This window comes from Thermobia domestica, chromosome 11 (assembly GCF_964235325.1).
Source record: "Thermobia domestica chromosome 11, izTheDome1.hap1.1, whole genome shotgun sequence".
NCBI lineage: Eukaryota > Metazoa > Arthropoda > Insecta > Zygentoma > Lepismatidae > Thermobia > Thermobia domestica.
In genome coordinates, this window is record NC_137464.1 from 198,558,063 (window position 1) to 198,630,151 (window position 72,089).

Sequence of the window (72,089 nt, forward strand, 5' to 3'; positions counted from 1 at the left end):
GACAAGCAAGATTATCTAATTTTGGAAGCAGTTTCTGAACGATTTCCTGAGGTATACCCGGTATAGTCAACGTTTGGTTTTTAAAATCAAGCATGACACGTAATTGAGATAATAAATCTAAACCCATAATTAATTTCTCGTTAAGTCCCTTTATTACCAGAATAGGGATTGATATTTCAAAATCTTGAATAGTTATTGTCACACGAGTGATTCCAGCTACTCTCTTTTTATGTTTACCGGTAAAATCAACTATAATAAGGTTCTCAGCCTTTTGTAATTTAGGATTCGAATAATTACTAGTAATTGCTTTCCACAATGAATACGATAATAATGAGGCATTTGCTCCTGTATCAAGTAAAGCTTCGGTACTTAACCCATTGACTTTAATAGGTATTTTAGCTGTACTATAAGATTTTAAAAATACAAAATTTTCTTCAATATTAAAACCATCATTGACAGTATCATCTTCGAACCAACAACGATTTACAACAGGTATAAATTGGTACTGACATCTATTAATTGCTATTTCCGAATAATTATTTACAGAGACGTCATGTGAAAGATCATTTTCATCATTAACATGAACATGTAAATTGGAAGATAAATGTTCATAAGAATTATCGCTTAAATTTTTAGATAAATGTTCAAGAGAATCTACAGCTGATATGGGTTTAACCCCTACCACATCAGCCGTAATTAGTTTAAATTCATACTGGTGTATGGTTCTAATAAAGTACATTGCACAGCACAATCATGATTATGTCCCGTATTATTGTTCTGTACAGAAATTACTTCAATACCTGGATCTTGATGCGAAGTGCCATCTCTTGTCCTCCCATTACGTCTATCCACGTAGTTCGCTGTATTCCTGGAATTTCGCCATACATTTCGTCTATTTTTAAACCTATTTTGATTATATGGTCTAACATATGGATTGCTACGATTAATTAGGTTAGGCGGATTCCCTACATAACTTAGCCTATTTTGCTCATTTTGATTGCTAGAGTATACTCGGCTTAGGTTATGTTCCGTATTATTCACATTTCGGATATTTAAATTCCGAACAGGCACCAAATGATCTGAATTATTCTTATTTTTACCCATTCCTGCTTGTTGATTCATGGCATGGTATTGAGTTTCATAGCATTGGACAAGCATTAATAAATGGTTGAAACTCATACACTGTGTGGAAAATAAGATCTGTTGTAACTTAAATGGAAGCAAATTTCGAATCGATGCTATTATTCTCGATTCCGATTGCAATGGATTAACGACCTTTAATTCGTTGTATGTATTTACAACAAACTCTACAACAGATTTATGCAATCGAGGATTGAAGTGTTGATTTCTAATGGTAGCATCTCTATTCGCAAGCAAAAAGTCATTTTCATAATTGGCGATTAGTGCCGCTTTGAATTCCTCATATGTACTGATGTGATCACGTACTGCTTTAAACCATAATGAACAAGGTGGGAGTAGTACATGAGGGATTAATTTCATATATTGTGATCTATCTATACACATAATATTGCACTCGTCCTGGAATTTCTCTAAGAAAGAAGTAGCATTCTCGTTACACTTACCACTGAATTTGCTCATAGCTCGAATTTCACTCATTTTAACACTTAATTTTACCTTCCTTTTATCATTCCGTGTACTTATTGGGTGATAGTTCCTATTCATGACGTGATGTGTCGTTACACCATCTATGTTTCGCCCATCTGTACTCTTCGGATGTATTTCTTCCAGTATAATATCTTCATCAGACACCGGCGAAGGCGAGTTCATCTCTGGTGAGTGGGGAAACTCCAAGCGATCACTACACATGTTATTACGGTATGTGTTGTCCTTAACCTGTAGCATTCTAACTTCTTCCTGTAACGTAGCTATCAATTGCGTATTGGCACGTATATTGTTAGAATTATTGATGACCTGGATCTTTTGTTGTTGAACAGAAGATTCGGTTACTTCTAAATCCTTTTTTATATCGCTGATTTCTTGGCTCAGGTGATTGTGATTAGCCTGGCATTCCTCCGATATTCCTTTTAACTTTTCCTCGAACTGCGAAGTGATATCGCTCATCGTCTGGATAATTAATCGTTTCGTTTCATCCGACTTCTGTTCCATTCGTCTGCTTAATTCCTCGTATTGCTTGTTAGATGTTTCGGAGTTCTGTTCTATCTTCTGTTCTATTTTCTGTTCTATCGTCTGCTTCAATTCTTCGTATTGCTTATTGGATTTTTCTGAGTTCTGTTCTATGGTCTGCTTTATCTCGGTAGACATCTGAATCAATTGTCGCTGTAAGGCTAACAAGATTCGATCTTCTGATGTCAATCCTGATGTTACACTAGGTTCACCATTGTCACTATTATTGGATTCCTTTTCCATTGCTTCAACGTTCATTTTTCTTCTAATTATTCTACCACTTCTTAATATTGTGAAATTTGTATTCATAAGCCGTATTACAAAAGTAAATTCACCCTTACTTTCCTTCGGGGTAAGAATTTATGAAAAGTCCCGGGTGAGGTAAACCAAAATTTTTAACTATTCCCGGTATGAAGGCACCAAAATTTTTATAACGACTCACCAAGGGTAGCCGTTAACCTGGTTCGACTAAGTAAGATATATAAATCTTAAGTGGTAGTATTTGTTTGCATGTAAAAATTATCTTTAATAATTATATACCATTATTCTCACCTTTTCTATTAGAATGATAACGTCGATGAACGTTGCTAAAATGGTTTATTAGCTGATATACTTTATAATATATTTTCCTTCAAAACTGTCAAGCACACAAACTTGCTGACGAGGTATCCATAAACATGTACATAGCAACAACTATCCCATAATAATAATTTTACATATCTTAAAAACATTCTTCTTTTGTTATTATTAAATTAACATTCTATTAAGTATAGTATACATGTATGAGCACTTTCTGCCCACGGTACAGGTAATTATTAATCTATCCAAAGTATTTTGTTATATAAAAATGTCGCCCGACAAATGGACTGAATACAAAAGTCATAAGCGAGTTTGGCTTTTATCTTCAAGAACCACTGGCCCGTTTACAATAGTGATCTTAAATTACATATGTTCTTTATATTTTGATCACACCTCGTATATATCTTCATTACATTTCATATATATATATATATAGATACATTTATAACAAATCTTTAATTTCGTTAATACTTATTTTTAACAATAAAGTTTCAACACAAATTGATATAATGAAAACAATTTTTGTGCTTAATCAATCATGAATTAAATTATAATCCTTCACGTTAATAAGAAAGAATTCAAATCATTGAAAACTTATCGTTGGTTAATGAAAATCACAGAAAATCTAATTGAACAAAAATCAAAAGTTAAACAGAACCTACGTTTGAATAACCAAAAGGAAGAAAATAAGTCTATTTTTACATAAACAGAAAACACCCTTTTGGTATTATATTTTTTTTTTCAGTATTCTTCATTCCTATTTATTTGAGCAAGAATGTCAGGCGCAACTAACTCTTTCACTAGATGCATCCATTTTTCCTTTGTATACGGAGTAGGTTTCCAAACCTTTAACTCATCTATATTACGAAGTCCAATTGACGTACCCGTTTTAGCGTTCAACAATTCGAAAACTTTAGGATTTATTTCCTTAAAACATAAATAAGGACCTGAGAAAATGTCACAAAATTTATAAATCTTCTTTAACAACATATTACTTTGTGGATGTTGTTTAACAAAAACTAAGTCATTGACCTTGATCCGATATTTTCCTTCTTGCAAAGACTCTACTTGTGTATTACGTTTCAAAAATTTGTTATGTCTTCGGATTTTTACCATATTCACTAAACTGGAAGAATCTATAATTGTCGAATCTTCTAATTTGACATCAAAATGTTGTTCCACAGGGAAAACCAAATCAGAACCATTATGCACATTAGCAGGAGACACACCTAAAGTGTCTGATATAGAATGATTCAAAAGGTACGTAATTTGGTTGATATGCTTAATCCATTCGGCATGTTTATCTTTACAAAAGTGTCGAAACAACATACCAAAATTGCGATGTACATTTTCTACCACAGAACTACTAGGATGGTACGGAGTTACAAAATGAATTTTAATGTTAGCCTTGTTCATGGCTTTGAGGAACACATCACTTTTGAATTGTGAACCGTTATCGCATAATATATGTTCGATAGGGCCACAATGTGGAATATATACATTCAGAATTTTATTTACGATAGCAGCGGAAGTTGCTCTACGCAAAGGATAGGCTACTACATATCGTGAAAAGATATCCATGGTTGTTAACAAATAAGTTTCTCCAGTAGCTGCTCTTGGTAAAGGTCCATATAAATCGATCGACAGAAATGAATGTGGTCTCTCAGGCGTTATTGAGAGCATTGGTTTTTGTATAGCTTGGTAATTATGTTTAATTCGCATGCACTCAATGCAGTCATTGATATAATTTTTAATTTGAGCTCTCATTCCCTTCCAGTAAAAGGATTTATTAACCAAGGCACATACCTTTACATACCCAAAATGTCCGAAATCGTCATAATAGGCCTTTAATATGCGTGCTGTTAACGTAGGTGGAATGCAAATTTTGTTTCTAGATTTGAATTTAAAATCTTTAATAAGTAAAATTCCATTAGATAATTTAAATCTGAGATTCCAGTGTTTGGGACAATTACATCCCTCACCGCATGAAGATAAATGTTCCATGATTTGTTTATATTCATGATACTTCATTTGATGTTCTCGTAAATCTTCTATTGAAATGGTAGCTATTTCATCCTGTAAGATCTTAAATTCGTTAATGGACAAAATATGTTGCTCTTCTCCAGGAAACAGACGTGATAAGGTATCTACGGGTCCATTATCTACCCCTTTAATGTGTTGTACTTCGAAATCATAAGCTTGAAGATCTAACGACCAGCGAAGTAATCTGTTATTATATCCCTGTACGCTGTTAAGGTATCGCAATGAATTATGGTCGGTAAGTACTATGAAATGACATCCGCTAAGATATGGAGCAAATTTTTGTATTGCAAAACGTACAGCCAAAAGTTCAATTTCTGTCGTGGTGTACCCCTTTTCAGCTTTCTTTAAAGTACGGCTAGCGCAATGAATAACAGCCGGTTCCTGAATAGTTGGGTTAGGTTGCCAGAGTACTGCAGAAATTCCAAGTTGAGAACCGTCACACTGAACATAGAAAGGAACGTCGTATCTGGGGTGGTTCAAATGGATATTTCGTTTCACGCATTCCTTCAACTTATTGAAACTGTGTTCTTGGATCGGACCCCATTGCCATGGTACTCCTTTCTTTATAATCATAAATAAAGGCTGGGCTATCTCAGCGAATCGCGGGATGGCTTTGCGAAACCAGTTGAAGAGCCCTAATATTTGTCGTGTCTGTTTCACATTTACTGGAGCAGGCAGATCTTCTATGGCTTGTACTTTAGATTGACTGAATTGTAAACCAGAGGCATCAATTTGGTACCCAAGAAATTCTATAGAATTCTGCAGAAATTTAGATTTCTGTAGATTGATAGTAAGGCCCGAACTTTCCAATCTGTCTAACACTATATCTAAGTACTTCAAGTATTCATGTGGATTTTTCCCCATGATTAAGATGTCATCAGCATAAGTTATCACGTTGCTACGTAAATCTTGACCTAGAACTTTGTTCAAGCAGGATGCTAACGCCGCACTACCATTGATAAGCCCAAAGACTACACGATTGTATTCGTATAAGTGACCTTCAAAACTAAATGCTGTGTACGGTTTCGAATCTTCATGTAATTCGACTTGATTATACGCCATCACTAGATCTAAATTTCCGAATACAGTGTTCCCTTGTAAAGAAGCTAGTATTTCTTCCACTGGAGGGTACCTCACTTGTTCCAGATCAATGTGACTATTCGTGCGTCTCAAATCTAATACCACACGTAGAGAACCATTTTTCTTTGGAACAACATGTAATGGATTAAGGTGGACGCTTCGTGAAGGCCTAATGATCCCATCTCTTAACATATCGGTAATTTGCTGACGTACATTCTCCCTGTATCTATATGGAATTATATAGGGCTTGGTTACTATGGGTTTGTCTGTTTTAACTTTAAAAGAATAAACAAAATCCTTGCAACGCCCAGGACGTTCTGAAAAGACATTTCTATGTTTATATAAGATATCCTTAAAGTTAGCTTTTACTGTATTATCAGCAAAATCAAGGCTGCTTTCGAGTGATTTAACACGCTCAGAAAACAATACATCGTCCTTTACATCCACCAAATTTTGTGTGTCTTCCATTCGTTGATCATTTAATTTACCACTTTCTGCACTAACAGAAACATTATTCATTACAGGAGAAATATCATTATATTGACAAGCAAGATTATCTAATTTTGGAAGCAGTTTCTGAACGATTTCCTGAGGTATACCCGGTATAGTCAACGTTTGGTTTTTAAAATCAAGCATGACACGTAATTGAGATAATAAATCTAAACCCATAATTAATTTCTCGTTAAGTCCCTTTATTACCAGAATAGGGATTGATATTTCAAAATCTTGAATAGTTATTGTCACACGAGTGATTCCAGCTACTCTCTTTTTATGTTTACCGGTAAAATCAACTATAATAAGGTTCTCAGCCTTTTGTAATTTAGGATTCGAATAATTACTAGTAATTGCTTTCCACAATGAATACGATAATAATGAGGCATTTGCTCCTGTATCAAGTAAAGCTTCGGTACTTAACCCATTGACTTTAATAGGTATTTTAGCTGTACTATAAGATTTTAAAAATACAAAATTTTCTTCAATATTAAAACCATCATTGACAGTATCATCTTCGAACCAACAACGATTTACAACAGGTATAAATTGGTACTGACATCTATTAATTGCTATTTCCGAATAATTATTTACAGAGACGTCATGTGAAAGATCATTTTCATCATTAACATGAACATGTAAATTGGAAGATAAATGTTCATAAGAATTATCGCTTAAATTTTTAGATAAATGTTCAAGAGAATCTACAGCTGATATGGGTTTAACCCCTACCACATCAGCCGTAATTAGTTTAAATTCATACTGGTGTATGGTTCTAATAAAGTACATTGCACAGCACAATCATGATTATGTCCCGTATTATTGTTCTGTACAGAAATTACTTCAATACCTGGATCTTGATGCGAAGTGCCATCTCTTGTCCTCCCATTACGTCTATCCACGTAGTTCGCTGTATTCCTGGAATTTCGCCATACATTTCGTCTATTTTTAAACCTATTTTGATTATATGGTCTAACATATGGATTGCTACGATTAATTAGGTTAGGCGGATTCCCTACATAACTTAGCCTATTTTGCTCATTTTGATTGCTAGAGTATACTCGGCTTAGGTTATGTTCCGTATTATTCACATTTCGGATATTTAAATTCCGAACAGGCACCAAATGATCTGAATTATTCTTATTTTTACCCATTCCTGCTTGTTGATTCATGGCATGGTATTGAGTTTCATAGCATTGGACAAGCATTAATAAATGGTTGAAACTCATACACTGTGTGGAAAATAAGATCTGTTGTAACTTAAATGGAAGCAAATTTCGAATCGATGCTATTATTCTCGATTCCGATTGCAATGGATTAACGACCTTTAATTCGTTGTATGTATTTACAACAAACTCTACAACAGATTTATGCAATCGAGGATTGAAGTGTTGATTTCTAATGGTAGCATCTCTATTCGCAAGCAAAAAGTCATTTTCATAATTGGCGATTAGTGCCGCTTTGAATTCCTCATATGTACTGATGTGATCACGTACTGCTTTAAACCATAATGAACAAGGTGGGAGTAGTACATGAGGGATTAATTTCATATATTGTGATCTATCTATACACATAATATTGCACTCGTCCTGGAATTTCTCTAAGAAAGAAGTAGCATTCTCGTTACACTTACCACTGAATTTGCTCATAGCTCGAATTTCACTCATTTTAACACTTAATTTTACCTTCCTTTTATCATTCCGTGTACTTATTGGGTGATAGTTCCTATTCATGACGTGATGTGTCGTTACACCATCTATGTTTCGCCCATCTGTACTCTTCGGATGTATTTCTTCCAGTATAATATCTTCATCAGACACTGGCGAAGGCGAGTTCATCTCTGGTGAGTGGGGAAACTCCAAGCGATCACTACACATGTTATTACGGTATGTGTTGTCCTTAACCTGTAGCATTCTAACTTCTTCCTGTAACGTAGCTATCAATTGCGTATTGGCACGTATATTGTTAGAATTATTGATGACCTGGATCTTTTGTTGTTGAACAGAAGATTCGGTTACTTCTAAATCCTTTTTTATATCGCTGATTTCTTGGCTCAGGTGATTGTGATTAGCCTGGCATTCCTCCGATATTCCTTTTAACTTTTCCTCGAACTGCGAAGTGATATCGCTCATCGTCTGGATAATTAATTGTTTCGTTTCATCCGACTTCTGTTCCATTCGTCTGCTTAATTCCTCGTATTGCTTGTTAGATGTTTCGGAGTTCTGTTCTATCTTCTGTTCTATTTTCTGTTCTATCGTCTGCTTCAATTCTTCGTATTGCTTATTGGATTTTTCTGAGTTCTGTTCTATGGTCTGCTTTATCTCGGTAGACATCTGAATCAATTGTCGCTGTAAGGCTAACAAGATTCGATCTTCTGATGTCAATCCTGATGTTACACTAGGTTCACCATTGTCACTATTATTGGATTCCTTTTCCATTGCTTCAACGTTCATTTTTCTTCTAATTATTCTACCACTTCTTAATATTGTGAAATTTGTATTCATAAGCCGTATTACAAAAGTAAATTCACCCTTACTTTGCTTCGGGGTAAGAATTTATGAAAAGTCCCGGGTGAGGTAAACCAAAATTTTTAACTATTCCCGGTATGAAGGCACCAAAATTTTTATAACGACTCACCAAGGGTAGCCGTTAACCTGGTTCGACTAAGTAAGATATATAAATCTTAAGTGGTAGTATTTGTTTGCATGTAAAAATTATCTTTAATAATTATATACCATTATTCTCACCTTTTCTATTAGAATGATAACGTCGATGAACGTTGCTAAAATGGTTTATTAGCTGATATACTTTATAATATATTTTCCTTCAAAACTGTCAAGCACACAAACTTGCTGACGAGGTATCCATAAACATGTACATAGCAACAACTATCCCATAATAATAATTTTACATATCTTAAAAACATTCTTCTTTTGTTATTATTAAATTAACATTCTATTAAGTATAGTATACATGTATGAGCACTTTCTGCCCACGGTACAGGTAATTATTAATCTATCCAAAGTATTTTGTTATACGTTCGAGGGGACCCATTTTAAGACAACATTTTCTTACTCCGTATACGATACGAACATGAAATTATAAATGAAGCATCGAATATGTCCACTATATTACATAAACAAAACTACACATAAAAGATAAATAAAACAAAAATGAGTCGTGGGCCCATTTCAATAAAAAAAAGTGTCTATTAGGGGCCCTAGAAGTAATGTTTATTCGTATGGCTTTGATATTTGTCAATTTTGTCCCCTTAATTCATTTGTCATATATGGAACGGGATCAAAGGTGTAACTAACGACCCGGGCCCATAAATAGTAAGAGAAAGATGGAAACAGGTAGTCCAAGATTAGAGAAACAACTTTTTTCTAGGAGCACCAAATACGCGTATTAATGCTTACCCCCTCCCAAGAAAACAATCTAAGTTACGGCGCTGAATAAATGGATACAGGTGTAGAATCCATAAACATAGAAACAGTAATTTATGATTAAAATAAATGACTGCGTGTGAAAGAGGACTGTACTACTAATTTTTTAAAAATTATATAACGTTTACTGTATGAAGAAACCAATGGTGGTGCTGTCCTATTTTATGAATTTGAATTTGCAAAATTTACGAAAGAAGTATGTAATATATTTCTCGGGTTCTGTAGGATTACGGGGAACCAAAACTACGTAAAAACACAATGTTTATAGGTGGAATGAGTTCATGTTGCGGAAAGATAATTGATATTGATATGTGAATAATTTGTGAACTGAGTAGACTGGAAATGCCGTGTGCTGAATGGAAAATTTTGCAATTACTATTTGCTTTTAATTAGAATGGACAAATATAACTTGCATTGCGGCGTTCTAACCCGACTTCGCTTGCTAGCGCTCGCTCATCAATATTTATTTATTTATTTATTGATACAAGTCATGGCCATTACCGGCATCTATGGCCTTAAGCACGTCAGGTTGGAGGGATGACATCCTCGGCGAGCACACAATCACGGTACGGGGGAGGGATATAAGGAACGGATAAGGAAAGAAGCAGCCTGAGGCCTGTAAATTAGATACCATCCCGGCATTTACCTGGTGTAAATGAGGAAATCCCAGGAAAAACCTCATTTAGGATAGCTAGCCTGAAAAAGCTGTTACACCTTTTCGACCGACTGACCCTGCCGGAAATCGAGCCCAGGGCCAAAGGCAAGAGCATTAGCGACTACTCATGCTCCGCAATACTGTCTGAAACTCTTTAGTTAGTGGTATGTTTGGCTTGAGGTAGATTAACCTCAAAAACATTTAAGAAAACAGCAATGATTTTCAACAAAAAATGCTTTCTCCCAGTAATCCGACATATGGCTAGTTTTCAAAGCACATACTGAGAAAAAAAAAATGTAGGTAGCGTACTCAAAACGGTAGGTTACATGCATAATTCCTGCAGTTTTTGGACTTAACGTACAGCAAACGTATAACTGAAAACGCATGTTTTATAATACTTACTTTCCGTATAAGTGTTCCATCTATACATACTTTCTGTATGAAACAATATAGGTGGTCAGGATCTCACATACAAATCGATGCAGAATGTCCATAGTAGAATAGAATATAGCTGCAGAATGTAACATAGGTGATATACGGAAAACTGTTAGATGTCAGACATCCTGCAATGGCATGATCTAACATCTAAGGGTAGTGCGTATGTAGCATATGCTCCATACTGATTTCTGTAGTAAGCAAGAGGATTATGTATATTTGTACAATATACCGCTGTTCGGAGAACGGATTTTTCTTAGTATGCAGTTCATAAGCAAGGGCGCCCATGTTGGGGTTTCCAAGGGGGGCAAGTATAAGCGACGTTTCAAATATAGTTTCAAATTTTGCTGTAAGTAATGTAAAAATTCTATTGGGTTTTTAATATTCCCAAGCACAATTTCCTATTAGGGTGCGAGCGCCCCACCTTGCCCCCCCCCCCTGTTGGGCGCCCTTGTTCATAAGTAATGCATTTATGTGAGTGCTGAACCGGTGGGTACAGTATTTCTTGATAAATCCATTAAATGTTGTGCGTGTAATCCACAACGCTCACAGATATAGGCGGGAATTCATGTCACTTAATGACCTTCCCATTTTAAGGCAGTAATAAATGCGAAAATTGTCGATATGTGATTCACCTACTTTGATTTTGCGAATAGTTTGTACTATGTGCGACTTTTGTCCATGCGGCATCTAGGGTATGATCGACGTCGATAAGCTAATAAAACGAAATACTTCAAAAGTCGAAACGGTGGGTGCGTAAACGTAAACCTCGTGTATCTTAGGTATAGGCTGCGTAATTACTTTATTACATCAGTGTTAATGTGCATCCTTAAATTGGGATAGAGCAGTTTCCGCAGTTTAGATCAATAATACGTGGACAAATTCATATTAGTTTGAAACCCACATTTCTCGATGAAAATAGCGTCATCACGCCTTCTAGACTGTACATGTGTTGGCGCATGCCAGTGATCCACCAGGAACAGGTAAAATTCAGGGGCGCTATAAGAGATAATTGTTCAAAAATGATATTTTTTTAAAAGATTTATGGTTGCACACTTAGTAGTAGTAATAGTAGTAATGATAGTATAGTAGTAGTTTAGTAGTAGCCAGGCCCGCAACCAGAGGGGAGCCAGGTCCCTCTAAACTTTTTGTGGCCCTTCCAGACTTCAATACAAAATTTTATTATTAATACAAAAAACACAATTTAGATGCTTATAAGATAATTTTAAAGACTTGGCCCCCGTAACATATTCAAGGTCCTTCCAAACCTTTGTAGCTGGTTTCGACCCTGGTAATAGCAATGATAGTATAATAATAGGCTAGTAGCAGTAGTAGTAGTAGTAGTATAGTAAGGCAGTAATGGTAGTAGTTGAGTAGTAGTAGTAATAATAGTATACTAGTAGTAGTAGAGTAGCAGTAGTTCGGGTTAGGTTAGGGTAGGTTCAGGCAGCGAAATAGTCATATTTCAAGTCCCTTGCATTAGTTTGCAGCCCTGGAATAACGCCCTTATGGAGAGTTTCATAGAATTAAAGCAACATCTTATTGCTGTATCTATGTTCACAGATGACTTACATATTCTGCGCCTTCACAAATAAATTCTCTAAACATTTGTCTTTTGTTCTGAATCAACACCTTTTACCTGTAAATTGTAATTTTAAAAATGTCCACGTATTCTTAATCCCGTTTCTGCCACTCCAAAACACTTACTAAACTTACAAGAGTTCATTTGGTGCTAAAATAAATTAATATATTATGAATGTCAGTACTCTTATAAAATAGAACATAACTGAGGAAACCTGAAATTTCAATCTTGATACACGTATCAGTGCGCAGCACGAAATGATATTTTTAAAAAAATCCCGGCGTTCTTCCCGCCTTTGATGGGACGAGCCGCAATTATTTACGCATTATTCAGTGCATTGTTTGTGTATAATCTTGTTCGTTTGTTGAATGTAAAACGCAACTCACACAACCGCTGTAACAACATAATGTGTTTTTTATTGTCCACCAGTATACGAACAAGTTTCAGGTATCTTAAATTATAATCCACCTTGGCATATTTTCTCAGCAGTAATACTGTCAACAGAGCTGCCTTGCTTATGGATACACTGTGCATTAAGTGGTCCAGGGTAGTGACGACATTAAGTGACGTCATGTCCTGTTGCTGTGGTTATGTCAACTTAAGAACTCCCTCCAAAATATGGCTGAAGTAGCATTCTTATTCGCCACTACCGATGACGTCACCTACTATTACAACAACAACTACTACTACTACTTTTGCTATGGATCCAGGGTGCGAATTACCGGGAGGGATGATGGGGTTTTTCCCCCTCAATCACATTTTGTTCCCCCCCAAAGAAGTCAGCTGAAGTATCCCCACCGGAGATGCTCGCCTTCCCCCTCAAACTATGCTTAGTATAACTCCAAATTTCACTGGTTTTTGTTATTTCTTGTAAATTTAATCTTCTAGCTGTATTTCGAAATGATCGATGTAAACTGTTCAGTTTTGGTCATTTCTACTTACCACCTAATTACCCACTATTTTCAACGTTGTTTAGTAGAACTATATTATTATGACTACGGTTGTTACTTGCAACTGTACCTTCGTATCCTTCAATTCGTCATCGTTTGTGAATTTGAATGTACTAATTGCGTATAACAAAGCCACATATAGATTTATAAATGTTCTTAGCGGTTGGCCAAGAAGAAGTAAACAAATAGCTTCTTCTACCATACTTGGCGAAGTTCGGATATCTCATATTCATCCTATCGATTATCATCTTATTTTAATTTTTGTTATAACATGTTATTTCATTTTCCAGTGTACTCTTTGTTAGCACATGGTCTTCATTCCCTAGTAGGTTGTGGGTATGTAACTCAAAAGTTGCATTTAATTTGTGATAATTAGCATAGTAATCACTGCTTTTACAATTTAAGAAAATGTACTTTTGAAACTGTACTCAAAATCTGAGATATAGGTATTCTCTCGTAAGTATATGTTAACGTACACGCTGGGGGATACGCTCCTAGTGAGCAGACATGTTAATGAAGGTGATTTTTAGGTGAATAAGCGAATAATTCAAGATTTGTTTCAGCATTTGTTAATACGACTGGTTCTCCGTGTCATTGTCCGTGTCTGTGTAAGCATTTCAACTGGAGCGGTTTTTTTTAAAGTTAACCCTTCATTTTTCCATCTTTTCGCTGTACAGTTTGCTGTCCACGCAATTAACGTTGTCTGAAAAACTGCAGTGTAATGTTTTACTTTATTTGAATAACGTAGCCCATAGTGAATCAACTCATCTTCAACCTAACAGTAAAGTAATTTTTAAGTGTTGACTTTCCGTGCCCATCACGGAATCGATATTTGGAGAAAAAAAGTCGTGATGAGCACAGCTTTAGGGGGAAGTAGAAACACAACCTCGAAATTTGAAATGAGAGATTTTAAAAAATTTGGCCTTCGATTTGACCTTGATGTGAGAAATCTGGACCAACAACAATCCATTTCTTATTTGATAGGCTAATATCTAGATTTTCTTTAAAAAAAAGTCCGGTTTAACTGATAATTTTAGTGGTTTTCACAAGACTGAAGTAGGTTTCTTTTCGCAACCTGTATGTATTAATGCAAAGTGGAAGCTTTCAATATGAGTGGAAAAATTAACATATGCTTGTGATCATGGCTATCGCTCGAGCCAAATTACTAACTAAATAAACCTTAGAGAGCTACGGGGACAAGAGTGAGTACAACATTAAAACACGTTCAGAAAGGTTTAGTGGGGTGTGTGTATGTCAGACAATATATATGTGCATAGTTATTGTCGGTAGATTTATTAAATTAATAAATCTCTTATTTATTACAGATGTCACACACACACACACACACACAAACATATATATATATATATATATATATATATATATATATATATATATATATATATATATATATATATATATATATATTATGGGGGTAAGGCATTTATTGTCTCATTTTGAAATTTGAACCTTCAGACTGTCCTTTGGCCTAATTTTATCCCCCCCAATATAGATTATCTAATTCGCACACTGTATGGATCTGTATAATAAACTTATTTTAATGAAAATTTAAAAAAAATAATCGTTAAATCACTTTCTGAAGGTTATTTTTAATATTATTTTAACAAAAGAAGTGTTATAAAAATTAAAAATAATACAAAAAAAACTTTCCTTAGGCAGGAGGCAGGGTTTGAACCCACGCCAAAACGACTTTTCTTCCTAGCATACTGCGTTAGCTCACTCGACTATGAGGGCCAAGAGCATCTGCCATTTACTTTGTGCTATATGTACGTTATGACTCGTGATGTATCTGTATCGGCCAATCAGATCAGAGGATATCTGAAGCTCTTGGGATCCGCGAAAATGCCTCCCGAGCGGGTCGTTCTTATGTTGCTTACGGTTCCAACGTTTTGTTAGTCTGGCAATACTGTGTTGAGAAGAAGACGAAGATAGCGTTTCCAAGTCAAATGTGTAAATAATGTTGGGGATGGACAGTAGGACTAACTCAGGAGAGTAAGGCCAGTTTTAGACGAAAGCATTTATCGTAGCATTTCTCGTAGCAGATGTGCTGCCAAAAATCTCGTATAATATTGTATGGCATGAAAAGTATATTGTGCTTTTACATGGTAGCATTTTGATAAGCATTTTGTCGTGACGTAGCAAACAAATCACTGGAGAAGAGCGCAATTATGGCTCCAAAACTAAAAACAGATATTTCAGTCACTATTTCTTCTAAAGCCCGTTTTCGCATATGGTTATTATGATTCAAAGGACTTTTAACGGTGCAGTTATACTATACAGATCCATAGATTTTAAAATTTACAGAAGAAATTTCTAATGTTTTAATAGAGTAGTGTATAAGTAATGAAAATATGGTGTGCACTTACATCTGAGATGCGTATTTATGTGGAAATATAGAAATTAAAGTCGAACCTGAAATGCACATAATTTTCAATAAGCTGCCATAAAATTTTGGCAGGTCTGTAACTTCCCCATTTTGTATCGAAAACAGAACCCAACCATCCCCATCGGGGCTTCTAACCCATTCCCACTACTTACTTCTACTACTACTAGTACTACTACTACTATTATTCTTACTACTACTACTACTACTACTACTACTGCTGCTGCTTACTACTACTACTTACTCCTCCTCCTACTCCTCTTACTACTACTACTACTACTTATACTATGGATCCGTATAGTAAAAATACATGTTACCACCTGTTAAAGTGAACCTGCACCGGAAAATGCAAGAGCACACCAATAAATGAAACGAGAAAGTTTTTTTTTTTTTTAAATGAATTTCTGTATATATCCGTATAGTGAAACTGCACGCTTTAACTTTGTACTAACAAGGATGTTCCTTATACTTTTTTAATCAACATAATAATAGTATCCCTACTCTAACTTTTTTCTTTACTACAATTCAATTTCCCACACATCGCTTCCTTTTAACACACCACGGCGCTGCAATCGGAGCAGAAATGCTGGGAAAAATGCTACGAAATAGAGCAGGTTCTATCGACAAGAAATGCCATAGGATATGCCATGGCATGGGAAATGCTATAGCATTTGCCACTTTACACGGTAGGATATCGATGATACGATTTTTGCTACGAGAAATGCTACGATAAATGCTTCCGTCTAAAACTAACCTAATTCTCCCGGAAGTAGGAACGGAAAACATAGTTCTGATTGGTTGGCGTTATCTATGTCTTGCCACGTTGCATTCAAATAGCAGAATTCAGACGATTGTTGTTGTCGGTCTTCGTGGCCGAGTGGGCTAGCGCTATATGCTAGTAACGAAATATCTTTTGGCGCGAGTTCAAACCCGAACCGAGGAAAGTTTCTTAAACACTTTTTTACATTTTTATAACACTTTTTAAATTAAAATAATACGAAAATAATACTCGAAAATGTGATTTACTTACTTTTTGCAGATAAGTAGTAGTAGTAGTAATAGGAACGGGTTAGAAGCTCCGCAGGGCTCGTTTTGTTGCCCTTGTACTCCATGATATAAGGCTCGTTTTGTTCCCCTTGTACTAAATGATATAGATTTTGTGACCAACTTAAAACAACTGACTAGGATAGCGCGCAAAAAAGATGGCTAGAGTAGCGCGCGAAAAAACGTACTTCCGGGAGTATTACTCTCCCGAGTGGGTCGTTGGACAGTGGCCGTTACGGCGAGTGCCTCGTGTGTTCTCGTTCCATGAGAAAGAGAGTTGAGTGGGATTTCCTATTCACCTACACTACACTTACATTTTCTTTTACATTTACACGTACATACATCCCCTTCTTTTTTACAGGCTTTCTTCATTTTACACTTCCCACTTCTAACTTTTTTGCCCTGTTCAACTTGGCTTTCAGCCCTCTTTTACTGTTTGAACTTATTTCCCGATCTTGACCTTATCCTAACTTTGACCTTTTTTCCGATTGTGTCCTTTCTTCCCAATTGTGTCCTGTATTTTATTGAATTTTGTTCCTGAATCACAAATCCTCCGTGTGAGATATACATAAGATAATTTTGCATTTGTAGCACGTATTACTTTGATGCTGATGCACCTACTTCTTTGACCGATAATGGTTTCCAGACAAGACAAGATAAACAATGTTGACGGTATCACAAATCGGAGTTGTAAAACTCGTTCGCCCTTTTACTAATAAAATTCCTCTCAAACAGAAAACAAGTATGCTGCCAGTAGAGGATGAGTTATTTGTTTGTGAGTATCTGATTACATTTCTCTGACAGAACATATCTTTCTGTCAGAGCCTTTTTCAGTTCAATTCAATTCAGTTTTTTAACGTCCGACTAACAATCGGATCGCTAGTATAAAATTTGCTAAAACAATAGGCCTATGTTTAGCAGAAAGGGTCCAGCTCTTTTCTCTAAAAAAATGTCACAATTTTGGTAATTTCTGTTTACATTTGGTTAGTTTAGAGTCGATTAGCTTAATTTAAGTTAGGTTAGTTTAGGCTAGGTTAGGTTAGCTTAGCTTAGCTTAGCTTATGTTAAATTAGTGTAGGGGTCCCGCATAATGGCCTATGTTTAGCAGAAGGGGTCCAGTTCTTTTCTCTAAAAAATGTTGCAATTTTGGTCATTTCTGTTCACATTCGGTTAGTTTAGGTTATGATAGGTTATATAGGTTACTTTAGGTTACTTATGGAAAATATTACTTTAGGTTAGGTTAGGTTAGTTTAGGTTATGGGCTTGTGTATAGCCCGCTCCCCCCAGTTCCTTGTCACCGGAACTGGAAGAGTCACTACTGCTACTACTACTACTAATACTACTACTACTACTACTACTACTACTACTACTACTACTACTACTACTACTACTACTACTACTTCTTCTTCTTCTTCTTCTTCTTATATCGAGAACAGAACCCAACCAACCCCTGCGGGGCTTCTAACCCGTTCCTACTACTACTATTACTATTGCTACTAACTACTACTACTACTACTACTACTTATACTAAAGCTTCCTTACCACAGGGTTTACATCCAAAATGTTTATAACAAGCGATTCCGATTCATTATGAACTAATATGAATCGTCAGAATCACTATGATTCGTTTAAAATCACTGGGGGGAGCGGGCTATACTCAATCCAGGTTATGTTATATTAGTGTAGGGGTCCCGCATAATTTTCCAAAAAATGATATAATTTAGCTTATTTCTACTAATATTAGCTTAGTTCACGATAGCTTAGGTTAGTTTATGTTAAGTTAGGTTAATTTGGTTACGTTGTGTTACGTCTAAGTACTTGCATCATCCATTTCTCCTGTAAATTTTGTGTTTTTTACGTGCTTCTGGACCCCTTGTACTAAACATACTCCCGCATAATTTTCCAAAAAATGATAGAATTTAGCTTATTTCTACTAATATTAGGTTAGTTCAGGTTAGGTTAGGTTAGATTTGGTTACGTCTAAGTAATTGTATCATTCATTTCTCCTGTAAATTTTGTGTTTTTTACGTGCTTCTGGATCCCTTGTATTAAACATACTCCAGTTTTACTATGCGGATCCATAGATTGTAAAATTTACAAAAAAATTTAGGGAAGCCTTTAATTTGCCCATTTTATGTCGAGAACAGAACCCAACAAACCCCTGCGGGGCTTCTAAACCCGTTCCTACTACTACTACTATTTATACTGTGGATCCGTGTACTAAAACTGCACGCAAACTGATATGCCCTAAAAATTTCTACGTGGTATCACATTACTTGCTATCCTGTTATATACAATTATTTCATCTCAAAATTAACTCGAAGTGTTTTTTTTTTTTTTTTTCTCAGGTGTATACCATAAAAATTTACTCTTCAAAAAGGACAAACAAAGTTATGCTAGCTGGTTATTAAAGGCGAGAATGCCATCTAATCGAGTCAGGGCAGGAACGCAGCAAGAGAGCTCGCGCCCAGTTTTGCAGGCGCGTCAGCAACGAGAGTAGTGCAAGAACACTTGCTGTCGCATAAAATTATAGATTAAAGCAGTTGTAATGGTTTCACACTTGTAGCTGTATGCTTGTAAATGTTAAATATCTTTTTCCTACATCGTGCAGAAATACTTGGCATGAGTGCTTTATTGCCGGACCAATTTCGCAGAATGGGTCCAGCTCTTTTCTCTAAAAATTGATACAATTTGTGGTAATTTCTGTTCACATTCGGTTAGTTTAGTGTAGGGTTGGTTAGTTTAAGTTAGGTTAGGTTAGGTTACGTTAGGTTAGTTTAGTTTATGTTATATAAGTGTAGGAGTCCCGCATAATTTTCCAAAAAAAATGATAGAATTTCGCTTATTTCTATTAATATTACGTTAGTTTAGGTTAGTTCAGGTTAGCTTAAGTTAGTTTATGGTAGGTTAGGTTAGTTTGATTACGTTATGATACGTCTAAGTACTTGCATCACTCATTTCTCCTGTAAATTTTGTGTTTTTTACGTGCTTCTGGACCCCTTGTACTAAACATACCCCCCCCAAAAAATTACCAGAGTGTACTGCATTCAGTTATATTTGGTTGGATTACGTTTTCTAACGTTACATTATGCGTAAAATTTTACTATACGCATAAATAGTATGAGTAGTAGTAGGAGGGGAACGGGTTAGAAGCACCGCAGGGGTTAGTTGGGTTCTGTTCTCGACATGAAATGGGCAAATTATAGACTTGCTCAAATTTTTGTGTACATTTACAATCTATGTCACAGGCTGAACATACACAAGCCATTTCGAAAGTGCCTTAGCGTCACTATATCATAACAAGTGTAGCTCGGGGAAATAATCCATCCGCGTCCATATACAGTGCTGCTTACTACTTCAAAAAACAACAAATACAACCACTTTCTTAACTTTTATTATTCCCTTACCTGACTTTCACTCATTTTTCCTCACAAACTTAAATAAATTTTCCAATTGACTCGGTAAATTTCCTAAAATTGGTTCGGCGTTGCAGCACTTAACCCTTACCCTTACTTGTGTGCTATGTGATTTCAATACAGTGTTAGCGCTGATAATGCAATCTGGGACTTTCTACTTCTACCAAATTCACATGCGTCCCGTTTTTGCAAGTTAATATTCTGGTTAACCCAAATACTCTGCCGGTGGAAATTAGTAGTGTGTTACACAGTCGTTTTTGATACTCATTCATCCATTTTAACCCTAGTATTGTTCTCACTCATTTTAACCGTAAAATTGCATTTTTTTTTTTTTTTCCGGTCTGTTCCTAATCAGTACCTAGATTGACTTTACAAGCGCTGAGTATGATTACAGCATGTGTACATATGGCACAAGGACTGCAGTGCGTAAAACACGAATTAACTTATAAACGCAAACCAACTTTCGCTAGGTAGCCACTAAAACGCACAAATGCTATTTTGTTTGGGTAGGAGCGCAGTAAAAGACCCCACCGATCATAGGGAGCAGGCACGTCAGCGAGGTTAACAGAAAATACTTAAATGGCATGAAAACACAAACCTTGCGTGTGGTACAGATTTGTGACACTTCTGGTATCAGTTTGTACATTGCCTTCGCATAACACTTCACTTCATCGTATTTTTCTTATAGAGTACTACGTAGTAAAGAACATATTTTACATATTGTATTTCTACTTTATTATACATTTAAGAGGTGTAAGAACCCGATATATTTTGATTACTTGTACAATCCTATTATGAAATCAAACACAACTATTGGAGCATTTTTGCACAATGTAGGAAATCAATATTTTATAAGTTATTGGTATCAAACCATTACAAGGGCTATAATAGATTCAAATGAGTGATTAATATCATGAGTTTGTTGCACTATCCTCGTTTATGCGCATACCCTTCGTCGCTGACACGCATGTTCTCTACGGACGCTTCCACGCGGTTCTCGTGCTGCCTTACTTCCCAGATTCGGTTATATACATTTCTTGTTTGTAGGCCACCTGGTCCAGGTTAAACTGTTTTCTGCGCTGTAGTTTTTGTGATATAAGGCCGTAAGCTATATTTATTTATACCTATATCGGTTAAGTCCTTCTAAAGTGAATCTGCACCAAGGAATGTAACTCCGCCCATAAGAAAGGATTATAAGATAGTAGTAATGCATTTTCTGATGAAAAAAAAAAAAAAGTACATATTACATGAATGGATCCGTGGGCTGGAAGAGCACGAAAGATAGTTCTTTAATGTAATAGTAATGTAAAGGTAGCTTCTAGTAACCTTCTATGCAGCAGAAAAAGTGATAGGTGGCTGGCTATGGGGATGATGGAGGCCAGTAAAAAGGCAGAGAAAAGTTGGAAATGTAGTCAGGAAAATCACATTGGTGCCACAGCAGGCAAGTAATAGGAGAGACTGCAGGGACAGGTGCAATTAGGTGCTGAAATTTATATTGTAAAACTTTGTGTGATTTCGTCTCATATAAGGAAGAGGTAGAGCTGTTAATAAAAAGAGTGTCCGGAATCGACTCCCACTACCAGTTTTATTATAAAAATCCACTATAAGAGTATTTGTACAAAAATACTATACAATTTGGTCTCTATTTAAAAAGGTAAGTAAAAGGTAGTCTTTGACCGAGTGGTCGCAGACAGGATCTCCAACAGAGCCCCGTAGCAGGCTAAGAGGAGTGGAGTTAAGGAACCAATGCTCCGTAGCAAGCAGAGGCAGGTTAAGTTGCCAACAGAGCCCCGTAGCAGGCTAAGCCAGGAGATAGGATAGGCGTAGTCCCGTAGCAGACTAGAGGTCTGGGGTTAGGTTACTCCAAAAGTCCCGTAGCAGACTAGAGGAGGGTCACCAGAGAACTGGTCCTGAGCTGGATTCTTCTATCCAATTTATAGCGTCCCTTGGGTGGCGGTGGCGCTTCTGCTTCGATTTCGTCTTCTGCTCCGTGAGAGGGGCTAAATGTCGTCTGCAGGTGATTGCAGGTCCCCCTGGTGGAAGTTCCTCTTGATGAAGCACGTGGTGGTGTTTATAAACACTTGATGCGTGGATTTGTTTATAAACAACTTCACATGGGATATTACAATATTAACTTTTAGAAGTGTATGTAAGATGTTGAAATATGTATATACTGTGCAGTACTTTGTTGGGAAAGGATTATTTGATATTGACTTTTACATTATTTGTTTTGTTTGTGACTTATTACTTTTGTCAAAACTGTTTCTTCTTCATGTATAAGTTACGTAGGTACTAGCGGCTCGTATTGTTAATCTAAAATTGAAGTACTTCAGAAGAAAGGAGTCAACAAAATCAATTTTTACTACTTGCAATACATTAAAACACGTAAAGAAAAATATTAACAGAGGAAAACTAACGTAAGAGATTTAGTACTAAAGCTTCATAATCGAACATTGTCTACGGTATAAGCTTATGAGATTTTTAATTTATAGTAGCCGCTGTCTGTTCCGGCGCCATAGTTCGATGTACTTGTCACAGGTTCCATACACCGGCGTCGAGGCCCACTGGTGTGTCATGTGTACAATTTTCCTGTGCAGGTGTACTTAGTAAAAATGTAATGTTGACAGTTAAACGAGTTTTCAGTATATTAGGAGTTTAATGTAACATTTTTATCTTAAAAACGTTATATCTAATTTATGTATCCTATTTTATACAGGGTTCCTACTGGTCTCAGGGAAAAAAACTGGAAATCAGGGGAAGTCCGATAAATTTTATAAAATATATTTTTTCTAACATTAATAGTACACCAATTTCAGCTTAGCGAACCATTAATGATCACAGTATGGAACGTTGCTCAGATTTTTATGGGTGGTAAGAGGAATGTATGTATGAGCAATTGATTATTATTTTTCTCTATAGAATAAATGATCTCATATATAAATATTCATTGTTATTTATTGCTTATTTATATGTTAACGTCTTGAAAGTAAGGGAATTTCCTGCCAAAGATCAGGAAAATAGATTTCTCTAGATCAATAGGAACCCTGATATAGCAATTATTAGGAATTGAACTGTACAAAATGCACTATAATTTATTCAGTACTCAACTTGTGTATAGAAACGACGAAAATATAGCTTCATTTCATTCGAAGCCAACGTGTGTTTGTTAAGACATAACGAAATAGAAATAAAGGCTTTTATTACCTTTCATTGCGTTGAGTCTGTAATTAGGTCTTGCTTTATCTTATTACTAAGGTAAGGTACATTTTTTAACTTCGGCACTCCTGTTCAGGTAACAAGTAAAGGTATATACATTATGACAGTATAATTTTTTTAAGTAAGGTATCAAATACTGAAGTAGGCCAGGTGGATATCAACAATCTATGAATAATTTTCATGCACGTTGAAAGAGTTTTATCAAATTAATCATTCATTGTCTGCTGAAGTAATTAATATCCTTACTTTATTGAGCTTGTGTGTATTGTCGCACACTTCATTTAAACTAATGAAATTCGTCACCATCATACAAAACTGCGACAGAGTAATAGTTGTTACAGTACTGTTACGAATGTTCGTGGTGCAAGGTAAGAGTTTATTTATAAAAATGCATCCTAAAGCATATGACAGTGATTACAGTATTTTAAGTATTTTTTTTTAATTGTAACTTAATTTGAATATTTTTTTTTAAGGGACTCATGATATTACCTGCAGATTTATACATGCGAGGATTGAATTTAATAAATATTTCACAGGAAGAAAATTTGCTGCCAGGATGGGATGGAAGTAAGTAGTTATCATCATTTTTTCATAAAAACATGTTTGTAGTATAATTGGAAGATGAAATGCTGGTTTCTTTCTTTTTGTTTATTGCAATAGTTGTGCACATTATCTTTTGATTTTGCTTCCACAATGGAATATCATATTGGCGAAAATTCAGGTGGATCAGTGATACAATGAGAAATTCATTTTCGACACACTCATAAATCCAAAGTTTTTTTTCCTTTTTTTTTTTTTTTTTTTTTTTCTTGTCACTAATTTCGATTTTATCAGAATTTCCTGTCTTGCATTAAGTGAGGGTAACTCAGCACAAAAACGAAAGGATTTTAATTGTATTTGAGCTTCTGTTTCCATTGTAGTATGTTTTAATTCGCAAAGGGGTTTATTCTCGAAGTGCTTATGAGTTTGAAAATAGCTGATAAAGTTGCACATCAGCGTGTGCATTGAGTAAATACACTTGATCTTTAGAAGTGTGGATACGTATATAAATATCAAAGTGTACTTTCTACTTTGTGCTTATAATGCAATTTATATTATAGGTACATATTTAATCATTTTCAGGGAATAACTATACATTTGTAATTTAATTAATAGTATAAAGAAATGCAGTGACGTACCGTTAGTAACGGAGTGGTCACTGTGTAACGGAGCTTCCCACAGATGGGAAATACATGTGTGAATTTTCCATCTGCTTGAACGGATCCTTGTATTACGGTGACCTCTGTGCTACCATCAGACCGTCATTACATTCTACAGGTGCAACTTTCTGTGTAATCTTTTGACCCAACAGCGATGTCTTCCCGCCCGCTTGTGTGAGATATGCGACCTTATATGAACGCCTTCGCAGGTTTTTGAACGCCTCTCACAGTAATACGGTGTCGCTTTTGACCCATGTTCATTAGGCTTTTTTTTTTTTTTTTTTTTTTTTTTTTTTTTTTTTTTTTGCGTAATTTCATGTCTATTATTGCCTTCTTTAGTTCAGACCGTATATTATCGTACCAGCCTGTATTTCATCACATTTATTCATAAACATCGCTTCATAATACATTTAATCGGTTAATACATATGTTTTGCATTGTGTTATGTTCCATTCATATTAGTATTTCGTCGTGTGTTTACTTATACAACGCAGACAATACGATTTTTTGGAATCTTGTTTTATATACTGGCTCAGCATGTAAAACAGTCTCACTTCTCTCAACATAAATAGTTATTTTACGTCGTACTGAAATCGTTATCCCGCGTACCATGAATAATGCTTTAAACTCATATTAGTATATGGTTTTTAAAGTTCAAAGATTAGATTAAATTATTTTACATGAAATTTTGTTTGTAAAAGATCTAAAACATCGGACACTCCTTAGAACTAACTGTTGTCTTCAGAAAACCTTTCTGACAAAATTCTATACCTTATATAGTCATATACACTGCCGGTCAAAAGTTTCCGGATATATAAAAAAAACGGAAATATTAAGTGAGGCTTGTAATACGGTGGAAGCGCCTGTCTGGAAACTTTTGACCGGCAGTGTATATTTAAAACCTATTACCATAAATTCGTTGATTTGTTGTTGAAGTCTTCACACCAAAATCGTAATATATCCATTTTTTAAAACAATAGAGAAGAAAAAAGAAAGACAGATTTTGCTGTGCAGAACATGTCCTACATCACTATTCAAACATTACAAATCAATTGTGAAAGAAATAATAAGAATTATGTTGAGAAATGGTGGTATTACATAAAACAATAAGAATATAACAGAAAATAAATAATTTACAATGAAACAGGAAGCAGAATATTATCTCAGAGATGTTAACAATTGTGACGAGGCGGTTGTTCCCCGAAAACAACAGCTATTTCACACAGCTATCCACACACACTGTTCAACGGATTCTGTAAACTGACCCCCATATGTTTCCTTACAAGATCACAGTTTTGTATAAACTAGACATGACCATAGCAGCAGAGACTGATGTTAGTTCGTTGGGCTGAAGGCAGACGACAAACTCTTTAACAACATTCGGGTTTCTGATGAGGTGCATTTTCATTTAGATTGTGTTATCGAACAATACGTGCACTTTTCGGCTAATGAGAATCCGCGATTGCTGCATGAAAAACATCGTTATTCTCCGAGGATACAATGTGGGTCGTGGTTTTCGGCCTTTGACTGGTTGGATCTTTCTTCTTGACCATGCTACCTAGTAACTTTGTTCCACAGCTACTTTCTGCTGTCTTTTCCATCGATGCGCGGAAAATGGTGTATGCAGGATGGTGCAAAACCTCATACTGCAAATATTGTTGGATTTCTTACACGAGATTTTCAATATGCAGATTATTTCAGGTTGGTTTTCAGACCAGTTACAGGCGAACGATCGTGACCCCTCATAGTAATCAGAAATCTGCTTTGAGCCTACATAACCAATATGCAAAAGCATATGTCCTCGGCTAAGGATATATGATTTAGGCCTTAAGTGACTTAAGGCCCAGAAACATGCAGCTCGAGGTTCAAACTCGGAGGTTGCCGTAGCCCCTCTGTTCATAGCAGTTGGCAATTGAGTTAAAACAAATGAAACATTTTAAAGAGAATTGTTAGGTTCAGGGTTGGCTGGTTTAAACCTAAAAACGAAATATTTTCGTAAAAGTGTAAGTGTTAGTAAAATCTTGATGAACACACATTTGTGAGTTATCACGTTTCACTCCTTATATTATTCGTATTATATTTAGACCTAAATTCCCCATTCTTTACTCAAAGAGATTATACTACAAAAGCAACCTTTTTTAAAAATAAGTTTATGAATGTTTCTTTTGTTTTTTAATAATTTGTTGTTCTTGTTATGCAATTATAATCAAAGAAAAATTCTAAATATTGTTTCGTTTTAATAACGTTTACTATTGATAAAATACATTGAAATGCCGTCCCCCCTTTTCTTTGGGGTGGAGGGGTCATACAAATCAAACGATAGGCATTTATTGAAATCAGAAGTATCTTTGGTATCTATTTATGTATAAATGGGTCAGAGCCAAAGTGTACTCAAATAATTCGTATCTTGATTCACTTTTCTTATTGATATGCAAATTAAGTCGTTGTATTTCTTTAACTTCGACTAATAAAAGTCGTAGTGAACTAACTTGGACTAAATTAGTTCTTTTGTACTCTGCAGTATTTTGAAATTGTCCATATGTAGTTCTGTATAATGGTTTCACTTGTGCAACAATTTATCTTTTTGTCCTTCTGAAATTACTCTTGACAGTTATATTAACAAATATATAAAGATCAATACAATGTATTTTTATCAGGAGTCCTTCGTGAGTGAATCGGCAGACGTATCGCATTTGTGGACAATTAGTCCCGGTTTCGAATTCAAATGGAGGACGATTTCTCTCGGATGTAAGCCGAAAAGCGGTTTGGATTCCGCTTTAAGCTTATGTGACCCCTTCCAGCATAACCCGGTTGTTGCATAATAACACCAAGGCGATTCAAACTTATTTCTGTCGATATGTGATATAATACACAGAGCAAATTATTTAAACCATAAAAACCGGGTTTGAACAAAAAAAAAAAAAAAAAAAAACGGGTTTTTTGTTTTTTTCAATAAATACCATGGTTTTTGCCAACCCTGGTTAGGTTTCATTCTCTATGAAACATAATAAGAAACAAAGTATTTCTTTTTCTTTATTATTTCCATGTGTAACCCTCATCTTGTAATTTTATGATGTTCTTCCTCGCTTTTCTTCCTTTCTGTCCTTTCGTAATAATTTCTATCACAATAAAATATGTCAATTTTAAGATTTTTATCTGTAACTTGTACACGTTACACAGCTCAGATCTTAATCCATGGGACTGTTTTCTGTGGGAGTACCTTAAGAAAAAGATTTTTCCGAAACATTTCCCAAAATTTGATCGGACCCAGAAGACTTATAGTTAAAGCATATAGTGAAATTACCGAAAGCATGTGCCGTCGGGTAACCAATAACATCCATGGTAGCTTAAATGAAGTTCAGAAGCAAAATTGCGGCCATATTAAATATGTTCTGCATTAGAACATTTTTCCACAGTGTAATCTTTCTTTGATACTAGTTTCATAGCAATATTCGTACTAATAGAAGTTTTAAAAAGATAAATAAATGGTCAATCATATCATGTGCCATCTGTATTTCAATAAGAAAGGTGTATGTTCTTTGATTAAATTCCTTCAGTTACAATCATCAATTTCAGCCGAAATCATGGGTAGAAAAGCGTACGCAGAGATAAGTAGCAGTATGGTTTTGTTCTAGGATATTCATTTCAAATTTTGTTTGTAGATTATTTCGAGGTCAGAGGATTAGAAATAAAACTATTTAACATTTGTATGTATTTTTTAAAAAGAAAAAGTATGTTAAAAGTATTTCAGTGCAATTTGTAAAATTTGTATTTGGTTTACAGAAGGGTGATGGCCGCTATGGATATGGAAGATTCTCTAACAATTAACAGATGCAAGAGAAAGTGGGAGAACTTATGTCGAAAATACAAGGTAATTTTTACTCTCTTGTATAGGTACGTGAAGTATTTATTTATTGGAAAAAGATTATTTATTGTAAAATAATTAATTATTGATGTTCTACCGATTACTAATATAGTTGACGATTCCATGCACGTTTTAAACATAATAGGACGGTTGAGTGTCAACAGATATGTGTATTTGAAGAAAAATATTTAAATTAATGTATATTTTTGAGGCTATAATTGAGTATGGCTTAACCAATTCCAGATTTCAAGAAAGGAAAAAAAAACACACACTAGTATATCCTATCCACCGGCAGTGATAATGTTTACCTACATACTTCAGGTCTCGTTCCTACTACCCTCCAGAAACAAGTCCTTTCTTGTGGAGGCATTCCAATCAAAATTATGCATCGCGCGCGTTATAAATTCGTTTCATGTTCAAGGTGGCAAAACTGATATTTGTATAAAATTATAAAATATCACGATGACACTGCAGCTATCGCCTAGCATCTGTTTCTGCTGTAGGAGTTTATATATATATATATATATATATATATATATATATATATATATATATATATAAACTTTAATCATATCTATTTTAACCCTTGTGACAAATTTTACGCAGACCGTCGAGTCTGCGCGGCTGTCAAGGTTCCAAAATTTTCTTCAGCAACAGAAAGTTGAAAGAAATACGTGTGGAGGAAAGGGCACATAAGGTAATTTAAAAGTTCTGTTTTAAGTCTTGTACGTCATTGTTTATTGCCGTATGACTTGATATCTTGACATGGCGAGTAACAATGTGATATATATACAATCGCTGCGTATATAGCCATGACTAGAGAACGGATTGTTTTGAAGAAAATTTTAGGGAAATATTAAATGGAAGATGACAAAATACGTTGTTTGAGCGGAATCGTATGAAGATGCACTTTGGAGAATACACAGTTGCGAGTAACTTTTTTTTACGAATTCGGACTGGGACATTCTTCTCAGAAAGCCACAAAAAAATAGTACATTTGGGCACGAATAGCGAATGAACTATTCCATTCGCCGCTGGTTTCTCAAATTTTGTTCCGGTAATATGGCATTACAAAATGAGCCTCATGGGCACCAACCAACATGTTCGGGTCAGTTTCCGGGAATGCGGGGTAAAAAGAACCCTCGGAAAAGTTTTCGTCCCATTGCAGACGAGTTAGGCACACACTATACTACAGGGTGTCTATTGGTCACGAAGATCACGAAGTCAGAAAACGGTCATGGAAGTCAAGAAAAAGTCATGAAATTTAACTTTTGGGTCACGATTATTCTTATCTGTACAAGTATAAGTACAGACTGAAATCTTTATTTCTATAGAACGTCAAAATTCACCACCAGAAATTAGGGATGGCCGGCACCGGTTTTTCGGATCCAGGGCTGGAACCGGTTCTGAAAACCGGGTATCCAAGAACCGGTTCCATCTGAATCAGAAGATTGTGGTCATCCCTACGCTAAACCCGAGCTGCTGGCAGACTGTGAACAGTGTGTTCCGTCCACATATTACGTAACGCTATTTTTGACCATTTTTTACCCTCTCCCTCCCCCGTGTCACACTTCGTAACTCAAGGCAGAACCCTTCAACCTTTTATTACGTTCTTATTGATGTTTGTTTTTTCACTAATTGTGCTTATTTTGCGGGTTATTACAACCAGAAAATAATTTTAATGGTAGAACCTTTTATTACAAAATTCTTGTATTCTTGATATATTTGTAATGTTTTTCGCCAACAAATCAAAATATTAGAAAATGGGAGTACGGTATTAATATTTTAATCCCATAAAGTTGTTTAATTAACCAGTTTTAATTCTCCGAAATTGCATACGTCGTTTTCCCAAAGAGATCACACCTATCCTTTTTAGGTCACCGGTGATTGACAAGGAGAAAATACTGCCGAAAAATGCAGGTGAAAAAGGATCTAACCGACGTCGACCTCATTTTCCGGGATCCAGGATGCTTCGTGTATTTGAAGTCCGCCGGTGTCGATGATGCAAAGAAATTCTCTTCCTCGTCGATCATAAATTCGAAATACTACGTGAAGAAGTAGTGACATCTTTGAGAACAAGCTTACGAGCATCTTTCTTTTTTTTTTTACTTCAGTTTACCTCTTTCTAAATTCTTCTTGTCCTAGATCAGTGCTCGAATCCGAATAAACTCGATTTCACCAGAAATATCCAAAATACAAAAGTATAAAAATTCAGTACGAGATGAATATTCCACGAATTAGCTTTTTAATATCTTATTTTACTCCAAATCGTGGCTCGTTCCGTTGCGGAAAATATTATTTCACGAGAAAGAGTTTCTTCTGTTTCATATGCGAAATCCATTAAAAGAATAGAGTTTGGGTAATGATTCAAATCTAAAGTGTAAATAATATTCTCAGAAATAGCGATACGACTAGGAACGCGAGGGCATTTTTAAGCAGTGGTTACTAACACTAACAACTAACTTCAGAAAAGCGTGTGCCATAAATGTAATGCTGCGATAGCCACACAACGGAATTTTCTTGTATTGTAATACACGCAGAGTTCGTCATCAGTCAAGCTGGTGTCTAGTAGAATCTTCGAATCTTTTTTGCATGATTCAGTTTATATAGGCTATATGTTCGCAATTTCCCAAAACAATAGATATATTTATTTACAAAAAAGAAAAAAAAAAGAATAAAATTATGTGTTTAAAAGATTGCATATAAACATGATAATAAAAAATAAAAATTGCAGCGAAAAAACACGTTACGTAACGAAAACGTAAACCCCCTCCACCCCCTTGTCACACTTCGTAACGCAAGCCCGGATCCCCTCCCCCCTTTGCTGCGTTACGTAGTATGTGGACGATCCCTAAGCGACAGGCAGGCGCCCAGGCGGCGACTGCTTGTCTTATTTGGCTAAACAAACTGGGTGACTGGCAAACTCATTTGGCTAAACATCCACTGGTAGACCAAAATTTTTTTTCTGGGGGGCACATGCTGGTCTGGGCTGGAGGGCACAAGCGCATGGTCCTTTTGCCTTGTTTTGAAGGTAAACTTTGTGCCTCCTTTACGGGTCTTCGGGGGCTTTCGGATCCAAGTCTGGAACCGGTTCTGAACATCCGATCTCCAAGAACCGGTTTCACCAGAACTTTGTGGCCATCCCTACTAGAAATTGTAACGATCTGAAAACCGATCGCTACAAATCTGATTTGTTTGGTCCATATTGTCATTATTGATTGTTTTATTTTATTGTAAATACTTGTTTATTTAATTTTAAGCTTGCTGTTACTAATTTTAAAATGTTATTATCAATTTTCAACTCAAATTTTATTAAAACGAGTCAATGAATTATAGTTTTTTGGAGTACTAAATGAATCACTGGGCGGAAAGTGCTTTAAATTCTGTATACATGCATTTTTTTTTTTTTTAATCTTATTATTGATCGATTAATGAATATACAAGAAATGTCTACGTAAACAGTGAAAGTTGATAAATGTAAAAACGAATTAATTTGACGTTTAAAGCAATTTTAAGTGTTATTTAATCGCACTGCCATAAAATATTGAAAATCATATTCTTTTGTGCAGTAAATAAATATAAACGGTAAGATGTTCTTGTGGAATATCGTTGAGATGTACCATAATATGAATTGCTAAGAGCCTAGCCCCGCCTACTTTCGTACCCTGAATGATTCCCAATGTTAAAAAAAAAAAAAAAAAAAAATAAATTTATTAGTTTACGTTTGTATGAAATAACTATTTAACAAATAATATGACTTTTCTGAATCTAGAAGGCTAATATTACAGCTTATGTTCAAACTACGAGATGGATGTTTTCAGATACGTATTCTTAGCCATTGTTATATAAAGCTCCGCAGTCATATACTGATATGTCGTTATCTTAAAGTAATGAATGAGTTAATTGAAGTATATAAGTCGAATTCTTGATAGTAAATGAAATAATTTAGGTACTTGCTGTAGGAACTAAAATGGTGCTAAGATAACTGAAGTATCCTATAATCTGGATCGTTTGAAAACAGACAGCTGTAATATAGCCCTTGTATCCTGGTATTTGAAATAAATATTAATTTTTGGAACTGAGATTTGGAATCTGTATGACTATTGTAATGTTTGTTAAATGCTGTGAATCTGCTTCCCCGCGTGCTATCCGGACCTGCTCGACTGGTGATAATTGGAATAGAAGTCCGAAATACAATTTATAAAAGTTAAGGTTTTCTTAGGGCAACGAATGATAGTTACTATAGAAAGAAAATGGGTAGTACTATTGAGTGTTTTAGAAAATTTAACCCACAAAATGTCTATAATCAGCTTTATACGCTTCCAAATAGCAAGCAAAGCCAGCTTCTATCACATACATGAAAATTCGGCCTAATTCGCACCCAAATTTGTTCTTGAGAATGTTACGAAATTTTATGGTTTGGTAAAGAAAAGGTCACAAAATTTTATTTTGGAATTTTAGTAGACACCCTGTACTACTGTCGTTTGGCGGCTCCGAGCAATCAGTAAGATGAAAAAGTTAGGCTCATGAGTTGGCACCGGCCAACAAGAACTGCTGTCGGCATTCCGGCCAATTAATCAGATTCTGGTGTAGCGTTCAGTTTTTCCTCTACAATATTTGAACATTCTGTTTGTTATGGTGTTATGTCTGTTTTAATTTGTTTATGTAATCTTGATTTTTTCGTTTTTTTTTTTTTCTGTTCTGTTTTGTTTTGTTTTGAAAAATTAGAAACATGTTAGTAATCATTTCGTTAGTGTATATTTACAAATGTCCAAATAATTGTCATTGATTTGTATGCTGTGCTATTGGGAGGACTTTTCGGAAAGAAAAAGGATGAATTGGACTCCGTTGTCTGGCCACCAAAACAAAGAAGCTTCTAGTGACTTTAGAAGCAAGATATATTGATATATCTTAAAATTTATGAAGAAAAAGGCACACAATTGTATAAAAGTGTTTTATATTTATCAGTAATTAGATGAAGGTAATATATATAAGTAAAGTTTTAAAATAAGTAAAATAATAACTTTTGGAATATTATAATGCCTCTAACGGTACATGAGACCAAACAAAGACTTGTTGGAAATGTGTTCTTTTGTTGATGCGACTCAGTTCTGAATGCAAAAGCGTGGAGTAAATGACAAGAAAGGACAAATTATTACATGTAAACAGCTACAGAGAAGTAGGTTTGTATTTATGGTCAAAGTTTTTTGCAAGCTCCTTGCTACTTTTTCTTAAATCAAAAAATATTAATAAATAAGTAGAATAATTAATAATCCTTCAAAATAGACTTCTTATGTGTAAGTGTCTTCTATTTTTGTACAAACTAATGCTCAGATTTAATAAAAGGTGCCCTGAACGACTAAATTTTAATAGCTGAAATCCAGAATTAACGAACCTGTGAACTTGGAAGCTGGAAAGGAATTAGTTCCTTGGTAAGTTTTCTTCTTTTAACAAAAAATGGCAACCCATGCTAAAATATATAAAGCGTGTTTTATATTGGGCTGTGAACCCATATAGTAAACCAACGTAACACAGAATATTGCCAAGCGATTTACATTATGTAGGTACCGGTATACTGAATACCGGTTTAATCTGAATGTAAGAAATAACCAGGAAAGTTTTCTCGATCGGAATGTCAATTCAAATGAAAAATAGATGTACTATGACAATCGTAAATGGCCAGGACAATGGTTGAATCGTGATCTAGTCCAGGACGACGGTTTCCTAAAACATCTTTCCACCCACAGAAGGTGTCGGTGGTATTTTCTACATCAGGTAATTTCTACAAGCTATATAATAATGATACATATGGACTTAATTACTATTTCATTTACTGCATATATGTGTAGAGCACAAAATTCCCACAAAGCGACGTTCATAAATACACTTGCACCTCACCAGATGGAAAACCACATAATCAAATCGGTCACGTTTTAGTAGATAGGAGAAGACAGTCCAGTATAATTAATGTTCATTTATTCAGAAGAGCTTACTGTGACACTGATCGCTACCTGGTAGCAGCGATGATAAGAGATTGATTATCGTTAAATAAAATATATATATATATATATATATATATATATATATATATATATTCAACATCTGAAAACGAAAAGGTTTAATTTAAAGAAGTTAGAGAGACAGAAGAGAGGAATATACCAGATTGAAGTGTTGAATATATTCTCGGTTTTAGAAGGTTCGGAGTGTACTACTGTTGAGGTTACTTGGGTTGAAATTAGGGATATCATTAACATCTCAGCAAAATTAAAATTGAAGTACGCGGAAATACATAGGGACAAACCATACGTTCGACCAAGAATGCACTAAATTATCAGAGAAGATTGCGTTGGCTATAAAATCTGAACGATATAGGTACACAAACTTTCATTGATATCAGGCGGGTCACGTCCAAAACTTTTAGAAAAAAGAAACGAGATTTATTGAAAGCTAAAATTAATGAACTTGAAGATAACACACAGAACATTCGGACGTGTATAAGTGCATCAACGAATTTAAGAAAGGCTATCAATTCCGCGCTTATATTAAAGAAAGCCGCTGGAACAGCCGCTGGAAGAAAGCCGCTCTCCTCACTGATACAACTAGAGTAGATGGAAAGATTTCTTTGACAATTTGCTTAAGATGTAACAAAAAGTAATGTTTGTGGAGAGAAAGAAATGCACCCGCAGAACCATATATTCTGGAGCCTGACCGAGCAGAAGTAGAAATCGCTGTAAAGAAGTTAAACAATCACAAATCTCCGGGTGTACCCGAAATTCCGGCTGTATTAATTTTAGCTGGAGGGGGGGGGGGGATTGTGGAACAAGATACACAAACTCATTCTCCTTATCTGAAACAAGGAGGAATTGCCGCAAGAGTGGAAAATCAATCATTGTTCCAATTCACAAGGAAGGCAACAAAACTGACTGTAATATTTATCGAGGCATTTCTCTTCTGTCAACATCGTATACAATCTTCTCCAACATTCTATTATCAAGCTTGATCCCATACACAGATGAAATTATTGGAGATTATCAGTGCGGATTTAGGCGAAATCAATCAACTATCGACCAGATATTTACCATTCGACAAATACTCGAAAAGAAGTGGAAATACAATACCCCGGTACATCAATTATTTATTGATTTTAGAAAGGCGTACGACTCGGTTAGGAGAGAGACATTGTACAACATTCTTACAGAATTTGGAATACCAAAAAAGCTAATTAGATTAATTAAGATATGTTTAAATAATTCCCAAAGTAAAGTCCGAGTAGGAGAATTCTTGTCCACGAGCTTTCATGTCGAGAATGGCCTGAAACAAGGAGATACGTTGTCGCCATTATTATTCAGCTTTGTCCTGGAGTATGCTATAAAAAAAATCAAAGATAGCAACCAGGGCCTAAAGCTGAATGGTATACACCAGGTTATGGCGTATGCTGATGATGTAAATGTAATAGGGGATGATAGGAGAACAATAAAAAAAATGCAGAAGTCTTATTAAACGCTTAAAGGGAGAAGGTTTTAGAAGTAATGCAGAGAAAACTAAATACATTGAAGTGCGTTGGGACTGTAATACGGCAAATTATGAATGCGTTAAAATATTAAATAATACTTTTGATAAAGTGGATACTTTCAAATATCTAGAATCAATAGTAACAGACGAAAACCATATTCACGAAGAAATTAAATGTCGACTAAAAGCAGGGAACTCTTGTTATTATTCAGCTAAGATCTCTTGTCGCGAATTTTGTCGAGGAAGTTGAAGCTTAAAATACATAAAACGATAATCATGCCTGTTATTCTGTATGGTTGCAAAACATGATCGCTTGCTCTGAGGGAAGACCATAGACTGAAAGTATTTGAAAACGAGATCCGAGACGAATATTCGGACCTAGGAGGAACGGGAATGGGGAATGGCGGAAACTTCATAACGAGGAACCACATAATTTATACCGTTTAGTAAGCATTGTTAGGATCAACAAATCTAGAAGGCTCAGATGGGCAGGCCATATAGTCAGAATGAAAGGAAGCATGAATGCTTTCAGTTTTGATGGGAAATCCTATTTAAAATGTATTTATTCATTTACAAAAAATACAAAATTGAATGTGGACAATAGATGGCTAAGTGATGAATGGGAAGCAGAATCATAAAATTCATACTTCATTGGCGAGCTCCTCCGTGGCTAAGCGGCTAGCGTACGCGCCTTTAACGCGGGAGGCCCGGGTTCGATTCCCGGCGGGAGCTCATGTGGTTCGGATTCCACGATAATCAGTAGGTCCACGTCTCATATAGCCTCGCTGCTGAACGGGACGTTAAACTCAAGATCAACTCAACTCATACTTCATTGGCATCATGACGAAAATACTAGCACGAGCCGGCAGTTTTTCACTAAAGAACAAAAGAACGGACCAAGTGGACTCTGCCAATTGCAATTTGCATTACCACCATTTTTAGTTTAACGTCCCAGTGTTATGCCTTTTTAGACTAAAGGAGCGGGATGATTAATGAAAATGAATGATTTCGAAATTAAATCTCTTATGTTCTCATGCTGGAAATCTTACCCAGGACCACGTGCTCTAAAGACACACGCGATAGCCGCTAGACGAGCGGGATGGGATATGAGCTGCATGAATTAAAATACAGAGAATTCTGGTCCAGAAAGCCAGAAATAACGCAAATAGAAGTCCTTGTGTACCAACTAAATGCCATTTGGTCGACCATAATGTTTCATACGTTGTAAAACAACCATGAACCTCTGTATATCATGTAAGAAATACATATTGCAGAGTTTTATTATGTAACTCCCTTCATTTACCTATGGCACCGACACTGGCTCAATGATAGAGCTCCTACCTCTGATACCCGGAGTTCTTGATTTGATCTCAGGCCGTATGAATTTGTGATGAATAACATAGTGACCAGAGGTTATTTTAATCCACCAATTTGGTGTTGCATCTATCTTGGTAATATGTAATAGGGTTCTTTTCCTTATTTTATTGTGCAGGCCCTAGGTTATATTCCCGCTGGAGATGATAGCAGTAGTTTGATTTCGGAATCGTTTCTTCTACACTCGTTAGGAATATTTCTCATGTTGTGCTATACGTGTGTGTTTTAGTTTCTGAAATATTTATATTTTTCTTGTAGGAAATAAGAGAATCTATAACGGAGCCGGACCAAGAGGAGACTGTAGCGTGGCCCTATTACGATCTTATGAAAGAAGCAGTAGGAAATAAGTATGGTAATATCCCTAATCAAACAGCGAATACATCTGGTAAAAGGCCAAGCAGTAAACCTATGGATTATATCGAAGAAACTGAATACATCGTAGTATCAGGCTTTTCGGAAGAAACCACGAACGAACCTGTTGAAGATAACGAACCCGTAAAGAAAAAGAAGCGTATACCTCCGCCGTCGTCTAATGAAGTTCTGCATATAATTGCCGATGCATTAGAGGACTTGAAGGCTGAATCTATGGACGTGAAGAAAGCAAATGATGCAATAATTGGACTTCTAAAAGAATACCTGAAGAAATGATAGGTGGAAATCGGATAAATTTTAAAATAAATCATGTGTGGATATTGTTTTATATTCGTTTTCAGTTTTACACTACGTATGCGTGGAATGGTGACTAGTATATAAAAATAACCTCAGTTGATAACTACGGGTTACCATCGGCATTCAGAACTGCAGGTAGCAGTAATACATCCATTGTGTGTATATATGTGTATATATAAAATGTTATGTGGAATACTGTATTGCTAAATTATGATCACTTGTGAATAAAAAGCACCACGGAATATACGTGAGAACTGTGCATTTGAATACCCCTTCCATTAAAAAATTTTAAACAGATTACCCAGTAGCGAGATACACATTTTAACATAAAAGAAAAGGTGGAATTGTCGATAATGAGCCTCAGTGGTAGAGAGTTCACCTCTGGTTCATGGGGTCCCTGGTTCGATCCCAGCTCGTGCCAAGTGAACTTTATGGTGCTCAAACACCGTGTACGTGGGTTTTCTCGGGATCCTCCCGTTTCCTCCCACTTTCTTCAGCCAACCATTTCATTCATTTCTCATCGTCATCGTCTCCTTCAGCCTAGCCGGCATAAACATGGGACGTAAGGCCGAAAAAGATTTTTTTTTCGGTGATGAGCATTTTTTTTTTTCTTTCTTCAGTAATAGCCTTGCTGGTTAAGGTAATAATTAAAGTTTAAGCTTTCCTTTGGTTAGTTGCTGTGCAGAAGGCTATTTTTGTGTAGTATTATGTATACGCAATATATTTAAGGTATTAATACACTTTATCTTGTATTTCTATTTTGGAATTAGTTTTTATACTCTATAATAATTTCAATTACTTCGTTGTAATCTTGATCAACGAAGTTTGGCGAAGGATTTTAAATAGGAAAAGCTTCCTACTTAACTATAAAACTTTAATTTTAAAGGACACGTTTAACTACACTAAATCCATTAAATCCTGTTTAGTTTGCTTAAAAATTTGCATATAATTCTGCAGAAAGCAGTCACTTTAGTTATAATACTACTTTGTAATTGAAATATAGGCCGTTACTTGTTGCTGGTACTAAATTCAAATGTGTCAATATTGGCGGGTCTTATTGACTTAAAATACTGACATAGACATACAGTTTGTGTAGTGGAAAAAATTGATGTTGATGTAAAATTTTATTTTTGTATTTGATCTAGGAATTAATTCGTGCGGTTGGTACGCACACATTGAAGCTGTAGTACAAACACAAAATACATAAATACCTTAAGAAAAATATTGTCCATCGCTAGCCACCACTTTCGCCCATCTGTCAGGCAATGTACGGATTCCGTGGCGAAAGAAGTCCTCATCCTTGGAAGCGATCCAGTCAGAGACTCATGTTTCGATATCTTCTGAAGAAGTAAACCGCTGTCCAATCAAATCGTTGTTCGTGCAATCGAACAAGTAGTAGTCCGAAGGAGCAACGTCTGGTGAATACGGCGGGTGGGGTAAAACTTCCCATCCGACATTTTCTAAATAGGTTTTGACCGGTTTTGCGACATGTGGGCGAGCGTTATCATGTTGAACAATAAGTTTATCATGTCTGTTCTCCCATTCTGGTCGTGTTCTGGCCAGAGCTTGCTTCAAACGCATTAATTGTCGTCGATAACGTTCTCCATTCATAGTTTCACCCGGTTGCAGCAGCTCATAGTACACCACACCTTTCATATCCCACCATATGCACAGCATAACCTTTGCACAGTGAATATCTCGTTTTGGTTGTGATGGACCTGGTTCACCTGGTTTCACCTAGGCCTTTTTTCGTTTAGGGTTCTCGTAATGGATCCACTTCTCATCACCCGTAATAATTCGATGCAGAAACCCCTTTCTGCTCTGTCGTTGAAGCAGCAATTCGCAAATGGTTTTTCGTCTTTCCACGTCTCTGTCTTTCAATTCATGTGGAACCCAATGTGACATCTTTTGAATCATTCCCATGGCTTTCAAGCGTTTGGAGACTGTTGTTTGATCAACGCCTAATGCTGCTGCAAGTTGTTCCTGCGTTTGACACGAATCCTGCTCGAGCAATGCTGTCAATTCTTCGTCTTGAAATTTTTTTTGGCTGTCCAGCTCGCTCTTGGTCTGCCAAGCCGAAATCACCACTTCTAAACCGTGCAAACCACTTCTGACACGTTCGCTCAGCTAGAGCATGGTCACCATACACTTCCACCAAAATACGATGACTTTCAGTCGCACTTTTCTGCATGTTAAAGTAATGCAGCAGGACACCCCGCAAAAACACTTTATCAGGCACAAATTGCGCCATGTTCACTTAACTACAAACTGGTGTTGTTGACGCTTTAATCCACTGCCCTATACTACGAACGATACGCGATGACAGGGGTTTGCAACACATGTGTGGATACACGGAACTGTGGGACGCTCCGTTCGTTGCGCCATCTCTTGTCCACCCGCACGAATTAATTCCTAGACCAAATAATTGGAATTAAGGTTTTCATTAATAAAAACTACTTATCGTAATCGCTTATTCTTATCTGAGTTCAGTCCAAGGAATATTTGTGTGAATGTATTAGAATTCTAATACATGTCTTTCTATTTGTGATGTTGATTTGGGTAACATCAGCATGTCTTTCCTTTATGCTATGATTGTTAATAACTAAATGTTCTGTCAAACCTGAAATTGCTGTGGTAAAGTCGTAGAAAGAACAAGAAAGCTCTCCGTGGGTGGTTTCGGCAATGTCCGAACACTCGTATCCTCTTACTAGTGACATTGTAAGTAAATGTGTATCCACCAACGTTGCCATAGTTTTGGTCCCTGTTATACTCTGATTTATGACTTACACACGTGGTTTAAGAGGTCACTTTCCTCTCTTTCTTTTTCCCCCTTGCCGTGGATTTGGGATTCCACTTTGCTCTTTTCTCCCCCTCGCCAACGAAAGGTACATGCTCTATTTTCTGTTAATGCTAGTAAAAAAAAATAAGTACACGACCATTAATATTTCAGAGTACACCGTATTTTTATTGTCTGATCTATCTATAGCAAGAAATCATGTGTAATATTCACTATTTAATGCAAATGCCATAATTTATTCTTAAAAAGTATGTATTAAAATACAAAATATACACCACTTTCAACTATTAAGGAGAATGAATTCTGTTATTATTTATTTATTTTGCTTATTTCAACTTTGTTTCGATAAAATTAAGAATATTAATTAAATAATGAGTAAAATATTTGCTTTTAAATGAGTAAAACAACAAACGGCTTTTTGCAATCGATTTAGTGTCCCAAGAATATGTTTTAATCTCCTTCTTGAATTCGCGTAGCTTGAAAGTTTTAATTACAGTAAAACGATAGTCACTTGTTATGTCATCAAAATGTATATGCTAAGGTGGAGGAATAGGGTTTAAAATGCATGTCAAGAATAGGATATTTCGCGACATGTTAGGGAGATGAAACAGTATATAAACTCAGTATTAAAAGTAAGTGAACATTTGCTCCAGCATTTTGTGAAATTCCACTTTAAGAGGAAAAATTCTATAACTATTTTCTCAATATGTAATAAAAGATACAGGCCACTCCACTGAATTTTCTCACTCCAATTTCTTCAAGTATATCATATGCTGCAGTTATTGCTTAAACATGAAATACGAGCGACATGTTTTGAGGAAATTTCATTCGAGGAAAATTACCTACATGAACTTTTTTATAAGAAGTGACTTTACCTACACTTTTTATAAGAAGTGTACATACATGAACTTTTTTATAAGAGTCGGATTTCTTTCATGTCACTTTCATTAAAGGCGTATCCTAGGGGGAAAGGGTTCAAATATAGAATATGTCAAAAGCTGTTAAACAGTTTAAAATCAATTTTTGAAAATAGCACTTGGGTCGTCTAACCTTTTATAATTTAATTTCCATTTAAATACCTGTTCTAAATGCAAAAAAGGGTTCAAATATGATTCACATTTCAAATATTCTCCATAAATCTACTCTTCCCGTGAACGCCGGTTCTTCAGCCAGTTAATAAATAATTTTATGATTAGCGGTAATAAAAATACCGTAATAATTTAATGTTACAACGAAGGCAAGTTGTGTCATGTGTGGTTATCACATTGCTTTCTTGATTGTTGTTCTAGGCCAAGGTTCCCTCTTTCTTAATTCAATTATCTAAAGATGTAGATTAAAAACTGAAAATTCTGCGTTTGGTCGGGAATCAATCCGAAACAAAGCATATTAAATTAACTATAATAGTAAAACAACATTTCCTGGTGCTAAATTTCACATTACAATTGGAAAGTTTACAGAATTATGCAACGAAAAATCTTGACAGAATTGTCCACGATTTTCGTTTTCCTCTCAAACGAATTGTGAGATACTACCTTTTACTTATTATTTGTCAGCATCCTTTCCAAATTTTTTCCCCATTTCTCATTATAATGTTAAAATTCATTCAAACTATACCTAGATCTCTATTAAATACGTAAATACCTCTCAGCAATAATAATAATATAATAGATGAGAATAGTTGTTCCGCTAATAACTAACCATAGTCATCCTGGGTAACTCGATCTATAGCCTACCCCGTGGCTTATACATAACACTGTCAAATAACACTTTAATATTATGTCTATGTTCTTCCGGTGTCATGAGGAAAACTCAGTAAAAGAAAATTAATTTAGACGGCCTATGCTCTAGTGAAGAATTCTATAAAAATAATCGATGTAAAATATAGTGTAATTATGTAATAAAATAATTAAAAATAATGTAATTTAATAAAATGTAAAATATAATTGAAATACACTATTCGTAAATTTTTGATATCTTGTTGCCTTATCTATTATATAAATGAGAAAGTTACTTCTTCATCATGCATTTCAGATGCCGTAATTATTCGACTAGAATTGAAGAATTGAAGATACTTTTATATAGATTAAAATCTTCCTCGTGCTTTTTTTCAATAGATGCATTCATGTTTATCTTTTAAAAAAATGCCAAAATGTATTTCTTGCCTTCTTTGTTTATGTCATTCTTTCTGTATAGAGAACAGGGAGATGAACAAACATTGACCAACTGGCCTGCACATATGGTTCGCTCCTTCTTAACGGAAGAAGAAAGATATTCTGTTGAAGTGTCAAATAACAAAGCAACACGAAGGACTCGCAGCTTCCAGGCTACTTTTTTCTTCGCCAAAACATTTAAAACATTCCATTCCTTACTCAAGTAACGGAGATCAGCTTTTACTCACCCCCTCCTATTTTAGCTGAGAGCTGTCATGGAGTTCGAATTTGTTGGCAACATCGGATTTCAGAAAAAGTATCTGTTTCACTACCATGTAATGGGCGGAGAAGGGTAATAGGTCAATTTTCTGGACCTCACCGTAAGGCCGTCATGAAATTTCTAAAAGTCTACTTTTCCCTGGTTTTAAACTCTAATCTTGTTCTGGACACTAGATCTTATATTACGTTTCTTGAAACGCTATAAAAGCCTTTTCCTTGTTTACAGGTGGTTTAAAGCTTAACTTAAAATTATACTTTTGTTATTTGTTTATTCCTATATGATATACCATAATGTAACGGATTGAAAGTAATTTTTTCACCAGGTTTTTCAGGTTTGTTTGCTTCTTGAGTTGTTGAATGCATTATCAATGTACCTACATCATATCCATGTTTCTAGCCTAATTTGTAAATTAAATACATTTCCTTATAATATTTAAGTCCTCATCTAAAGATATCAGTCTGTATGCTGTGTTGAACAAATTGATCCAAATATTCGTTTTGAGTGCAAGCTGATTTTTCATATATGTAAAAACTACCATATTGTTGGTTCTCTGTAGATAGGGCGATGATAGGATCCTGGTTTGATACAAGCTCGCGCCAAATGGCCTTTGTGGTAGACTAACGCTTGTACATTGGTTTTCTCCCGTTTCGTCTCTCTTTCTTAATTCCACTATTTCCTTCATTATCATTCTCATCTTCATTAGAGACAGAATGTTTAAGCACTAAAATATAATTTAAAATAATACAAATAAACATTCAGTAACAGCTCCTTCGTGGCTTAAGCGGCTAGCGTACGCGCCTTTGGCGTGGGAGACCAGGGTTCGATTCCCGGCAGGAGCTCATTTTCGGATTCCACGTTAATCAATAGGTCCATGTCTCATATAGCCTTGCTGCTGAAAAGGACGTTAAACTCAATATCAACTCAACTCAAACATTCATTCATAAACAAAAACCGAAATTAAACCATGCATTGTATTCAGATTATCTAGAAATACATGATTTTTAAGAATATTTTCCTCTAAAGAAAGGAAAATGATTTTTTTTTTTTTTTTTTTTTTTTTGTATGCGTTCTAATAAAGTACCGGTACTTCATTTTATCACCTCATGTAGCACTCCAAAATTTAGACTCGATGACAGAACAGACCGAACAAAAGAGATTATTGTCAAGTTCGAATAACCAGATAAATAACCAATTATGTTTCGATAGTCTGTCACAGGATTAATTAAATGCGGTTTAGCACGACAACAAGGTATAAGTTGTTTATTAATAAATATGTCTTCGATTGTACAAGATGTTTTCAAAAATTTAAAACAATTCATCTTTTCACGAATAGAAAGCAAGCAAGAGCAATGTGGATCAGATTCACATAAAACGTTTTCACCTTTGAACACTTGTTCAATTGTTGTAATGTTTTCACGTTACTAGTCATAATAACTCGCTCATTTCTTACGGAGGCTTTCTTCGCATGTATCGGTGAGAACCTTGATGAAGGAAATGCAAAGAATAGGCATTTAAGTAATATTATATACATATAGAGATAGACCAGTCAAAGTAACTTAGGCGTGTTCATTTTTATCGTATCTACATCATTAAGAAATAGGTATTTTTACTAATATCAGGTCTCTAATCATGACTGTCCTCTTTAACCTCGGAGCATAATCGTGGAACGGTAAATTAAAAAGATTATTTTTCTCTGTAAAGTCACATCTAAGAATTTAGCAAATGTGGACTTCTAAATCTACTGTGAGTTCAATTTTATTTCACCTCTGAAACAAAGAATTGTAGCTCTTAATAAATAATTAATGAATCTCTGTATAACGGGAAAGCGAGGGCTAAGATTCATAAAATATTTTTGTTATGCATTTGCCTTGTTAATTATTTACAGAAGTGAATAATAATTCAGTGAATGTGCGGAAAAATAAAGAACATTGCGCGATAGCACCTTTTGTATAACTAAATATCCAATCGCATTACGTGTTTAGTATTTTGGGAAATGAAAGGTTTTTATTCCTACATTACAAATATCCAATACAAATACTTACGTATGCAACAGTATTTTCGTAAGCAGTTTTTAATTGTTCAAAAATAAAATATTGTGGAGGATTCTCTGTTTTCCACTCACTGATTTAATTGTTTTTTTTTTTTTTTCACATTTGAATAAAATTGACTTCAAAATTATATTCGCTGTAGAGTTACAGAGTGAAAGTTCGCTCATTTGTTTGGTATTCATTATTTCATGCCCTCGTAAACAGTAATATGGTTAATAATAATAAAAATAATAGATAAAGTTGTATAAATTTGGTTGGAATTCTATTTGATGAATATAATAGTGTAACTATTTCTCTCCGCTATTGCATATTTTATAGGAAGTTTATATGTTGCTTTGCAAATTTAAATTTTGTTCGACATTTTGCTACGCAAAAACCAAAATTAATTAATTAAATATTGGTAGGAATTTTGGAAAACCTCGCCAAACTCCGTTACTGAATATTTTGTATATAGGGTAAAAATGATTCCAAATTAGAAATATTAATGCAAGTGTGTATTAACATTTCGCTCCCTTTTTCTCTTACATGCTCATTTTCCTTTTTCCAGTTACTAGTAGATAGATGGCTTTATATATGTATATTATTTGGGTGGCAGGATATAATACAGAGATAAAGAAAAAGTTAAAAGACTTTGAACTAGGATAGCGTAGGGAAAGCAGGCATTCAATAGACAAAATAGACTAAAAATATAAAACAGTTTGGTTTACAAACTAAGACAGTTTGGTTTATACAATAGAACATTATGCTCTGAAGCACAGAAAAAGAAAATGTATTGTAAGAAAAGGCCACCCTTCACCTCAATGGGCAACTGGAAACAAGATTTAGATTAATACAAAAAGATTAATGAAAAAAGAAGATTGATAACTTATTTTTCTGTAATGAAATATTTGAATATAATTAAACATTAAACTATTTGAGCTTCCATGGTGTTTCCACGACACACTTTTATTTTCAGGTTTTACATGACGCGTATTATGTACACCAATATTGAAAGGCATTGGGATATGTTGGTGAATGCCAACACACCTCAATCCCCAGCCAATACTGTTGCACACAATGCCGAAAGAAAATGCTAACACAGCTTGTGTTGTAAGAATCTGGAGCATGGCAAGGTTCCTCAGTTAAACTTCATTGAGGAAGAATAAGCACATAGGAAACAAAGAAAAAAAGATGGACATGGGAAGATAGGGAAAAGTAAATTAAAAAAAAAAAAACAGAATTAGTGACTAGTCCCTCAGAAAAAAAAAATCTAAGACACATTTAGCATATTGCTAATACTTAGCAATTTAAATCATCACTGAAACTGTCCTTGGCTTGTATTTTTAGTAATTGAATCACTGAAAGATATAGGAAATAAAGGACAAGATTAAAATATAGGAAGAAATAGGAAAATAGGACAGCTGGGAGCCCTGTATAGAGTATCTCCATATGGATCAGAAAACTGGACATGATTTGTTGGCGAAGAAACTACGCTTATCAGAAAAGGGAAACAATTGTCATCCCTTGAAGCAAGGTAATAGCGGAACTTCAAGTACAAGGAAAAATTGATCAAAGCATCGACATACCTTGACAGGTTCGGATATATTTGTTTAGAGGCCTGGACTACCAATGTTCGTCAGTACTTAAAGTAATACAATTCAGTGAAAGAATATTATTAAAGTGGAGGGTATATATATATACCCTCTACTTTATATATATATATATATATATATATATATATATATATATATATATATATATATATATATATATATATATATATATATATATATATATATATATATGGGCAGATCCAGGGTATGATCAAGGGAGGGGCTAAACCATAATTTGCCGCTTTATCAAATGAAAAGCAGGATTGAAGCCCATTTTATCCAGTGTATACCTGAGCGTCAAGGGGGGGAGGGGCTATAGATCCCCTTGGATCTGACACTATATACTGTATATATCTCCGAAAATAAGTTTCATAAAATAAAAGTTGTTTTACGAGTTTCGCCATGCTATATATGTTTAGATGTATGATCACGTTCAAAACCAACATTCATAGATTTACCATAGCCAGTTCAGAAGATTTAATACAATAATAATAATAATAATAATAAACTTGGACTAGAAAGAAGACATGACTGAATTGTATAATCATAGAAAGACTACATGGCGTACGTCAAGACTTTAAGTAACTATATTGCAATAACAGGGAAATCTATAGTCTCTTACTCCTGCAGTCTCATATGGTAACGTAAGTTTACGTATGTGTTTCAAAACACGTCAATAGGCCTACCCTGAATAATCGTCTGTCATGTATTTATCTTTTAAAAGCTTTTATTATTATCATTATTATTCTTAGTGGAGGCCTGGGATAAAACAGAACCACTATCCATAATTAAGGTACGCTATAATACCACGATCGAATAGCTTTCTTAAAAGCTAGTATTACTATCGAATCATACCGCCTGATATAGTTTGCATCTATGTTCAATATGCAGTTTAAATTAATAATTACAGCCCACAACATAAACAAATCAGATAGTCAGGTGAGGTGAAAATCTAAGAAATAATTTGAATAGAATACAATAAAACCTTTATTAATAGTGTCTTTTTGACACGTATAAGAAACATAGTCACATAAATCCACATATAAATATTTAGATGTGGAATTTTATACGAAGCAAATATCAAAAGAAGGAAGTTGTACCACTAAATTAGTAATGTTGCGAACCTAGCATCAAATTGTTGTTTTTTATTTTTATTTATTTTTTTTTAATGGCACTACGTTAGATTATCACATATTTCAAACTACATGTTATACGAAAAAGTACAATACATTTATTATCCATTGTTGCAAACCAAGTGCCGTACAGTTTCACGAAGATCTAAATTTTGAAGGTCTCTCCCAATAATAACGTAACTACAGTTGCTGAGGCAATGTAGATCAAAGAACGTACTTGAATGTCGAATACTATGCTCACGATGTTTCACATTACGAATGACTAGGAATAAACTGGCAAGAGATTGAAAATTTGACTTCGAAGATATGATAAACCCATTCCAGAGATATGATATGTATTTGTGAAATTCGCAACACTGCTTAAGATTATGTAATTACACGAACCTGTAATTAAAATTATCAAAAGCTGTAGCTATAATGTTATGGAAGCAAAGGAAAGGAACTGTCATTTTGAACATTTCCCACGAACAGGTCATTTTAAGCAATATAGCAATCTCTACTGTTTTCCATGTATCCGGAACGGTTTGTAGTGATAAATTACTGTTTAAACGCCATTACAACTTTTCTGTCTATTGGAAACTATCGAGATCTTAGACATTATAATTATTTAAGCACTTTTTCAAAGTAAAGCTGCTTATTTAGGCCAATTTTATATCCTTTGTAATTATGTTCCTATTTATTCGAGATGAATCGTGTTATAGCCGTAGTATCTGACATTTAGTTATTTTGGTGTGAATTGTTCTGCCCGTCTGAGTTGTATTATTACTATTACAGAAGATCTGACAATTTTTATATTTGTGATGCTGCACCATCCGTCGTTCCCAATAATGAATAATAAATGTGTACTGTAAGTTTTCATTTAACATGTAGATTTGAAATACAGTATGTAGTAATCTGAGATAGTTCCATTAAAAAAATACAACTTCGTTTAGTTGGGAACCTCACAGAATATGTCAAATAATTTCCCCCTCTTGATATTTGCTCCGTACAATATAACATTTATTGTAGGGTTTATTTTATATTGTAGGGTTTGAAGTGGAAAAGAAGCAGAGGCACTATGTTTTATTACGATTTTAACTCGACATACCGGCTATCTAAATCGTGAAATACAGTGAGGGTATGTTGCCTAAAAGATTGCATTTCTATTTACACAATTAGTGAAGGCCATTGTAGAGCGTCTCTGTAGTTACGAGGGGCGGGGGGACATGGAGAGAATTTGATTTCCCACCAATAACTTTCTGAAAAAAAAAATAATAAAAATATCCCCTTATATTGCAGTATAGAGAATTATACACAAAATGCTCAAGCCGAGTTTTTAAATTAACGATTTTCTGCGGGAAACCCCCGGACCCTCCACTCGACTGAGGGATATTCCAAACCCCCCAAAAGATACGCCCCTCTCAGCAGACAAGCCCTAAATCCACCCATGTTCGAAACATGACATTTATATACATTCAGGCAAGAAGACGCACACACACATACATAAGAAAGAAACAATTCAATATGGCACATCAAAATATAAACTAGACATACTCCTTTGAAGATACCTCACTTGAAAAACAAAAGGTAGGATAAAGATAACAAAAATGTCAGTGTTGTCAACTTAGAAATTATTTCTACATAAGAAATAACTTTTTACGTACAAAGCTATTCGTAATTTACTTTGTATAAAAATGGATTTATGAAAGGTATTTAGCATCTACTCTCCATTGACGGTATGTCTTGGTCACTGAAAAACCAGAGACGGTATGCCTTCATCACTGGAAAACCAGAGGCGGTATTGCATATAGACAGTCTTGGGAAGTAACGTAACGCAAGTAACGCGTTACTTTTTAAGTAACGTTTCCTAGTAACGCGTTACATTTTTTACAAAGTAACTGTAACGGTAACGCGTTACAAATTTTTAAGTAACGTACCTAGTTTGCGTTACTTTTTTCGCGTTACATTTCGGATGAGTAACTACAATATATGTATATTTTTTTCGGAAACAAATGTTTCTTTCCTGTAAGTGAATTTCTCAGAATGGAACAATGGAGCATGAACGATGTCAGTGACCGACGATTCCTGCACTGTTCGCCTTTTCCCGTTTCGCCTTATGACCTCTAGCAATGAAATTTGCATGTAAAACCTGTTATCACTTTTCATCTTAATGTAAGGCGAAACGGGAAATCTCGATGTGCATCTTCCCGTTTCGCCTTACGAACTTTATGTTGGTAGGCTTGCAAATATATTCATAGATACAATTTGATTTATTTATTTATATAACAAAATATACTGCCACTTGCTGTTTTTTGGAAGATGAGAACAGCCTCAGGGAAATAACGTGTACTGATTGCAAGCACCTGGAAGATTTTGTCTTAGATTTTCAAAGCTACAAATCAATACATTCAGTGAGTGAACTACGAGTGCAATGGTACTGGTAGTCTATTTTACTTTGATTGGTGTTGTTTTTATAAAGATGGAGAACGAAAATATTTTATCGTTTGAACATTTGAGAGAATACTTTTCTTAAAAGCTGAAGATGATGGAGAACAGAATTTAAAAGTATAGTGGTGCCCCGGCGGGAAATATTTATCAACAACTAGGGTGCCATAATTAACGACATACAATAAGGGGTAATGAATAAATTGTGTTCTGATAAGCAGGCCTACTTTATTGATGTAATGTTGATGGTATGTAATATTAGAGTTCTTTTAGATCAGTTTGTGTATCCTAAAGTCCCGTTGATTATAGAGTTTGGAACAACTAGCTTTAAAAAGCATGTATCCATTTTAGAGTTACTGGCAAGTTTTGATTCACCCCCAGTTCATGTGTTCTCATTTTCAGTTGTAGTGTAATGTTTCTCTATATTCTGTATTTTTAATTTTACATAGCAACATTGTTAAGCAGGATAATAATAAGCAACCATTTTTTCTAACAAGAAATGGGCACAAGTCAAGCTAAAACTCGACTCGAATCCAAGTCGAGTATCGAGTCGAGTCAAAAGTAATATTCTCGAGTCGAGTTCCGAGCCGATTCACTGCTTTTGGCGTCGAGTTTCGAGTCGAGTCGAGTTTGATAAATGGCTCGCTCGTTTTAACTCGTTTTAAAATCATGGTCTGATTACACTGGAAAGCGAAAACCATGAGAAATGTAAGCTAAGCAGTAATATGGAACACTTTTAGTGTTGTTCACGAAAGGGGACACTGTTCGCATCTAGTCTCATCTCGATAGCGAGACTACAAGAGATTTTTTTTATATAACAAGCTTACTTCGGCTCAGCTTAACTGAGCTGATGGCTCGAACCGGCTCGCGTGGGATGAACCATCGGCTCGAGCTGGTTGGTTGGGATGAGCTGTTGGCTCGGCTCACTTCTCGGTTTGGGTCGATACTGAATGAGCTGTGAGCCGATCTGCTCGAGTCGTTGACAATTCTAAACCCGGGCCGAGAAGTTTTTAAGATATTTGGCCAGTGCCTTGTAACTTTTAACAACGTTTGGCTTGAGCCCAAATACTCAACCTAGACCCTCAACCCAAATTCAGAAGCTCGTGAACAATGTCCTTGATTTCTAGACTTCACGACTACCGAGGTTGGCAATCAACTACTTATTTAGTATTCAGATATAAACCGCCTATCTTTGATGTGTATACATAGTGTTGTTATAATAATAATAATAATAATAATAATAATAATAATAATAATAATAATAATAATAGCGGTAGTAATAGTAGTACGGAAAACTGAAGTAATAAGATTTTTTCACATATTCAAAGTTTCGGACCTAAAAGTAACGCGTTAGTAACGCGTTACTTTCGAAGTAAAGTAACAGTTACTTTTTGAGGCAAGTAACGCGTTAGTAACGCGTTACATTTTAAGAGAAAGTAAAGTAACTTGTAACGCGTTACATTGTTACAAGTAACTTACCCAACACTGCATATAGAGGCGGTTACTTCGACCATTGGTTCTTAGAGTAATATTTATTTATACAATATGATAAAGATCAACTGACCAGTTTCTGAGAAAATTGGAAAGAACTAATCGGAATTTGAATTAATTGAATAGTTTTTGGGAAAACCGTTCGAAAAAGAAACACCCTAAGTGTAAACAGTGGTGCCCAGGCCCCCTCATGTCCTTGACGCAACCCCCCTCAATTGTCTATCCGTAGGTGTTCTTCCATGAAAAAAAAATCTTTTCGATTAATTTTTACAACCCCTCAAACATATTTATATAGATTTTTACCCCCCTACAAATATTTCAATGACGCAGTTTGCGTCATAGCCCCCCTGGTGTAAACTACCCTTTGTGAACGAGTTCATGCCACTAGAAGCTCCTTTAGGGGGCTCGCAGCCTCCTGTTGAAACAGGGACAAATTTTCAAAAATGCTTTAACTTAGCTGCTTGGACATTATCTTTAAGAATACATCCTATTTCCAGTAACAGTTGTAGAGTGAAGACCTTTCTGTCATTTATTGATCGTGGCCTGCATCCTTCTTGAGAAGAAATTTACAGATTGCCTAAGCATAAACTATATAGACAAGATTCTTAGGCTGCCGATATTTTGAGTGGGTGCTACACATGTTCATGACTTCATAAGCGGCAACTGCCTTTCTAGTGCATGGAGTTAGTGTCAGAAACCATCAAAATATTTCACTTCCGGCTACCAGTCTGCAATTTTACACAGTTCTTATATGTATACCAAAGGACAAGAATCCGCCGGGAGACACTTGATCTGACGTCCGGAACTCATGTGATGACGTCATCAAAATGGCGGACAGCTCGATTCAAAAAATAAGCCATATTTCCATTATTTATTGACCGATTTTCTTCAAATTTGGCTCGTTTTAAAGGAAATTAAATTTGCAATAAAACATGTTAACAAAATATTTCCTCTAAACTTAACCGTTTCGGAGCTATTTAAGAATGTAATAAATTAATGATTATTTATTGAAGAAAAATACAAAATAACTTCGAAACCCTTAGTTTAGGTAACGTGTTATATTGTTAATTTCATTACCTTTAAAATGAGCTATTAACGAAGAAAATCGGTCCATAAATAACTGAGATATCACATATAACGTGTTAATTACATTATTAAAATGGCGGTCACGACTTATAACAGCGACAAATTCATCCAAAATACTTCACTCCCATATACTAGTCCCAAATTTTACATAGTATTTATATACATAATAAATAATTTTAAAATACCTAGGAGAGACTTAATTTAACACACTGAACTCCTATGTTGACGTCATCAAAATGGCCGCCAGGATTAAAAACATAGGTTTGCTTAAATACACTTAACTCCATTACCAATCATTTTATTGAGTCTTCCAATTGCTGCATTTGAAAGAGCATGAAATAAGCTGCAAAAATTTTATTCGATTGTAAGTGGTGTATGGCGATGACAACGTGGAAGGGGGTAAAAAAATCAATGTTTTAAAATGGTTGCTGTTGGCTTAATATATTTTGCAATGACATTTGTGTTATTACAAGAGGCGTTAACTCAAGTAAATACACATTACATCCATTGCAATGTTGCATGCTTGTATATATTTTTTAATGAGTGATTCCTCATGAATTATAAATTATACTACAAAAGAGTGAACATGAAAATAAAAATAGTTATTTACATCTTTTAGTGGATCCAATGCCCTCTTTTTACTGATTGGCAAAAATGAAAAAAAAAATACTTTTCATTTTTAAGAAGGGTAACAGATATTTACAACAGTTTCTCACAATGAAAACATGTACAGTCCATATGGATTATTAACGCGGAAGGCACAACTATTGAAAACAATGTAAACTTTAAACAAAGTGACAAGTTTGTAAGATTAAACTTAATTTCTGCATTGGGCCTCACAACTACAAAGTAAAGTGCAAAGTTCGTGTATTTTTACACATCGACAGTGCGTGCAAATCTGTTTGCACTTTCATGCTATCAATTCTTTTAGCTTTTCCATGGTGAAGTTTGGGTTTGTCGACCAGAGGGGCTCGTAGTCATCTGCGGTTTTCTTCCATCCCCACTCACAAGGATCCAAGCGTTGACTGTTCCGTTGAAGACAGTTTGTCCACAAAGAACATTGTAGGATGATCCTCTTCAAGTGATGTAACAGAGCGTTGCTAATTGGTGGAATATTTTCAATGGGTCTGTTTTGCTGGGTAAAGAGAATCCGCCTGGTCTCATTGACGGTCTCTGCAGAACTTGATGAATGGTACATAAGAACTACAAAGCGTTGAATGAGTAAAACCGTGTCGTCATCTTCAGAGATGTTGTCCAGAACTTGAATATGCCGAAAAAGCTTTGTCTACGTCTCGGAAAGGCATCCACGTTTTCCATGGTTTTACCAATACTTGCAAAACTTGACACAGCGTCAGCTCCCGTAAATGCATGGAAGAAAGGCAAAAGATCTGGAACTCCTCGTGGAACTTTGTTGTGCAACTCGTGGATCGGAAGGTATAGGTGCTGCTTTCCACTGCCGTATTCCATCCAAAATTCTCTCAGTGCATTGAGTCTAGAAAAGGCATACATAGCAATTACTACCACGTCACTATCAACAGTTTTCACCGTGACCTTAGAACAACCCGAGTATTCCATGGCATGCCATACATGAAGTAGGAGACGGGCATCGGCTTTTACATGGAATTCGGAAGATATAGCTTCAAATGTCGCCTCCATTTGCGATCCAATTACCGTGTCTCTGTAGGTACAAATGACTTTTTTCCCGACGGGGAGATACATTTTGTCCAAGTTTTGAGCTAAAAATTCAAAGAGTTCTTCTTTGTTTTTACTGTGAGCAAGGAACATACTGAAAAACTTGGGGATGACAACATCAGATTTTACATTTATCCTGAGCCCAGACCCTCTCGACTGTGTTACGTCATTTTTTAGGCTTCCTTCTAGGTAGCGGTCAGAAACTAGGTCAACTCTTTCCACACATCTTAATCTCATTAGAATGTATGGTTTAACAATCTGGTTGCAGTACTCTTGAAATGTCCGGCTGGATTTAGGGACAAGCATATGGATCAAGGCTGCTGCATCGATTGTGAGTGAAGAAACTTTGGGCTAATGAGCAGTGGTCACCCGAACTCCACTTCACTCAGGACACCACGTCGGATTTTTTATTGGTTTTCTGAGCTTACCGCGGTCGGATATGGAAGGTGGACATGAGCTATTTTCATGGGCAAAGAACTTTCTGACGTCAATTCCCCTTGATTGACTAGCAACGCACAACTTGGCAAAAAGAGTACTGCCTTTTCTCAGGTCTACTATTTTCTGCTTGTCTTTGGACTTAACTGTGACTTTCTTAGCACTCGTCAAGGGAAGGTTGTTTCTTCTGATGACTTCATGAATGGAATCTTTTCTAAGGATCAACCGGTCTTCGACAAACGTAACAAATTGCCTTTTCCCTGTAGAATTTGCCGACATGACGCATAGTTCATGTAGCATAGTTCATAAACCATTTACCTATAAACTAAATCGAATAACATTTTTGTAACTTATTTCATGCTCTTTCAAATGGAACAATTGGAAGACTCAATAAAATGAACGGTAACGGAGATAGTTGAATTTAAGCAAACCTATGTTTTTAATCCCGGCGGCCATTTTGATGACGTCAACATAGAAGTTCAACGTGTTAAATTGTCTCCCAGGTATTTTAAAATTATTTATTATGTACATAAATACTGTGTAAACTTTGGGACTGGTATAAGGAAGTGAAGTATTTTGGCTGAATTTGTCGCTATCTGTTAGAAGTCGTGACCGTCATTTTAATAATGTAATTAACACATATGTGATATCTCAGTTATTTATGGACCGATTTTCTTCGTTAATAGCTCATTTTAAAGGTAATAAAATTAACAATATAACACGTTACCTAAATGTTTCGTCTAAAACTAAGGGTTTCGGAGTTTTGTATTTTTCTTCAATAAATACTCATTAATTTATTAAATTCTAAAATAACTCCGAAACGGTTAATTTTAGAGAAAATATTTTGTTAACATGTTTTATTGCAAATTTAATTTCCTTTAAAACGAGCCAAATTTGAAGAAAATCGGTCAATAAATAACGGAGATATGGCTTATTTTTTGAATCGAGCTGTCCGCCATTTTGATGACGTCATCACACGAGTTCTGGACATTGGATCGAGTGTCTCCCGGCGGCTTTCTGTTCTTTGGTATACATATAAGAACTGTGTAAAATTGCAGACTGGTAGCCGGAAGTGAAATATTTTTACGCTAACTCCACGCACTATTCCAGGGTAAAGCCACAAAAGTTCAACCAGGACTTCACGAGCAGCAGTATCACACCCAGAGGGTCCCAAATAGATCACGTAGAGGCTGGAGCAGTCTTACGTATAGAATAAGATTTCAGACTGCTCTACACCTACATTTTGGTTCTACAGTACGTATGTAGTAAACCCTGTCGTGATCTCTAGGTTCCAAACAAAACATATAAGCACAATTTATTAACAAATATTTAGGATAAAAGTTAATTTTATTGATTTTTAAGCAGTAATTTTCAGAGTATAAGTTTCTTTTTTTTTTTAAAAAAAAAAAAAAAAAAACATAATTCTGTAGTCAGGAATAAAACTTAGAATGGGCCTTCAAATATTGGGAGAGTGTAGTGTAATTTACAATTACCATTACACGTACCAATTACAATAATTTCTGTATAGTAACTATTATGCAAGGAAAAGTTTCAATGGCTCCTAGCCTCTTCCTGTCTACGGGCCTGTTTCGATTGTACGCTACTGGTCACAAAAATCTAGACTGCCTTCCAAAAAAATTGAACCTAGATCGTTACATCCTTCAGATCTGTACTTACAGGGAAATTTAGATTCCCTCCATGTAGTCTTACAAGAGCAACAGACCAATTTCATGTTGCCATCAATAAGTATATAATTGACGAAAAGAAATATATATATATATATATATATAGCGAGAGAGAGAGAGAATTCATAACCTAACTTACTGTGTGATACGGAATGATTCAAGCCTGTAAGGAACAAGATCATCAAGAAAGTTAGATAGATACAGATGGAGCACTTTCGCAGTCATGCTTTCGTGGTTTGGTGGTTAGCATCACGGAACTTTGTACATCTGCGTATTTTTAGCATGAATTCGAATCGTGTCTGTTAGAAATATTAAAAAAAAAAAAACCGAAGGAATCTGCATTTTATTGCAACGAACATTCATGTATCATGTATGGATGCAAGAAAGTTATAAATACGTCACAGTTATGCAATATAAGAAGTTAAATCATGTACAAGATCTGTCCGGAAAGTAATGTCACTAAGTCTATAAATATATATTTGGTCTAGGAATTAATTCGTGCGGGTGGACAAGAGATGGCGCAACGAACGGAGCGTCCCACAGTTCCGTGTATCCACACATGTGTTGCAAACCCCTGTCATCGCGTATCGTTCGTAGTATAGGGCAGTGGATTAAAGCGTCAACAACACCAGTTTGTAGTTAAGTGAACATGGCGCAATTTGTGCGTGATAAAGTGTTTTTGCGGGGTGTCCTGCTGCATTACTTTAACATGCAGAAAAGTGCGACTGAAAGTCATCGTATTTTGGTGGAAGTGTATGGTGACCATGCTCTAGCTGAGCGAACGTGTCAGAAGTGGTTTGCACGGTTTAGAAGTGGTGATTTCGGCTTGGCAGACCAAGAGCGAGCTGGACAGCCAAAAAAATTTCAAGACGAAGAATTGACAGCATTGCTCGAGCAGGATTCGTGTCAAACGCAGGAACAACTTGCAGCAGCATTAGGCGTTGATCAAACAACAGTCTCCAAACGCTTGAAAGCCATGGGAATGATTCAAAAGATGTCACATTGGGTTCCACATGAATTGAAAGACAGAGACGTTGAAAGACGAAAAACCATTTGCGAATTGCTGCTTCAACGACAGAGCAGAAAGGGGTTTCTGCATCGAATTATTACGGGTGATGAGAAGTGGATCCATTACGAGAACCCTAAACGAAAAAAGGCCTGGGTGAAACCAGGTGAACCAGGTCCATCACAACCAAAACGAGATATTCACTGTGCAAAGGTTATGCTGTGCATATGGTGGGATATGAAAGGCGTGGTGAACTATGAGCTGCTGCAACCGGGTGAAACTATGAATGGAGAACGTTATCGACGACAATTAATGCGTTTGAAGCAAGCTCTGGCCAGAACACGACCAGAATGGGAGAACAGACATGATAAACTTATTGTTCAACATGATAACGCTCGCCCACATGTCGCAAAACCGGTCAAAACCTATTTAGAAAATGTCGGATGGGAAGTTTTACCCCACCCGCCGTATTCACCAGACGTTGCTCCTTCGGACTACTACTTGTTCGATTGCATGAACAACGATTTGATTGGACAGCGGTTTACTTCTTCAGAAGATATCGAAACATGGGTCTCTGACTGGATCGCTTCCAAGGATGAGGACTTCTTTCGCCACGGAATCCGTACATTGCCTGACAGATGGGCGAAAGTGGTGGCTAGCTATGGACAATATTTTTCTTAAGGTATTTATGTATTTTGTGTTTGTACTACAGCTTCAATGTGTGCGTACCAACCGCACGAATTAATTCCTAGACCAAATATATAAAACATTTATTTAGATAAAAATAAGAATATCAATATCTTTACATTAAAATTTCTCAAAATTTTGTACTCCTGCGTCGATACATATTTACCAGTGGAATTTCCAATCTGCTAAGGCATCTTGTAAGGCCTGTTTAGGAAGTCTGTTTAAAGCTATTTCACAAGCTGTTTTTGCGTCGTCAATTGTTCTATAACGATATTCTCTCAGGGGGATTTCAATTGGCCAGATACGACAAAGTCAGTATGGGCTGGCGTGTTGTTTTTGATGAAGTTTGCAACTGATGTCTGCTCTGACACGCCGGATCCTTGCTCTCAGTCCACTGGCGTCTCTGGCATGTAAAATTTGTGGGGAAGGGGGGCACAAAAGAAAATTATTTAAAAGGTATATACTACCTAGCCCAACCTGTTTATTATTTTCGATTCCATTTGTTACCTTTCTGCTTACCTGTACGGACCGCCTAAGGTATATCAAGAACTTGATTATAATTATTTCACAGCCTGAATATCATATTCCAAATAAATACAATTATTATTATTTATATGTTATTCTGTCGTTAGTAAATAAATTAAATTAGAATAAAATATTTAATATTTTCTACTTCAAAATATTGGATGGACACGTCCCCCTCGTTCCCCCTTCCGCCAGAGACGCCCATGTCTCAGTCGTCTCTTGAGGATTTATAGGTAAAATTTAGCGTTAACGTTTGTTCCAGGAGGTTTAAGCTCACGGTAGACGATCCACATGATGTCGAAAAATACAATGAGCTTGGTCTTGATCTTTGATTTGCTATTTGATCCTTCTTGGGGCAAGGGGACGCCGAAGTGTGCCACTTGGCACTTTGCCTCTTCGTTTCGGGATTGTACTGGAATATCCACATGTCACTACCCGTGATAACACTGTCCAAAGAGTGATTACATTTCCAAAACGTCTTGAGAAATTTGCACTCAGCGAGATTTTTGGTCGTCAATCAAAACTCTTGGAACAAGCTTGGCGCACACTTTTTCATGTAGAAATCAGGAGCGTCATTTCAGATTTTGCTTGGGGGGACAAGTCCTCTTGATATAAGTAAAATTTCCTGTTTTTCACTGATTTACTACTACCCTATTTATAAAATCTATATAAATCTTAAACTCAGGTGGGCAATTGCCTCCCTAAATGACACCCCTGGTACAAATCCTGAATCATAATCTCGTGCACGGTAGGTTTCTTAATATTTAGCATGTCGGCCATTAACGAACACTCTTTCGACGGTCTGTTTGCATAAGTTCTTTCACACAAGTCACATGTTTGTTCAGGAGATTGACGAGCATCCAGCACGGGCTTCGTCGTCGACTTCTTCATAGTCTTCCAAAAGCGCCTTATGCCATCTGTAGACTTGCTTTCGTGATAAGCACTCAGCCCGAAAGGCCTGTTGAACCATTGGAAAAGTTTTCGTTGCAGACTTCCTGCGTTTCACATAAAACTTGATCGCGTATCTTTATTTCAATGAGTGCTGCATCGCGACTTGTACAAGAGGCTTACGAAATCGCCCGTCCTTCACCTGCGCTGCCGTGTTGTGACAAAACGCTGTAACTTTGGCGGAGCAGTTTTGCGAAAAAGAGCCGTAAAGTTTTCATCCGAAAATGTGATCTGTATCGTGAAACACCAGTGTATCTTGACTTTGGAAACACATTTTTACATGTAATGTTACGTAAATGCATGTTGTATGATTAAATTTGGTGAAAATTGATTGGTTGACCATTATTACCTAGTTACACTGGTTCTACACGATACAGATCACATTTTCGGATGAAAACTTTACGGCTCTTTTTCGCAAAACTGCTCCGCCAAAGTTACAGCGTTTTGTCACGACCCGGCAGTGCGACAGCTCAAAGACAACTGAGCAAGTACTCACTCGGTAGTTGATTTATACCTCCATTGATCCCGGAGGATAGAGCGCGTTGCAATGCACAGCCGTTTCACAATCAAATGTACGACGTTGCTTTCCCGACAGATCTTGTATATTACATTAAATCACAAATCCTTTTCCTCTAATATGTACGTGGTCCTGGGCTCGATTCCGGATGAGAGAGCAGAAGAATGTTAATTTCGCAATCAGTTACTTATATTAACCATCCGTCCTCTTTAGTCTAAAGAAGTATGGAACAATATTACTGGAAGAAACTACTCATTCAGTATTTCATTATGTAAGAAAATAAGTTTTCGCTACATTAGATATATATATGTAGGTCACTTCAGCTCTACAAAACATGTCAAGTTACGTTTGCTAATGAACGTTATGTTACTTGCCACCTTTTAAAATACTTGTAAAGAGAATATATACTTTGACCTAAAATTCAACTTGGGGTAGTAACATAGTGTTGTTCTTCATGTTGATTTACTAGTAATGGAAAAGAAGGTTCAATGTTATTATCAATGTTATTAGTATTACTTGCAAGTGGAAACAATATTTTCAGATATTTAATATGCCAGAAAACTTTACATTCAAGAAGGTTCAAAATCCAGCGATATTATTAAACTCTTAATAGCAACAAGTACAATAAGTTAGAAAACCCTTCTCGTTAATCTTGTCGCTGGAATCTAGTGACAAAATGTATGAACATAGGCGCCGACTTTGGGGGGGCAGGGCACTTTTGGCCCCTCCAATATTTCAAGGTGGGATCCTCCCTCCCCCAATATAATCCAGTTGAGGAAGAATTACCAAAGACGAGCAAGAATTTCTGTCGTAAATTACGTTGTGCCTTTAATTCAATATTAGAAACAGCCTTCTTATTCGATAAAAAGCACCGTTTTGAAATCGGCGTTTAACCCTTTTAGGATTTCCACTTTTTGAGGTAAATTTTAGACTTTCACTCAAACAGCTACTGCTTTCTTACTATGTATCGTAGGATCGTGGTTCATACCTCGTTTCTCTCAGGATAGATCATACTTTCGAACGGTACTACTCACTTGTCCGTATTATACGCCAGAAATAAGAAAATTGAAAAAAAAAGAAACACGAGATTTTTCGAAAAAAAAATCGAAATTTTTGTGCCCCTCTCGCCCAGGCCTGGGTTCACGTAGGGATATGAATCTTTAAAAGAATCTTGTTATATACATAATACATGCGCAAAATTTCGTTCTTGTATCTTGAAAACTGAGGTCGGGTGAAATTTTTGAAAGTCTGAAGGTGACCCATCTTTTCATATATGTATATAAATAGAGAAAGTTCGGGTATTATGGAATAGTCGGATAATATGGAATACCTCATTAGCTCATCTGTGATGTGTTGCTTCCAATCGGAGAGGAAAGAAACTACTACCTCACGTCCCCATGATGCTCTACAGTCAGTCTCCATGTGATTGTGACATTCGTTTTTTGGTAGACGTGAAAATCTGATTTCTTATTCAGGAATACTTTTATAGGTAAGTGGTTTACAACCTGCATTTTCCTATTAAAATGTAATAGAACAACAATTCTTTATTTACTATGACGTTGGATATACAGAGTGGTAGTTTGATAAGCGCCATTATCCTATACGCCTTCGAATGCGTTTAACAGCTCTTTCGTTCCCAAGGTGGCGTGGAGGGCAATATGGAATATATGCAAGAAAAGCATGGTATTCCGTATTCCGTATGGTATTCCGATTGAAAAAATATCTATCGGTGTTGGGCAATTAAACATACATTTATGATGACAAAAATGTTAAGTGCATTTTTTATTACAGCAAATTTTCTGATGGGCACCTATTCGGGTGGTGAAGTGCACCGAATGGCAGATCTGTTTTTGAAATGAAGCCTCACACCTCTCCCATCCAAGTCCGACTTCGCCTTCAAGTGGTGGTGCTGTTAACCCTTACCGGAGGAAGGGTATAAAACCTCTGTGGTAAAAATCCCTGTGGAAAGTAAGGGGACGGAAGAAGTCGGGCCTGGTCCTCCAGGTTGGGGGTTGGGCGTCAGGCCGACAACTTGGCCCCGGAAAAAAAAACTACTGTTAGAAGACCGGAAGAATCGCCTCGGAATGGACGGATTAAGGGAAAGCCGGACCGGAAACGAAAAAAGGACAAAGAACTGGTACTTGGAACGTGGAATGTTAGAACACTACATAGACCGGGGGCCCTGCAAGAACTAACAAACGAAATTCAGAAATATAACATAGACATATGTGGCATACAAGAGATGAGATGGGACAACAAAGGCATTCACCAAAGACAAAAGGAAACCATCTATTTCAGTGGAAACAACAAAAAGAAAGAATTTGGAACGGGATTCATAGTCAGGGGTCAAATACGTAGTAAAATAATTAGCTTCACGCCAGTCAGCGACAGGATATGTAAAATCAGAGTAAGAACAAATCCATACAACATAACCATTATCACAGCCCACGCACCAACCGAAGAAAAGGATGATAGAGTCAAGGACGAGTTCTATACCCAGCTGGAAAAAGCATATGACGAATGTCCGAAGTATGATATGAAAGTAATAGTAGGTGACATGAATGCAAAAATCGGTAAAGAAAGCTGCTTCTACCCAGTGATAGGGAAATATAGCGCGCATGAAACAACAAACGGCAACGGCATATGGTTAATTGACTTTGCAGCTTCCAAGAACATGACCATATCTAGCACATGGTTCCCACATAAAAGAATACACAAGGTAACATGGAGATCACCGGACGGGAAGACCGAAAATCAGATTGACCATGTTGTAGTAGACAGCAGACACAGTTGCAATATACAAGACGTGAAAACAAGGAGGGGAGCTAACATAGATTCCGATCACTATTTGGTAATAACCCGTATCTACACAAAAATAAGCACACAACGGAAGCCCAACATGCCCCAAGTCAAGAAATGGGACATAGAAAAATTAAGGGACGAACAAAGAGTCAACGAATATAGGAGCAAAATCACTCAATATATGAAGGAAACACAATGGACAGGAAAACAAAACGTCAACGATACATGGACATCAATAAAAGACAACATAGTTAGAGCAGCAGAAGAAACAATAGGAGAAAGGAACAAACCTCAACGGAACGACTGGTTTGACAGCGAGTGCGAGATAGCAATAAAGGAACGGAATATAGCGAGGAACAACATGCTAACTCACAGAACAAGGGAAAGACAAGAAATTTACAATGAAGCCAGGAGAAAAGCCAAAAAACTACTCCGACAAAAGAAAAAATCTAGTATAGAGAGCAAAATAGCAGAACTTGAGAACGTACGATATAGAGGGGAAACAAGGTTCTTTTACAAGGAAGTTAAGCAACTAAAAAGAGGGTTTAAGCCATACTGCACTGCAATTAGGGATGAAGGCAACAGCATACTAAACTCCAAGGAAGAGATACTGAACCGGTGGTCTAGATACTACGAAAGAACTTTCCACGACGAACCAGATGAAACAGATCAGACAAATTTCGAAAACAAAGAAACTAGAGAGATGCAAACAGAGACCCCAACACTTCAAGAGGTTAAAGAAGCAATAAAAAAATCTAAAAACAACAAAGCACCGGGAATTGACACAATAGCGGCAGAGCTACTTAAGAAAGGAGGAGAGGAAATAGTGATTGCTCTACACAAACTGATCTGCAAAATTTGGAATGACCCGAGAGACATACCTGAAGAATGGAAAACAGGGATAATAAACCCCATACATAAAAAAGGAGACCAACTATCATGCGATAACTATAGAGCAATCACATTACTCACAACAGCATATAAAATATTTACAACCATCATACGCAATAGACTGGAAGCATATTACGAAGCACTGGTAGGAGAATATCAGGGTGGCTTTAGAAAAGGACGATCAACCACGGACCAAATATTCACAATCCGACAGACACTTGAAAAATTCTGGGAAAAAAACATAACCACGTATCACTTATTCATAGACTTAAGAACAGCATACGACAAGATAAATAGGAAGCAAATGTGGAATGCACTCCAGGAATTAGGGATACCCGGAAAGCTAGTTCAGTTATGTAAAATCAGTACAAAGGAATCGAAAGCCCAAGTAAAAATAGGAAGCGATATGTCAGAAGCGTTCCCAGTGCAGAAAGGTGTCAGACAGGGAGATGGACTAGCCCCCATACTATTTAACCTGGTACTAGAAGCAGCAGTAAGACGATCAGGCATAAAAAGAACAGGGACCCTAACGACCAATAGCCATCAAATTCTAGGGTATGCAGACGATATTAACATCATTGGAAGAAGTCTGAAAGCAGTAAAAGAAGCGTTTATAGACCTGGAGAAAGAAGCAAAACAAGTAGGACTTGAAATAAATGAAGGAAAAACCAAACTTCTAGTCGTATCTAAGAACACAGGACATCTGAAAAGAATCGGGACACACATAAATATAGAATCACACAACTTCGAAATAGTGAATGAATTTATCTACCTAGGAACAACAATCACATCAAATAATGACCAAAGTGAGGAAGTCAAAAGAAGAATCACCACTGCGAACAGAGCATATTTTGCACTGCTGCCCCTTCTAAAATCAAATCTCATCTCTAAAACTACAAAAACCAGGATATACAGAACATTAATCAGGCCCGTAGTAACATATGGATCAGAATGCTGGACTATACGGAAAGAGGAAATGCAACTACTAGGGAACTTTGAAAGGAAGATTTTAAGGAAAATATATGGAGGTGTGAAGGTAGACCAAAATACATACCGAATAAGATATAATAATGAACTCTACAATAAGTACGACGACGTAGACATAGTAACGCACATCAAACTTAGCCGTTTGCAATGGGTGGGACATATTGTCAGAATGGGGGAAGAAAGAGTAGTGAAGAAAATCTTCTTCGCTAACATCGAAGGAAAGAGAACGAGGGGAAGACCAAGGAGGAGATGGTGGGACACGGTCCTAGAGGACATGAAGGAAATGGGAATACGAAACTGGAAGGCGAGTGCGGCAGACCGAAAGAAGTGGAGGCAGATTCTGACGGAGGCGAAGGCTCGTCAAAGAGCTGTAGTGCCATGAAGAAGAAGAAATTTTCTGATGATACAAGGGGTGAGCTTGGGTCCAGCGTTCATCATGTTTAATGTGAGCACACAATGACTGTGCCGATCCTGAAGCAGAGCATTATATTTATGACTTTTGCAAGTAATCACAAACAGTTATGGCTTGGCATTCAGAATTTTCATATATTGTCACTGTATTCATTATATGTTCAACAAAAAACTCATTTCTTTTCTATATAGCATTTGTATTCCATATTACACGACTATTTCATATTACCCTCCAAAGTGGTTTCTTTACAAATTATACATTTTACCCAACCCTGTAACGAAACTTCTTTATCAAGATATACATAAATAAAGCCAAATATGTAAGGCGTATACTTGTTTTTCTTTTTGTTTCAATGTGCAATTATTATCAGGTTGTAAAGAAAGTTATTGCGGTTTTTGTTACTTCTATTTCAATTATGTATTTTCAACTCAATTATCGTTATAATATTGTGATATATGTATAAGTTTAAAGCGCGTTTTTTGCTCTATCTATTCATTGTATTGGTTTTGTTTTAAAATACTTTTTTCCACTTTTTTCTGGGCTTCAAAGATAGCATGGACAAGAGGTAAATTCGCACGATTTCCTTGTTCCAGTTCAACCTAGGCCGAAAAGCTGCCCAGACAGCTCGTGATATCAACGATGCGTTTGGCCCAGGAACCACTAACGAACGTACGCACAATTGTGGCTCAAGAAATTCCGCAGCGGTGACGAGAGCCTGGAAGATGACGAGCGCAATGGTCGGCCATAAGCTTAGTCGAAGCCAATCCATACAGAACTGCTCGAGAGCTTGCCGAAGACTTGGGTGTAACACCTGTGACAATTTCCAACCACCTGCAAGAGATTACACGATAAATTGATGCCACACGAATTGGCCGAAAATCATCGAAATCGTGGTTTTGAGGTGTCATCTTTTTTCCTGCGTAACAAGAATAACCCGTTTCTCGACAGGATTGTTACGTATGATGAGAAGTGGATTCTTTACTTCGGCGACGTTCGGGACAATTGGCGACGTTCGGCGTAGTGGTTGGACGTCGGCAAAGCTCCTCATCAGTTTCCGAAGCCGAAACTTCACCCACAAAGATCATGGTGACTGTTTGGTGGTCTGCAACAGGTTTCATCCATCACAGCTTCCTGAATCCAGCCGAAACGATTACGGCGGAGAAGTACTGAAAACAAATCGACGAAATGCACCAGAAGCTTCGACGTATGTGCCCGGCATTAGTCAACAGAAAGGAACCAATCATGCTCCACTACAACGCTCGTCCGCATGTTGCACAACAGACGCTGCAAAAGCTGAACGCATTTTGCTACGAAACTCTGCCTCATCCACCACACTCGCTGGACCTCTCTTAACCGACTACCACTTTTTCAAGCATCTCGATACCTTCCTTCACGCGAAATGCTTCAAAAGCCGAGACGATGCCGAAGCGGCCTTCAACGACTTCCTCGCGTTCAGCACTCCAGAATTCTATGCTACCTGCATTAACATACTTTTTTCTCGTTGGCAAAAGTGTATTGATTGTGATGGTTTTTATTTCGATTAATAAACGTTTGTTTGAGCTGAGATATGCTCTTTTGAAGTTGAAGGTTGAAAACTGCAAGAACTTTCTTTACAACCTGATAACTGAGTTACAAGCGAAACAAAAATGGTATTCCATAATACCCAAACTTCCTCTATATATACCTAGGTATAAAATATTTTAAAAACTGTACTGCGTCATTCCTATTTAGCCTAGAGTCATGGTTCAAACGCCATTCTCTTCAGTATAATAAGCCCTTGACTCTAACGGTTCACTCACATGTCTGCATCATACACCCAAACCAGATAATTAGGAAAAAACTCGGAAGTATTTTTGCAAATGCAACCAAAACATTCCGCCCCTCTGGCCTAGGCCTGGGTTGACGTAGGGATCTGAATTTTTTCTAAAAATACAGTTATGTACATAATATGTGTGCAAAATTTCAATCTTGTATCTTAAAAACAAAGGACAGAAAAATTGTTGAAAGTCTGAATTTAGGCTCTCTCTTTATACACACACTTACGTATATACTTATAAAAATTTACTGCGTCATTACTATTTAGTCTAGAGTCATGACTTAAACGTTATTTTCTTTAGTATAACAAGCCCTTTCGAACGGTGCCACACACATGTACGTATCGTATACCTGAACCGGAAAAATCGGGAAAACTGAATTTTTTTCTGAAAAAATCAGCCCCTCGGAACATTTGCGGCCCTCGTGCCCGGACTCGGCTTCACGTAGAGATTTCAGAAAAATTTGAGAAATATCCTAAGGTACATATAATTCCAATCTGATATCGTGAAAACTACAGGCGTGAAAAAGTTTTGAAATTTGCCTTAAAAAAAAGTAAAAAGTTACGCCCTTCCGCCCCCACTTGGCGCAGCCAAGTTGACCATCCGGTTCCAAAACGCATCTGGGGTGTTCTTTGCTAGATCCTTGACTTGACTAATAAAAACGACTTAAGTACCTGTTATAGAACCTAAATAAGAGGTCAAAGACCATAGTACGCCATGGTAACAAAAGTTACCAAAAATCCCTAAAAGGGTTAATAGAGCACTGAAGCTTCAACCAACACTGTGGTAACACTCATATAAGAGAAGTGAAGATCAATGTGGTGCTGGAAGTTCCCAGAATTTGAACTTGAATTTGTTTTAATGCGTTTACACAAATTTTACTTAGGTCATGAATTTATCAGCGGAGCGGATGCAGCGGACCGAGATCTGGAGGGAAGGGGACCTTTATCCAGCAGTTGATAGAAAACGGCTGAATATGATTATATATTTATTCATTGTTTTGGCCCCCCCCCCCAATATTTTCTTCAAGTCGGCGCCTGTGTGTATGAATATCATAAACCTTATGACACAACATGGAAAATTCCCATCTCATATTGATAGAAAATGTAACTAATTCAAATTTTCTCGCCAAAATATCACGTATTGCTTTCGTATCATTTTTTGGACATTTTTAAACCCATGATAGCAAATAAATTCGAATAATCGAATTTACAAAAGTATGTATTTATGTCCTAGAGAACATTTACCAACTTTTATTTTTTATGAATCCCATATATAAAGTATTGGTCCTATGTACCCCTCCCAAAATTTGAGAGGAGTGGGCCGAGATACCTTTATCCTATTCAAGAGATGGAGTTCCGAAGTTCATTCTTATGGTCATATGATAAGTGCGAGTTCATGTAATAAGGAATCAACAAAAAAAGATAAATTAGGTCAATATCTTACTACGTGGTACGATGTATATTTACGTTTATTTATGTTTTCGTTTATATTTTTGATATTTTTTTTACCTATAGAAGGGGATAATCAGGAAAAACGAGTGGTATATATTTGGGTCCTAGAGGACAATTGCAATTTTTATTTATTTATTTATTTATTTATTTTATTTTATTTTATTTTTTTTTTTTTTTTTGACGATTCCCAAATTTGAAGGGTGGGCTAATATACTCTTCAATAAGTTTAAGAAGGAAACATCAATGTGCCATGTTTTGTGAAACGGAATAGACCTCTATAGTCATACATATAACTATATAATATAATAAAGCTTCATCAAAGATGATAAATTATGACAGAAACCTCCGAAATTTACACTTTTGGTAATTTTTTACTCATAAAAGGGAACGAGATGGATTATTCAAACTTAGAGACGTATGTACTCCAGTCATATAACAATACTAAATATTTGAATTTGGTAATTCCCAAAGTTTAAGGGGCATTGTCTTATGTACCTTTCCCAAAATTTAGGAGGCCAAAGGTACCTTTGCCAAAATCAAGAGGATATTGACCTCTATGACGTCATCTGACGTGACGTCCCTCAGCCAATTAGAGAAAAGTGTCCTCCGTAGACGCACTGGTAGAGTTCTTAACTTGCACGATTTAATATTACTGATGGCCATGAAAGCACCTCAAGTACATAAATTGTGCATATAATCAGCACTCGCAATATCTTCTAGCGCGTATATTCATTTTTATGGTAATGCACTTTGAGCATCATATAAACATGGAAAAGATGCGGAAAAAGATATTAGTTTAAGTACTGACACTCTGTCTCAAGACACCAATATAGTTGTTTTGTTTTTTCCTGCAATGAAATTGAATTTGGCCATTGATGAGCTATTGAATGTTCTTGAATTAGATTGTTTAGAACAGGACTGAAAAGAAATTTCTCGAACAGAACTATTGAATTGAAGTAAAAAAAAATGACTTAAGTGCTGACACTATTTTCATGAAATAATCTTGAACAAGAGTCTCTTTCAAGCTTTCTTTGACTAGGTATCAGTGTTGGGCAAAATCAATTGAAATCAATTGCAATTGATCAATCAATTGAAAGTAACTGTTCTGAAAATTAATTGCAATTGATTTCAATTTGTAATTGACAATTAATTTCATTTGCAATTGAATTCAATCATAATATTTGCAATTAAATTTTCGTCAATTGTTAATTGTTAATTGGTCACCAGGCAATTGAAATATTTAATTGTTAATTGTCAATTGCAATGCGTGCAATTGAAACATTTAATTGTTAATTGCAATTGACAATTGAAACTTGTAATTGTTAATTGCAATTGAAATCAGCAATTAAAACTGAAGATAAGATGTGTGTATATTGTGTTGTCCACTTGTTACTGTTTTACATATTTCAAATAAGATACTTATAAGAAATGCTGGATAACTACCATCTCTTCGCCCCCCTAGGAAGAAAGCCGTGAAGCAAAGTATTTTTAAATGTATTATGTTTATGGTTTTATCCCTCTTGAAAGAACTCTATATGCCCGTCATGCATACCATAGGTTGGGCAGAGCGAATTCGAGCGAGTTTTCTTTAAAACTCGACTCGACTCGAAGCAGACATCTTTGAGCTCGACTCGAGAACTCGGCTCGAAAAATTTCCCCCAACTCGACTCGAATTCGGATCGAGCTTCCAGTTGAGTCGAGCCAATTCGAGCTAAATCCTTTATGTAGTTCCAAGTATTACTCTCTTCAAGTATCCTACATAGACAATATAATTATCAATGACACTACTACTACTACTACTACTATAACTAATTATTATTATAACACCGTGTATAAACATGCAATATAGGCGGTTTGTATCTGAATACTAAAAATTAGTTGACTGTCGATCTCGGTCGTCAAGAAATCTTCAGGAGGCAAGGACATCGGTCACGAGATTCTAGGTTTCAGTTCAGGAGGAGCAAGTATTCGGGCTCGAGTCAAAAATTGTTAAAATGTTATAGGACTCCAGCCAAACATGTTCAAAGCTGATCGACCCGGATTTAGGGTTGTTTACGACTCAAGCGGCTCGCCCACAGCTCATTCACTTATCGAGCCGAACCGAGAAGTGAGCCGAGCCAACAGCTCACCCAACAAAGCCAGCTCGAGCCGATGGCTCACACGAGCTGATTGCTTACCCCAACCGAGCCAGTTCGAGCCATCGGTTCAGTTGAGCTGACTCGAATCCAGCCTATGGACTCGTTTCAACGGAGCTGGTTCGAGCCATTGGCTCCAATTGAGCCGAGTCGATGACTCGCCCCTACCGAGCCGGCTCATGCCATCGGCTCAATTGAGCCCAGTCGATGGGTCATCCCAACCAAGCCAGCTCAGGCTGTTCGCTCAGTTGAACCGAGCCGAGCCGGTTGACATCACTATCCCAGTTGGGTTTCTGATTTGGCTAAAATATTGGATCGTGCAGTTCTCAGCCTTGATGGTAAGAACTAGAGTATATACTTATATTGGTGCTCACGGCGTCATTAACTTGTTCTGCCACTAACGAATTTCGAGGTACTTTGCATCTTTTGTGTCCCTTTCTGCGCCTATTCCTACATTTTGTGCGTCACCGGAAGTGGGTCAAAATGGTGCTACAAATATGGCGGAACAAGTTATTGCTGTTCCGCCACCAATGAATTTCGAGGGCGTTTCCTTCACATCGTTTTTTGCCGTTTTGTGCGTCTACTTCCACGTTTTTTGCGTCATGGGAAGTGGGTTAAAATGAGTCTCCAAGATGGGACGAAAATGACCCACTGTTTTGCCACTATCGAATTTCTAGGTCGTTTCTTTCGCATCGTTTAGTGTCTATTTTTTTTTAAAAAAAAAAAAAAAAAAAGGTTTCTGCCCCTACTTCCTCGTCTTGTGCGTCACCGGAAGTGAGTTAAATGGTCCTTCAAAGTAGGAGTTAAATGACTCACTGCTCCGCCATTACTGAATTTCGAGGTCCTTCCTTTCGCAGTGCCGTTTTGTGTCCCTATTTCTACGATTTGTGCGTCACCAGAAGTGTGTGAAAATGGGCCTCCAAAGTGTGACGAAAATGACCCACTGTTTCGCCACTATCGAATTTCTAGGTAGTTTCTTTCGCATTGTTTTA

At 36.2% G+C, this 72,089-nt stretch overlaps 1 protein-coding gene across 1 annotated transcript; it reads left to right on the forward strand.

Annotated features, from left to right (window-relative positions):
* Positions 1-17,472: 17,472 nt before the first annotated feature.
* On the forward strand, positions 17,473-38,352 carry LOC145664659 (uncharacterized). Its single transcript, XM_081731499.1, has 4 exons — positions 17,473-17,630; positions 23,961-24,054; positions 28,470-28,557; positions 37,696-38,352. The coding sequence occupies exons 1-4, from the start codon at positions 17,519-17,521 to the stop codon at positions 38,083-38,085; spliced, it is 684 nt and encodes a 227-aa protein (XP_081587625.1). The 5' UTR covers positions 17,473-17,518; the 3' UTR covers positions 38,086-38,352.
* The last annotated feature ends 33,737 nt before the right edge of the window (positions 38,353-72,089 follow it).

Excerpts from the sequence above, each read along its gene's own strand:
- LOC145664659 (XM_081731499.1), top strand. The coding sequence starts at position 17,519 with ATGTTGACGGTATCACAAATCGGAGTTGTAAAACTCGTTCGCCCTTTT. Across the intron at positions 17,631-23,960 it reads AGAGGATGAGTTATTTGTTT|GGACTCATGATATTACCTGC; the intron begins GTGAGTATCTGA and ends TTTTTTTTTAAG. Across the intron at positions 24,055-28,469 it reads GCTGCCAGGATGGGATGGAA|AAGGGTGATGGCCGCTATGG; the intron begins GTAAGTAGTTAT and ends TTTGGTTTACAG.